This window comes from Scardinius erythrophthalmus (genome assembly GCF_964197995.2).
Source record: "Scardinius erythrophthalmus genome assembly, chromosome: 15".
NCBI lineage: Eukaryota > Metazoa > Chordata > Actinopteri > Cypriniformes > Leuciscidae > Scardinius > Scardinius erythrophthalmus.
In genome coordinates this window covers 15,254,199-15,326,287 of record NC_138235.1, presented here as the reverse complement: position 1 = coordinate 15,326,287, position 72,089 = coordinate 15,254,199, and the positions used below count along the sequence as shown (strand labels likewise).

General features: G+C 38.5%; 1 protein-coding gene across 2 annotated transcripts; it reads right to left on the bottom strand.

The window, feature by feature from the left end:
- Positions 1-50,947: 50,947 nt before the first annotated feature.
- LOC308703101 (Fc receptor-like protein 5) lies at positions 50,948-68,484 on the bottom strand. Of its 2 annotated transcripts, XM_081386370.1 has the most exons (22): positions 68,410-68,462; positions 68,204-68,260; positions 67,956-68,039; positions 67,813-67,854; positions 67,278-67,541; positions 66,762-67,037; positions 66,296-66,586; positions 65,739-65,993; positions 65,121-65,396; positions 63,519-63,809; positions 62,966-63,220; positions 62,348-62,623; positions 61,672-61,926; positions 61,271-61,561; positions 59,643-59,897; positions 57,327-57,593; positions 57,050-57,151; positions 56,735-56,791; positions 55,324-55,377; positions 55,018-55,086; positions 52,480-52,527; positions 50,948-52,319 (listed from the first exon to the last, which is right to left on the bottom strand). In XM_081386370.1, the coding sequence occupies exons 3-22, from the start codon at positions 67,984-67,986 to the stop codon at positions 52,312-52,314; spliced, it is 3,663 nt and encodes a 1,220-aa protein (XP_081242496.1). In that variant the 5' UTR covers positions 67,987-68,039; positions 68,204-68,260; positions 68,410-68,462; the 3' UTR covers positions 50,948-52,311. The 2 variants fall into 2 exon arrangements, with proteins under 2 accessions (XP_081242496.1, XP_081242495.1); XM_081386369.1 differs by lacking the exon at positions 68,204-68,260 and having other exon boundaries at positions 68,410-68,484.
- Between the last annotated feature and the right edge of the window lie 3,605 nt (positions 68,485-72,089).

Below are 72,089 nucleotides of genomic sequence, written 5' to 3'. Positions count from 1 at the left end.
CATCCCTCTGATTGTTTGAGCATCCCAACACAGCAACACTGACTCAACCAACATCTACAAAGATATGATAATACTTGATCATTTTATTCAGCAAAGATGCATCATACTGATCAAAAGTGGCAGTAAAGCCATTTATGATGATACAGAAATGCTGTTTTTTGAACTTTCTATTAAAAAATCGGTTACACTTTATTTTAAGGTGTCATTGTTACAGTGTAATTACATATTTAAGTGCTGAGTAATATTAAGCAACTACATGTATTTACTATAAGATTAGGATTTGGTTGAGGGTTAGTTGCATGCATGATTTACTGTTATTACTATGGTGAGTACATGTAACATATGTAACAAGGACACTGTAAAATAAAGTGTTACCAAAAAGTCCTATTGAAAAAACAATTGTCAATATTGATAATAATAGTTTTACTTTAAAGGAGAACTCCGGTCAATTTTAACATTGAGCTCATTTTTTTGTACATTTGGAGTGCTGTCAATACAGAGAACAACGACAAAAATCGGTGTTGCCTACACCGAGTTATTCTATTTTTAAAATTTGCACCCTGTTGACTTCAATGGGGCAAGTAGTAAGCCTGCTTTTTAGCCTCTTAACATCCTTTAAGTGTCATTACAAGTGCACAGAAAATGTGAGTGATTCCTTCCGAGTGAACACGGGTGGATCTGACTGCAGTAGATGTTAGAGATATTAATAAAAACAAAGTTAATTCAGCCAGCGCTCATACCTTTGTTTACATCCTGTTTTCGGTGGAAGGCCATAGTAATCGATTGTCGAGTTCACGCGCATAGGTTTAGTTACCAATGATCACGCGCGTGAACTCGACAATCGATTACTATGGCCTTCCACCGAAAACAGGATGTAAACAAAGGTATGAGCGCTGGCTGAATTAACTTTGTTTTTATTAATATCTCTAACATCTACTGCAGTCAGATCCACCCGTGTTCACTCGGAAGGAATCACTCACATTTTCTGTGCACTTGTAATGACACTTAAAGGATGTTAAGAGGCTAAAAAGCAGGCTTACTACTTGCCCTATTGAAGTCAACAGGGTGCAAATTTTAAAAATAGAATAACTCGGTGTAGGCAACACCGTTTTTTGTCGTTGTTCTCTGTATTGACAGCACTCCAAATGTACAAAAAAATGAGCTCAATGTTAAAATTGACCGGAGTTCTCCTTTAAGTTTAATAATTGTCTTTTACGTGGTGAAGATATCTTCGATCAGTTACAAACTCTATCATGCAGCAACTGCCGTAAACTGGATTAAGATCAACCATTGAGAAGGCCATATTTATTTTAAATAGCCATATTTTGACACATGCCATATGATTGTCACACTGTGGTTCACTAATGCACAGACTGAAGACTCCATTTATAGATACAAACTCAAACTTTAATAATAGTACTCTGGAACAAGCTGACAGGCAGGGAAAACACAAATAAACGCAACAGAGCTCGGACAAAGACCGAAAGAAAGGGTGAATCTTAAATAGCAAACAGAAACAAGATAATTAATCATACACAGCTGGGACAAATGAACTCATAATGATAGTAACCATAGAAACGAAGGAGTGGCGGGAAAGGAACAAAGAAAAACAGGAACCAATCAAAACACAAACCGAAAGTCCAAACATGCACTGACACATGACAATGATAATCTACATATGTTTATTCTGACAAAACCTGTCTCTATACTTTTGAAATATATTACTCTATTACTGTTTCTGGTTGTTGTATTTGTATGTGGAAGCTTCTGGAAGCTTCAGTACAAAGAATCATTCATTGTGTGTGCAAGCACTTGACAATAAACTTCTTTCTGATTCTGATTCTGATATTCCCAACCTACCTTTCACGTTTCCATTTACTTGAAAGTACAGCAAAGTGCATCAGAAGTTTCTCGAACTTAGAAACTTGAACTGGTATCTACAGGACCTTGTGGAAAGTGACGTCAATAATCCAATGGCTGACTCTGAGCACAAGCCTCTGAGTGCGAGTGTGGAGTAATCAATAGCTTTTATGACTGAGACAGCTCTCTTATAGTTAAAGGGCCTATAATAATTGAGCACTGCACATTTACGTCATTTTAAACGCACTAGGCACAATGACATCACACCTCAGAGATCTATAGTAGATAGGCTATGGCATTTATAACATCATAATTCCTACTTCTTTCTCAGTGACCTCACATGCTGTGTTTACACATATATCAGTTAAAAATCAATAGTCTTGCAAGTCAATGCAAATGTGATTGTTTAGTTTTTCTCGTCTTGATCGACCATCTTAACTACACAGGCACACACACGCGCACGCACGCACATACACACACACACACTATCTTATGAACATTATTAGTCTTTCATCAGCCCCTCTCATGGAGTTTTAAGGCAACTATCAATTAGGGAAATGACTCATCAATTGTTGGGAGTGGGGTTTCCAAAGAACAAGTTTCGTAACACATAAAAGATATCCCATAAATCACAGTCCTCCCCTGCAGCTCTTGAATTATCACACTCCAGCACACCCATCATGGCGCCGTCTGGCTGAACAAATCTCCTTCATAAAACTGCATTGTTTTATCATTGTTGTATTGAGTATGGTCCACTAAAATGGGCGCAAGAACCCTGGACATAAAGTGTCGAGCAGAACGTAATTCTCAACCTTTTTCATTTGAAGGACCGCTGCTGTCCATCACAATTTTCAAAGGCCCCTCTATATTTGCCTAAATATCTTGGGTATTTCTGCTGTAACTAGGACAAAGCCACTTGTTTTCAAACTTTGACTTCAAACAGAAACTTAGAATATTGATATATTAAAGTAATTCATTATTTTGTGATTCACGTTTCAAGAACTGTATGCTCATCAATAAAAAAGCTATTCAAATCTCAATGTTATTCTTTTTAGATTTTAAATTAAAATAACGTTTTTTATGATTTAAATATATTATTAGAATATATTAAATATATTATTCATATTTATTTTAACAATTAATAATTGCTTTATTTAAATAAAGGGGTTGGTCATTCGTACGAATTCATACAATTCATCGTATGAATTCGTAAAATTCTTACGGTTGGAATAACATATAGTTTTTCCTTTAATAAACAACATCTATTAAATGGAAGATTCAATAGCTCCAAATATTCCAGCTAAAGGGATAAAAGCTGAAATATAAGACCTTGAATCAGTAAAGGTCTCCTCAGAACAATATTCTGTATGTATTATACAAGGTTGGACAGAGTGGCATATTGTAAAACATTCTCAGCTGTCACTTTATGAAAAGGTTGGCAAGAAAGAACAATGCTAAATGCAATAATAAAATGCAATTAAGCATATATTTTTACATAGTTTGTAAAGTAAAATGTAAATAGACTTCTATCTAGACGCTTCTATCTTTTGTTGTAGACGCCAAATGATGTTTGTCCAATTGAACTATACCTATTTTGGCACAAACTCGCAAGGTTATTATAGTTTTGCATTTTTAAATTAGTAATATATTTGAATATTATTTTCATTATATTAGTTTCATTAATGGTTTTGTTAATTTTAATTTAGTTTTTATTTTGTGAACACATTTATATTTAGTTTTTACTATAGTCTTTTAATTTCAGCAAAGTTTAATGTTTGCAGTTTACATTTTACTTTTGTGCAAACCTCTTATTTTGAACAAAGAACCAAACAAATGCAACTTAAAAGTATAAAAGTAAAAGAAAATTATGTTAAAGATGAAATCTTGTGGTGTATAAGAAAAAAAAAAGAAAAAAGATGTATATGATTATTATGATTATTATTTTATGGTTATTTCTATTATTAATAATTTCAAATATTATTATTGTATTGATCAATTTATGCTTTATGTCTATATTTTATATATATCATATACTCATAGTTATACTCATATTCATGTGTTCTATTCAGACCAGACATTTAGTTTACTTCTACTCTGAAAATGTATGTCCATTTATGGGCTAGACATGCTATTTGTTTTTTCCGTGTTCTGCTCAGTGTGGTATCCGGTCTAATATGTGTGGTATCTTGTTTATTATTAAGTTTCACGTGAGATTGTTATCTTACCTTGAATTAAAGGTATAGCGGAGGATCTTTCCGAATTTTAGATAAGAACCGCCCTCTCCACTTTTTGAAAAAATGCACATGCGCAACACACTACATGCTCCCGAGAGGGAACGCCTATTAAACGTGTGCGAGGTTCTCCTCGTGCATGCTCTGTTTACAAGTTGCTGTCGGCATCACTCATACAAGATTACTTTCCAAAAGAAGATTTGCACTTTTTCTCCAAATAGCATGCCAAACTTTACCTGTCAAGTAGAAACTTCGCGACTGAGGCATCAGTGGGAAGCCCAACCTGTGTTTTCAGCGCACGCCATCGTGTGAAACAATCTCCCAAAAACACTCTGATCTTGTTTCTCTCTTCTGAGGCCTTTCTCTTCTTCTCATACAGTTCGTACAAACTTTTTCTCTTGCGACCCTCAGACATTTTCAAAGGACCCGGTGAAACGGCGAGCTTCAATGAATGGCTTAAACCGTAACTCTAGCTCACCACCACACATAAACACCTGAAAGTGCGCATGCGCAGAAAGCGAAAACTAAGGGACGAGCACGTACGACGGCCTTACGTTACATATCACCAGAATGATTGACACTTAGGTGGACCAATAGTTTACACTACCCACCCGGAAAAAGAAAATCCTCCGCTATACCTTTAAGGTAGCCTACAGCTGTATTTGCACAAGGTCTAGATATGATTGAAATACTTATTTAGCCATTTCGGCTTCTTTAACACAGAAAGCGTTTTTGAAAAAATGTGCAAGGTCTAAAGATGCGTCCTTTAAAAATTTAATTTATTTTAACTTGAGTGCCGCGTTTTAGAACGCCATGTCATGCACAAGATGCTGCAAAAGACGCGAGCGCAACAGTCATACATGTCTGTCTAGAGCGTGTTTACATTGAAAAATAAAGTAGCACAGTCCAATGGAAAAAATTGATTTTCCAACGCTATCTCACAACAAATACGCTAGAATTCGTAAGAGATGGCAAATTCGTATGATTTGTCTAAACCCCAGTGATGGGTAGATTTAAGGGCGGGGTCAGGGGTAGCTCATTTGTATGAATTCATACAATCTGGGCAACTTGTAGCCTAAAATATGTTCGCTTTAGCAAAAATCGTACGAGTAAAAAGTGAGGTCGTATGAATTCGTACGATTTAGCCACCTCGTAAAATACGTACAAATTGCCGTGAGATTGGGTTGGATTTTCGGTACAGGATGAGAACTTACGAAAACGATTATTTATTTTTGCTAATTATTATTTTATTTTAGTTAGTTTTTCAGTAACTGTTGTTTAATTTTGTTTTATGTTGAAATTTCTATTTTATTTCAGTTTACTAATAGGTTTAGTCTTAGTTTCGGTTTTCGTTTACAAAAATAACCTTGCTTGGTAGAAGTTTAATTTTGAAGACATTTTTGTGTAGTTTTGTACACTAAAACAATTTTGGAACTGCATGTGCTGAGTCTGCATGTGCTGAGTCTCCAATGAAGCAAAACCTATATATAAAATAAAAACTATATATAAAAGAAGAATTTGGTTTAGTAACAGCCACATTGCTGTATGAGTAATAGACACATAGCAGCATCTCTAGGAGAAAAGGAAAAGGCATTTAGGGGGTGCTGAAGTGCAGCTGCTCTGCTCAATGTCTCTGGGATAGTCCCAATCCCCATAATAACCATGACTACTATCTCCAGATGTGGGAAAAGTCAGAGATAAACTGGTTTAATCTCTCTCTCCGCAAGATTTCCTTCTCTCTGCCTCTTTCTCTACACACACACACACATTTTCTTCGCCTCTTAACAGCATTTTTCAGACTCCTGCTATTTCTTGAAATTAGCACTAATGTGAGAGCACATTAAAAGATTTGTTCGCCCATGACTAGCTCATCCCCTGAGAAACTAGACGAATCTTTCATTTGACTACTTCATTTCTACTTTTGATTTGTTTCGTAACAATTGTGGCCTGCCACACAAACATGAAAAATGGCATTATTTTGACACAGCTAAATCCATAACCGAATTACACCTACGCTGTCTTGTTAGCTCTTCCTGTACGGTACACAGACAGGCAGGAGGTACCAGGGAGCATCATTTGGCATTGGCCTTCTACAAGAAATTCGAAAGAAGACTATTGCAAATAAAAACACATAGACCTAAACAGAAACACTCCAGGGCAGCTTGCAACCCTTTGATAATATTACGGTTGTTAGCCCTCCCAAACCATGAAGAAACAAACCTAATGTGGCAGATCTGAGACAATCACTTTAAGGAGAATTGCCTCTTCTCTTGAAGGAGGTAATTGGATCTTTCTCCTACTTGTTTGTTTCCCAAGAGGACAAAATGGCAAAAAGGAAGACAAAGCATCCCTCAATGGTTGTGAATCTCTGGTTAATTGTTTTATTCGTGTCCAGGCTGAAAGCACTAAGCGCTTCTGTCCACTCTGATGATTAAATTCCAGGAATGAGGACACATAAAAGACGAGAGAATAGAGGACAAAATTACATGCTGCTTCCTTCGTGGCATAAAGTGCAAAAATCGTCTTTAACAGCCACAGTCAAAACACATTTAAAAGGAACAAAGCAAAACTGAGGCTCAAAAAAAAAAAAAAAAACCCTGCTAACAAGGTAAGAAACTTTTAAAAGGAAAATGTGTTTTTTTACATTAGTATTTGTTTAGCTAAAGATGCAAAATCTGAAAATGTCTACAGTAGGGGTGTCCAATCCTGCTCCTGGAGTGCCAGTTTCCTGCAGAGTTTAGTGCCAATCTGCCCCAACACACCTGTCTGGAAGTTTCTAATAATCCTGATGACCTGAATTCGCTGGTTCAGGTGTGATAGGATTGGAGCAAAACTCTGTAGAATAATGACCCTCAAAGAGCAGGACAGGACACCCCTGTTTGAGCAAGTCATGTGACTGGTGACTCACAAAATACCACCCAAAAGTCCTCTAAGTTGTTTACAACACTGGCTACGTTTACATGCCAAATAATTCGTTAGTAATCGGATTGACGGCTCAATCGGACTGAAAAGCCTTCATGTAAATCGATCCAATTGAGCTCGATCCGAACGAAATTTCGATCCGATTGAAAGGGGTGGTTTATCCTTTTTCTAATCCGATCGAGAGAACATGTAAACACGTGATCGGATTGAAAACCGAAACTGAAAGGACTGCGCATGTGCAACGACGTAGAAATAGCGTAATGACGTATGACGCGCAGAACGAGCTGTTCTTCCTGATGAATAAAGTGTCATATAAATGAGTGTCCCGTCATCCTAAAATTCTCATTTCACTCAGCGTCTGTGAAGTGGAGCAGGACAATGTCCCACCAGTCCTTGTTTCGGATTCTCATCCACAGACGCGGGCGCGGGGAGGGGCGTTTTTGCTGCATGATAAGTAGCACGGCACAACGGTTCATGTGCTCATTTGCTCCAAATTATGACCAGAAATGGATAAATATTAAGTCTGCTGTTTAAAACATAAATAAAAAAACAATGTAAGAGAATAGTTACTATGCGCAAACAGTGGAAAACTCTGAATATTCATGCAGTGACATATAAACGCGCACATCAAACCGATCACGTTTAGCGTTCATGTAAACATTACATTCAGATTCATCAATCGGAATGAATTCAGTTGTGCAAACTAAAGTTGTGCATGTAAATGTAGGCAAGGATGTACTAAAAACAGAAACGTTTTCCCTTTGTGTTTTCCATGTACAGACGTCAACGTTGTCAAAACAACCCCCGTTCACACTGATCTGTGAAAAAACCCTCTGTGTTATCCATTCCAGGCCAGTAGATGGCGATGTCACTTTGTAAAGAAACACTGCATAAATGCTGGCGAATGATAGCGGAGGTGCTTCAGCCACCCGGTCAGTACAAAGTTTATTCACGCTCTTATTTCCAGAAGTCAGTCGCTATTTCCACCTTTTCTATGACATCATGCACATTGTTAAATATAGCAAGCAATGATTGGTTGGAAAGCAATTCCTGGAACAACATTTCTCTCCAAAAACGTTGTCCTAACCATATCCCTACCCCTAAACCTAAACCTATCCATACCTTATCCTTAAAATCAGAGAGAAATGATAGGTGAATAACACTGATGTAGAAGCACCAAACCCTGGCTGTAAAACTAAACTTGACATAAACTGTAAACCTCAAATCTGATTGGTTGATTGGAATGTTTTTCAAGGCTCAACAAAGATGTTGATCCAGGAACATGTTGTACTTGGTGAAATCATGTTCACCATGTAGTCTAACATATGTCTTGCCCATGATAAGATTTTAGGAGTCAAAATTGCATAATCTGACACAGTGACTATCGCGATTCATAACCGACAAAAATATTGTGTTGTCTGAACCCAGCATTAAAGAACTACTCGAAGACAGAAAATGCTAATAAAACCAACAGAAGATGAAAAAAGTGGAATCAACTACAATGGATGTGCGAGGAAATCGGTCATGCATTTGAACATCTCACATATTAAAAAAACTGTAAAGATAACAACTCAGTGATGCCCTCTACAGGTTACAAAGCAGTCATCAAGTGCGCCAGTACAGGCTCATGATACAATGGAGGTGAAACAGATGGTTGAAAAACGAAACATTCCCTCAAAGTATGTCCATGCAACCAAGAACATGGCTCTGAATCACCACTGAATTATTCCTCTCCAATTTCCTATAAGCCAGGTCTCAGTTCAGCCTCCACCAGTGCACATGGACCACAAGAACCCTACGCAAATCCATACTTCTGCAAGAGCTTTCCACACATTGTACAGAAAAGCCCCATGGAAGGAGATTGGGAGTTAGGCTTTCATTTACTCCCGAGCAGTGCCAACACCAAAGCAGCCCTCTGGAGAGGGACACACAATCACAGCGAGCAGGTGTGACCAGCTCAACGTAATATCTCAGCTGTGTAACGGTAGAGGAACTGAAGTACAAAAGGTGCAAAATACTCAAATACAGCTGGAAATGCCACAGGGCTTCTCATAGACTGACTTTGAGGTTTCCAGCTATCAGAAAAAGCAGCACTCCTTGAAAATGCCATGCTATTCAATGCACACGTGCTATTAAGATTATTAGGCCTACACTGTAATAAAAAAAAGAAGATTTGTCGAAGTTGTAAATAAAGCAGAGATTATTGCAGTATGTTTTACAAGGATTCTACTTAACTAAAAACTGTTTCCTAAACCATTGTCCCCATGTATTTCACAACAAATACTGGTAAATACAGCAACATTTAGACTCAGCTTTTACTTTGCATTTGGTTGCAAAGGTCCGAACACAAAGTCTGCTAAATAAAGACAAGTCCTGATCTTCTTCATTGAGTAAATGCGGCACAAGATGGCAGAGTTTTGTGTGCTATGGCAGATTGCTGACAGTTGGGTGTCTGTCATAGGCAACATAGAGGTTATGTAATGAGTTTGGCTTTTGTCTCTAAACTGCTGATACTGCATGTGGAGCTGTGCTTGGTTAAAAAGAGCTGCCTTTTTACATTCGATACCTTCAATGAAGTGCAGAATGCCTGAGAGCAGTTGGCAGATACAGCAAACAACTAGGACTCATTCCCTTTCCACTGGCCTATTTTTATTTTCTCACGAATCACAGTATCATACAGTCTTGTATAAAAAAGAATAGAAAAAAAACATCCAGTAAATTTTACAATTTAAAACTAATTTACAAACCGGTGAATTTAACAGCCCTTTTCTGCTTAATTACTTAGGCCACACTGGTTCTAAAAAAGTTTTTTTTTTTTTTACACTGACAACCACCATAATGACACAGGAGGTAAAGAGAAAATGTCTAGGTTACGACTGTAACCTCTGTTCCCCGAGAACAGGGAGCAAGACACTGCGTTGATGACGCTATTGGGGAACACCCTCCACGTGAACCGGTGTCTGAAAAACGATCCAATCACGGCAATCGAAATTGACTGGCGACAGCCCATGATGTCACTACTAGTGTGACCCGGAAGCATAAAAGGGGCACCTAGAGAACATGTCATTTCGTCTGAAGGGACTGTTCAGCAGGCATCCCAAGGCATGGCTAATGACGCAGTGTCTAATTCCCTGTTCTCAGTGAAAAAAGGTTACCGTCGTAACCTAGATGTTCCCTTTCGAAAGGGAACTCGCACTGCGTCGATGGCGCTATTGGGGAACGAAGTACAATCCCACCATGCTGAGAAGTGTGCATGCCAATTATGACTCGTGACAAGACGTCAGATGACATTATTCCATACGGTCACTGCCCAAGCTATAAGCCTCAAAGAGGCCTCCAAACAAGGAAAAGCCTACCAAGGTCGCTCATGGGCTTGAAACCAACAGCTTCCATGGAAGGGGTTCCTTTAAGGGAATATGGCCAGGGGATCCGAAAGCAGTCCCATCCAGTCACTTTCTGAGGGGGACAAAAAGTCAACCCCATATGCCACCAGGGAAGCTGACCTGATCAAGTCTACTGACTTAGTCTTGCCAACAACCTGTCTGTTTTCCTAAACAGAGTCTCTCACAAAAACCCAATAGGGAAAAACTGCAATTAATGGCAGTAATCACTCACAAATCGGATCATAGAGACGGGCATCCTGGAGAGTAGAACTCAGCATAGTGCTTTATAACCTTTGCAAACGAGGGGAATAACTCTACTCGATCCTGGATCTACACAGTGCTTCAAGGCCCTGTGTAGGCTGGGCACTCTAAAGGGACCCTAATAAGGGGGGCACCCTATACACAAATCCGCCGCCATCTTGCCTGCTGCGTGCCTGCGAAGTGACGGCGGTGTGACACTTGCCGGTGCCCTCTAATGACATTTCAATGACAGAGGATCCTGGGGCTTAAATATTGTGATTGTCAAAACATTTTAGTAACTAAACTGAATTTTATTAGGTTTAGTGACAACATGTTGCAATGTTTATATTATATGGTACAATTTCTGGTAGGCTACGTTTTTTTATTATTGCTTGCAACAAATTTCAGGATTTCAATTCAGTTCAGTTCTTGTGATTTGATTTAATATTGACTAATTTGGATAAATATTAGGTACACAAGATGGGTGTTAATTTTTCTCAAGAAAAAAAAAAAAAACTCACCTAATGCTGTAAGTTAAACATACAGAGAGCCTTATCAGTATTATTTAAGGTTAAAAATAACTCAAATTAAATATAATGCGTTTTTTTTTATTATAATAACAACTTTAATGATATGAGTAAAAATATAATAAATATGTAATATAGTACACATATTTAGCAAAATACTCTCTATAGCTCTTTTTTTCTAGCCAACTAACATGCTATAGCCTATTATGGTCATTAAATGGCTTTCCTGAGGTAAATGTTATATGACATAATTGTTCTCCAGCTGTTTTATTGACTCTTTCCGCGGTTAAAAAACACTGATTGATCAATATTATGTATGATGAATATACATTTCGGTAAGTTGTACTGTTTCTTTTAACATTGTTCATTCGTAACATGTTTATTTACTATTAAGTTGAGATGATCGGTTCACGTGCCGCTAGGGATCCGTCACGTCACATTTACAAACACAAAAACGGTATTTATTGTTTGAATTTCGTAATAAAATTGACAGAATCTGAGAGCTGAGCTTTTTTTATATCATAACTAACCTGCTCTGTCTAGTCTGTCGGTTTCCGTGTCCTCTTTGCCTCGCGATTTTTCTGTGCGTGAGAAAATGGATGTGTGGCGTGAGAGCGTGTGAAAAGTTGCATGTCTCACGGTGAAAGCGTGAGTGTTGGCAGCTTACAGGTATTCAAGATTATTTTATTAATCATCTGGCATGCGAGCTTCAGAACCTAAACTACAGGGCATTGATTGAAGGTCAGAATTGCATGAGCATGAGCTCCGGATGGATTGGCCAGATACTGCATACCTTTGCAGAAAACTGCAAAGTTCTCGAAGTAGTGTGTGACTGCATGACCGGCCGAGGGAAGTGCTGTAGCCATCAGCAGGGCTACTGTACAAAATTAAAGATGAATAGATAAAAAGAACATTTCGTACAGCTACATCTGCTACAGCCGCCTATGGGACCAACACTCTACTTCCTTAGAAGCAAGGCACGCAGTAATGGTGGCGCTGCTTTACTTCCGTGTTTCGCTGGATTTGTGTATAGCTCTAGGGCTGATCTAGCATGGAGGCCTTGTGAGAGTCCTTCGACCTTCCGACCAGACTTAAGGAGTTAAGAATTCAAACAAAGCGATCCTCAGATTCTGGAACACTATGCTCAACCTGATAAGTACTGACCAGGCTCTGGGCTAAAATCAGGGAGGCTCCATGGGGCCTGCAACGTGATACTTAATGCCTTTGCAATGCTAAGCATCTGACTCTTTGGGGAGCCGCTAACCCTAACCCTAACCCTAACCCTAACCCTAACTAACCCTAACCCTTTAAGGAGGCCTGTTAAGGCCTAATTATTTGATAGCGAGGATGTTAGCAGAGCTAGCCTAACATTGCCAACAGGCAGTGTACTCAGCAGAAGTGCTATCGATCCTTTAAGCAAGGAGAGTACAATCTTATGCTACCGGAATATCGAGGATGCCTAATGTAAGGCCTACAACTTTGATTGTCACGGGCGTTGGCAGTGCTTTGGCTCTAAGGGAGCATACTCAACCATCCCAAATGGGAGGGAGTACTAATCTGTCTCTACCTGAGCATAGGTGGTGAAAGGTGATAGCATACGAGCTAAGGGTAGCAAAGTACTCTAATTAATGACCTTAACAAGGGGAGCACTATCAGCATGACCCTGACGGATGTATCAGGGTCGAGGCCTATTATCTTGTAAATTTACAAGACAAATTTTATATTCTCTACTAAACCCAAGGGAATGGAGGCCTCAGTAAGTGGCCAACGGCATTCAACCTTATGACTTGAATTCTATATTCAAGGGGCTCAGATGAAAAATCCTTTTTAACTTAAGGCCTTGCTGCCAGCTACTACACTCGATGCTGTAAACGGCGGAGGCCTGAGCACACTGCTTCTTACTCTCCAGAGAGAAGGACCTGAAAACGCCCATAGATATCTGCATAGGAGGCTTATCGAAGGTAGCCTGCTGCCTATGCTGCTATCTACCCTGTTACACCATTAGCATTTACACCTAATGCAAAAGGCGGGCCTTGGCCAGACGACTCTTGTAGTAAGAGGAGGCTAGTACTAGGAAAACTAGATTTACAGGAAAAATTTCCTGATGGCCTAAGGAACCTACACTCAGATACTGAGAGGCTCGAATGCTTAGCAGACCGCCACCAAAAATCCTAGATACTAAGCCTAAGACCTAAGATACTAAGACCTACAGAGCTCAACCTGCTGCCCGTAGAGCGATGGCCTAAACGGCATTTTTTCACAAAATGGAGGCCTATCACCATAAAGAGCTCGAAAGAGCGCATTTCCTACCAAACCCGACACCAGACCTACAGAAGGGTTCCAAATGAAAGGAATCACTCATCACAGGTTCAGCCTCAGGGCTGATTCAAGAAACACCTGGGGTGAGGAAGTGTGCAGATTCGGAAAGCAGTGTCATGCAAGATTTAATGCAGCTGAGCGTGCCTTCGCCTCTCTGAACTTTCCCATCACTGTCTCGACGGAGGTGCCGAAAAGATCAGAAGGCGACACTGGTGCATCGAGAAGAAAAGCTATATTTTTCCCCAATGTCATCCCAGTTCAACCACAGATGCCTATCCCTGGCCACCATCGCCGCCATCGAGTTCGTCCGATTGCGGCAGCTCGGAATCTGTAGTGCGGTGCAGCTCGTTTACACTATGTCAGGGGAAAGACCCAGACCTTGGTCCAAATCTTTCAGCAGATCAGCGTGGTGTGCTTGCAGCACCGCCATTGTGTGCAAGGCATCACCAGCCAGACCCGCCATCGCGTATGCCCTGCCATTTAAGCACGATGTTTGTTTAAAAGGCAGGGTCAGAGTATTTAGTGTCAATGCCTCAACAACCGCGAGATAGTTTGCGAACCTCTCGTCAATTGAGGCATTGACACATACCCATGTCCGTGCATCCACTCAACATCAGCGTAGTTTGCTCATTGATAGCGATGGATGCGCGCTGAACACGGGTTCTTCCATGCCTTTTTGATCTCATTGTGTAGATCGGCAAAATGGTAGGCTCACGGGAGCTGGAGTGTTATGGCTGGAAAGAAACCGTTCGTAAAGTCTGCCACGAGCGGTCTCTTCCCTCACGCGCTCCTTAGCGCGTTTCATAACACTCACAATTCATCATATGCGGGGCATCATTCACCCTCATCAGCCATCTCCTTCTTAGACTGTCCAGTGGAGCACTTACTGTCAGATAAGAGGATTTTAGTGACAACACATCTTCATCCAGCAGCTCAAACTCGCAAGCCTCTGAGGGACATAAGAGAAAAATAACTCTCTCAAACTCCTCGGTGAGCTCCCTCTGAAACCCAACGATTCTGAATCACCTGGCACAGATGTCTGTCCCTCTTCCCTCGAGAAGAGGGCCAGATGAGAGCGAAGTTTTCTCAAGGGAAAAAAACTCTCTCAAGAACTGATCGTGCTTGCTCTGAGCCCAAACAGTAAACGCACAAGTTGTGTGTGTCATCTGGTGTCAATATCTTAGACACGGATACACACACTTCTTGAATCGCTTATCACTTGCCATAATTGTTCTTATCTTCTTCAGGTGATTGCAAATCAGACAAAACAGTCCCTGAAGACGAAAAGAGGATGACATGTTCTCTGGGTGCCCATTTTATACTTCCGGGTCGCACTAGCAGTGACGTCATAGGCTGTCGCCGGTCAATTTCGATAGGCTGATTGGATAGTTCCCCAATAGCATCATCGATGCAGTGTTTCGTTCCCTTTCGAAAGGGAAACACATGATGAATCAAAGTTGACACTAAAATAATGCAATAACCATTCATTTAAGAACATAAGATGTAACATAAAACCCTAATGTACATAACAACAAAAACTAAAAACTATGAAATGTGAAGTGTCACACAAGGAAGAATTTTAGTTTTAATTATAACATTACAACATAGAAAAACAACTTTATTAACATTTATATGTTTAAAAAAGCAGTAAAAACTGTAATATTGTGAAATATTACAATTTAAAATAACTGCTTTGTAATGTAGTATAGTATAGTGGGGGAGTTTTTGATATGATGAAAATAGAAGACAATCTGTATAGTAAATCAACTATATATATATATATATATATATATATATATATATATATATATATATATATATATATATATATATATATATATACTGTAGCTATCATAGACAGTAAAAGAAATGGACACAGCGACCCCATTGGATTCAACGGAGACAAAGTGAAGTCAATTAGAAACTCTTACTTCCTGGGGGTCGAGCGTACTGCGCAGACTCAAACTGAGCTTGACGACGTATATGTGACGTGAGCAAACCGTCTGTCTTCTAGTAGCTGTGCCAAGAGAAATCTGAATCATTCCCTTCCGAAACTTGCAGAGACGGTGAGTGTGAGTAGGAGGTGTCCATGAGCTAGGAGCAGGAGCAACTTTTGCTAAGTATTCTGATTGATTATTTTGTCACTTTGCCTCCACGTCCCCCCGATTGCGCGCGAGCTTCTCCTCCCGTCCATACGGTAATTCTCTACTGTGCGACAGAGAGTCGCGTGGTTATGACGCAATCGTTAGCCTATTTTTACAAAAATTGCTTCTACGGGGCCATAACGTAAGCTACAAGGTAATGAAGCCTTTTATGCATTTTCGTGTTTCTTTAGAAATAAATAATGGACAAATGGAGTCTTTAAACGCCTCAGATGTGAAGTTATTCGCTGTCAAAGTGACGCCAAAATGAATGGGAGTCAATGGGATGCTAACAGCAGGTGGGGGTCCACTAGCCAATGGCGGTGCCCGGGGGTACCTTCAAAATAATAGAAAACCCTGCCCGCCTGGTAGCTATAGATTAATCATATTAGAAGTTAATTTTGCTTAGATGTGTTTTAGTTGTCATTATTATGTTTCCTGCTTATAAACTGAATTAAGGCGACAATGACCGACAGCAGCAAGACAGAGTGGGCACTAAGCAACAGTTGGAAAGTCATTGACTTGAGGAGAATGTCACATTCCTGTCACAATGGGATGGCAAAAAATATAATAAGAAGCAGCTAAGGTCACAAGTATCAGCCACTCCAATCACAACTATATCATTCGAGGAGACATTCAGCACTTCCTAAAGCTGGAGAACACATTCAGCAGTGAGTGAAAGTCAGCGTGAAATGAACAGAACACCTCAGTCATCGCCTACTGCTGAACCCACAAGCAGTATCAGAAAAGAGCAAATGGTATGTTTCACTAGCATCATATCTGTACACCTGTATATCTGTGAAACCTCCAGTTCATCCACAGGCGTTTATAAATATTCATCAACTGGTATGACTAAATCACCAAGAAAGAGCTTTGGAGAAGAGCGGGGCAGAAAACTGAGTCAGTTGACATGCACATTAAACATCAGAATGTCTAGATGCAATCTGCAAAGAAGACAACTTATGGGCCTGGATGGGGTGAAGTGGTGTGAAGACAACTTATGGGCCTGGATGGGGTGAAGTGGTGTGTAAGCGACACAACAGGCTTCTCATGTACTACCCTTGTAATGCAATACATATTATTCATAATACAAAAATACAGTAATTGTATCCAGCCATTGTTATGTTTTCAATCACGCACATTCAGATTACAGTAACTCCAAGGAATTTGTAGAAAACATTTTATCTTATTGACTACAGAATACAAACAAAATCGTCCAAAAAGACTCACAAGCTACCAGTTTGACTCAATTTGATGAAACTTTAACTGTCTGCATGAACACCATCAGAGTTGTTACTAAATGAACATCTGACTCACTTAATGAACTAAAAGTTCTGTCAAGTCTAGTCATAGCACGTTTACTTATATAGCGCTTTATACAATACAGATTGTTTCAAAGCAGCTTTGCACTGTTGACAGGAAAATGATTCAACAATGCAAACAGAGTTTATTTCGTCTGTACAGCAGCTCTAAAAGAAAATAGTGTCATTGCTCAGCTGAAGTCATTTCAGTGTCTATTCAGTTCCATTATAAAGATCATCAAATATTAAAAATGGCTAATTTCATCTACAAAGCAGTTCTGCAGAAAACAGTGATTTCATCGTCCAGCTGAGTTCAGCTTTCATCCAATAATGTCAGTGCAGTTTAATCAATAAAATTGTTGAATATGTCCTCTTTATGTGAATAACATTAATAACATAAACATTAACACTATATGTGCCATTTTAAGGGCTGCCATCTTAAAATATCATGGTAGGGGAACACATATTAACTATTAACTACAACGTATGCCTCAATAAACTACTAATTACTAATTAATAGTTAGTAAGGTCGTTTTTGAGGTGTTTAAGTGTAGGTATTTGGGTGGATTAAGGGATGTAGAATATGGTCACGTAGAATAAGGCATTAATATGTGCTTTTTAAGTACTAATAAAAAGCCAATATCCTAGTAATATGCATGCTAATAGGCAACTAGTTAATAGTGAGAATTGAAGAAGTGTTACCAAGATCATTATGAAGCAAATAATAACAACATAACGGCATATTACATACTGTGTAATTCAACTCTAATTGTGCCCTTGTAAATATGAATTCTAAAAGTAATCTGAATAAGTTGCCTTTTTATGTAATGACTGATAAAACTTGGGCACCCTGACTCCATTAAATCACAAGAGGCCAGCCAATCAGATTTGAGCATGCTGTTTTTTGTGAGCTCTTACTATTTTTGTGTGCAATTTGCATCAGTTCTGTGAACAGTCCATGGGGGGTTTATTGGGGTGCTGAGACTGTTGCATAGATATCTGACCCGAAGGCCTGAAATGTTCCAGATTCATAATTCTGTGGTTCACTTCTCTTCTCTTTTGGATTTGATTATCTGTTTCTATGAAGAAAAACCCACTTTTCCTAAAGAGTCTGGTGATAAATCTATTGGACGGTGACTGGCTCTCCCCCAGCTGTTCTCTTGGACAATGCTGCTTGTATGGAGAACCAAAGTCATCCATCACCAGCTCCCTTTACAGCTCTAAACAGTCACGCCTGAAAATAATGTTCACTCAGCTGCTGATTAATTGCAACTCTCTGTGGCTCAATATGAATATCTTGCAAATACTACTGTGTTGTGACATGCTGTTTGAAATTACACACACACACACACACAATCTTCTTATACTGTACATAAGTATTTTCTCTTTTAAAAATCTCAATATAGTTTACAAAACAAATCTTTTAAATACTGAGTTTGATTATTGTTAGAAAGACAGAAAGAGAGAATATGCGTGATATCCGAGGTTTCAAAATACAAATTTGTCATCACTATTCAATTAATCTAAATTATGAAATAACTCTTGTCTTGTCTGTTTAGCATCCAAACTGCACACACACAAAAAAGGCTGCATTAAATGGATACTTCACCCAAAAATAAATATTCTGTCATTATTTATTCAAATCAAAATGATAAGATATTGTTTGTGTTCTGCAAAAGAATGTGTCATACAGGTTTGAATGTAGTTACTTTTTCTTGGCTTATTCATCTTAAAGTACAGGGATCACTGTAAGTGTACTGACACTTGACACTCTAAAATATATTCAGTTTTCATCTTGTGCACATGCACTGTCGTTCCATCCTTAAATGCAAATTATCATAATCTTTCCCAGAGGCAAACAGTGAAAGTAATGCAGTATGACAAACTGGCAATGAGTATTAACCTTTGGCCCTTCAGGATTTTGAATATGCGACAGGATCCTTTTTTTTTTTTTTTTGCAGGATGTTTCATTTAAATAAATAAATGAGAATTATTTACAAAAGAAAATAGACTATTTAACTTATGTTTAAGGTGCAGTCAGTAATATTTAGTTTGCTTCGAAAATGCCCAATAATACTGAGGAACAGTACAGTAGTCTTCTTCTCTCGGTTGCTGTCTAATGACTTCAGTCAGTCAGAGGATGGTGTATACATTCACACCAGAAGCGACGAGAATCTATTCAACCTCGCATTTCTCAGAGCTAAGACTCAGAGCTAAGTATGAAAGTATTGATCAGGGAAATGCTATTTGAAGACGATGCTGCCCTGACAGCACGTTAAAAAAAGCATTAAAGCGCCTCATCAACTGCTTCACACATGCTTGCAGTGAGTTTGGACTCGCTATTGACCCCCTCAGAACTAACATCATGGGACAAGATGTCAGCAGCATCGCCAGCAGCACCATTGGTGATTTTGTTTTTATGTTTGAGCTGATATATCTCCATATTAATAACAGTCTTGGGGCCCTATCTTGCACCCAGCACAATTGTACACCGACGCATGTATCATTCCTATTTTGCACCCGCGCACAGCGGACTTTTCCCTCCACAGACGCACGTCGGTAAATTAGGAAATACACTTGCGCTCCCCAGGGCGGTTCAGCACAAAGAGGAGGCGTGTTCCGGCGCAAACGTTCCCTCATGCTATTTTGCAGGTTTAGAAAACAATTGCGCCACTAACCAGGAAAAAATAGTTTAAAGTCAGTGGCGCGTTGCGCATGTTATTCATAAGCTATTTTGAGGGCGCATGCTTGGCCATAAACAATGTTGAGTGTGCACAACGCGCATACACTTTGATTCTCTCATCTACACAGAAGCAGCAGTTTTCATTTTTGCAAATCATACATTATTACGATAGATAGATAGATAGATAGACAGTTTATTATAAAAGCATACATCTAGCATAGATAGATAGATAGACAGTTTATTATAAAAGCATTCATCTAGCTTACACATTTACCCAAATTATCATACGCCTGTTTAACCGAAGTTAATTTGGGTGTGTTTCTCCATCCCCAACATCCCTGACAAGAACGTTGGTCTCCTCGGCTGTGAACCGCTCCTGGCGCGCCTGGCAAATCCGGCGTTATAATAGGAATCCGCTTTAGAACAAGCACGTCTGCTCTTAAAGGGAATGCGAGATGTCGCTCTGATTGGTTTATTTCACGTTACGCCCAAACCACACCTATGAATAATAAAGCTACTTCAGACCAACCCATTTTAGATTTGCGTCGGGCGCAAGAGTCATTTATCCCGCGGTATAATAGCAACAGCGTCCAAGACCCGCCTACAAAGTTACTTGCGTTTTGCGCTAGATACTTGCGTTTCAGATCGTTAAAATAGGGCCCTTGAACTGTAAACTCTCAAGTGTTGGCTTTTTAAATATATGTTGGTTATGTTTATGTGTCTATTCAGAATGACTTATGAGCAGCAACCTTTTTATTTTGGATATGTCATTGATGCCCCACTTGGCAAAATTGTGTGTGTGTGTGTGTGTGTGTGTGTGTGTGTGGGGGGGGGGGTTATTGCGGACTATTTTCTAGCTTTAAAGCGGTACCCTTGCAAACACATTGTTCCCATAACAGTGTTGGGAAGGTCCTGAAGCTACTATGCTCAAAAAAGGAATCTAGAGCCCCTAGAGCAGAGCTACCAGTAAATGGACAAAGCCTCAGCTGAGCCCATGACCCATCAGTTTTCCCAGCCGCCGCATACACTCTGCCCACCATCCTCAATGTCATCTGACATGGTTTAGAGGGCAAAACGGGAGCCTTCAGCAATGAGGATGTACCCGAGGAAAGGTGATACCCTACATTTATTTCCACCTGATGCTTCCTCCCATAATCCTGCTCGCGCAACCCCTCTGCATTCCAATAATTTAAAGCCGAATGAACCATGCGAGAGGAGTATGGATGTCTCCATGAACCAGACACATCAGTGTGCAGGTCAGGGAGAAAAGAAAGGCTCACCAGAGCTGAACACTTTTGTCTCTTCAGACATAGTTTATCTAAACGACCTTCTGCAGTCTCGCGTTTCGAGCCAAACCTGTTCAAGCTTAGTTGGGCTGTTAAGCTTATTTAAGCTCTACAAGCTCAACGTATTCGGAATTATGCAGCATGGAGCAGGAAACAGATCCATACGTCTCTACGGACACCCCGTCTATTCCATACGAATCTTAGGCGAGCAATGAGTCCTCGTTTTCCACAAGTGATGTGAGTGGGCTTCCGCTTCTGGCACAAGGACAATGGAGTCAAAGGGAAAGGTGAGGGGAACTCCCTCACGGTCTTCTACTAGGTCTGTCTGAGTTTACCACGATCGCAGACTACGCGCAGCCTCGGCAAACCCTGGGCTTGAGTCTCGGGGCTCAGGAGTGGAGTTTCCTCAATGGAAAATCATCCCAGTGAATGCATTCAGGCCCATCGAGAGCTGAACGTGCATGATCCGGCCCCAGAGTAAAATAACACACAGCTCGTGACCAACGCCAGGCTTTAAAAAAAAAAAAACAGGGCATGGAGGAATGCAGTGGTTGAATTGTCTGCTCGCCATGTTCTACTTACTTTCTATTTTTCTTTATTTCTTCACACACACTGCTGTTTAAACAACACACAACCAAACCGCTTCCCGAAGACAAAGAAGCTGCTGACATGCTCTTAGGCACCCTTCTTGTATGCAAGGGCAATACTTTGCGACGTCATCGCACTGCGTCAGTCATTGGTATGTGTTTGAACACAGGCCTCAGGCACCGGGTTACGCGAGGGTGCGTCCCCATAGTGTCAGCAGCATAGAAATTCTCTCGATGGGAACTGTATTGTTTATCCTTTTGATCTTTCATTTTGTTGGTATGAGTCAAACATATATTTCTTTAAGCATACTACAATATGACATTTTTACTATGCGTTTGTGTCAAGTAATTTTTACTGTTGTTTTGCCAGTTGCTTGGATTATTTTCTAGTGACACCATCATGACTAGTTGTGGTCTACTGGGAGGCCTATATTACTTACAATGCAGACAATAAGTCATATTTTGTTTGCTTTAAGCAATAGTAGATCATTTGCATTCACTCTGCCTCAAGTTATCTTTGGCTAGAGCTTGTGTTATGGGAGAAGAGGCATTTTTCAGGTTTATTTGGAAGCCTTGGGTATGTTAAAGTTATTGTTTCACATAATTCTTCCAGGCAAATAAATGTTTAATCCAAGTGCTTTTATTATTCGTTTTGTGTACATAAGTTTCCCAAACTACACTGTTAAAATATTTTGCCAGTTAATTTAAAACATGATTCATGCTGTAACATACAGTATAAATAGTTTATGTAAGTTAAGTAAAAATTTATATTCAAATGGTCTGAATTAACCTGAATAAAGATCACACTATTACTTTTTAAGGGCCAGATCTGGTTGAAAAATAGATTTCAAATCCCCTTGAAATACAAAATCAACAATTCTTACTTTTTATAGAACATTGCAGTATTTATAATAAATGATTTTTCGATGCACATCATTATTATTTTCAAAAATGCATGTCCCCTCATAATCTTTAAACATCTTCTGTGTTTACTGGCGTGAGGGCGGGGCAACCTGTCACTCACATGAGATCCACCAATAGCAAACCACAACCATCCAATCAATTTCACATGGACAAAACAAGTCCCGCCCTTCATTTGTCCTTGTTTGAGAAGTCAATTCACTAATAGGGAATAGAGAGGACTATCAGACCCCCAACCCTACCCCCCCCCCCCCCCCCCCACACACACACACACATTTCAAAGGTGTGAATGTTTATCACCAAATTACACATGGCTCTATAATCTTGGAGTTGAATCAACAATCACTCAAGGCCAGGGAAGGAGAGGACAGGGCTAATCGATTCTCAGTTAGCAGCCATGTGGTAATTGTGGAGGTATCAGCCTCCCGAGGTGAACTGCTGTGAGCTTTAAAGTCTACAAATGACTCCAGCCCTTCAGGGAGAACGTGGATAGCGCCTCAAATGGGTGGATATACAAATTACATATACATTGTTTAGTGCTGCTTGTTAAATGTGTTACTTGTCAGCTGATTTTCCAGTTAGACTAGTAGTTTATGACATTCCACATATACGACTGTAATTTATAGAATAATGCTAGTAAGAAGACTTAATATATTCTATAACATCCCCATGTTTATGTTTATCTGAGTGTTAACTGGAGCCACCAGTGATTTCTGTGACATTTATTTATGTTGTGCTCCCTAAAAGAATCGTACACTCCACTTCTGCAGAATTTCTATTTAATATGACTTATGAGATAACGTCGCTGATGCCAATGCAAAAACAGCCTTTAAAGGGGAAATTATTTTTCCAATAACTTCTCAATTTATTATTTCTCTGCTGAAAGAACACTTTCTCGCTCTGTTAGTCATATAAGAAGCAAATGATGCCAGACAATGTGCAGTCTTTCCATATTCAATTTGTCATATCAATGAATTTGCATTTGGGTGTTTTTTAATGGTTCTGTAAACATTTCATTATTCTTTTTTTTTGTTGTTGTACATTTTCTGTTTTCCTGTTCAAAACACACCACCACAATGCTAATGTGTTTACAGGGTGTTGCTGTGCAGTTGCAAGGGGTATTACTAGGGCGTTGGGATTTGATTGCATATTGCCTCAAGTCAAACGACCTCATGCCCAGATTTCCATAATATTGTGGTCTGTAGACATCCTTAACGTATAGGTGTTGTTTTCAGTGCAGTGTTGAAGTGTTTACAGTGTTGAAAGGGCAGGACAGCTCTGTGTACAGGCCTCATTTGGCATTCATGTCTTCGGTGGCCAGTCTCTCTCTCTCTCTCTCTCTCTCTCTCTCTCTCTCTCTCTCTCTCTCTCTCTCTCTCTCTCTCTCTCTCTCTCTCTCTCTCTCTCTCTCTCTCTCTCTCTCACTCTCTCTCTCTTGCTCTTTTGTAGGTTTGCTCATGCTCTACACTAGAAGTAAACAGCAGCTTTGATCAATGATTCCTCCGCGCTCTCCTGCCTCACACGTCCATTCTCCGGCAGATGGTGGACGTGCAGCACAATTTACTACAGCAGAGAAACCTCAAAGTCTTGACTTTAATGCACCTCTGTGGCGCCCTCAGTCCAAATGTTCAATATCTAACCTAAATCATTTTTAAAGCGCAGTATATGAAGGTCTGTTACCGGGAGGCTACTATGAACCTATGTATTATTAATGATAAAGGACTTTCTGTGCGACAGTTAACAGCACAGAAATATAAAGTTAAAATGCGACTTTTTTTCAATTTCACACACATGTATAAATTTGCATTAATGTTTCTGCGTTTACAGTATGCATATATCCAACATGAAAGTCAGGGTGAAATTTCTATGCAAGTGGTGATTTAACACCAGGCACCTCTCAAATAGCAGCTGAAACTTGTAATGATCAAATACTTGTGCATTCAGATGTAACTTGTGTTCAGATGCAATGAGCTGTGGTTCTTCTGAAGCCACCGCATGTTCAAGTCTGGTTCAGTCCTTTAATAAAAATGTATTAAAAACACGCTCTCAGTGTTTTGGTGCTAATTTAAAAAGTTTTACACCTTAAATAAATAAATAAATCACATGAGATGAAGACTGTACTTATAAAAGAGCATAAACATTGCTATGGCATACATAAAGTGGAGAGATTTGATGGGAGAGAAAATCTCTAGTAATGCTTAAGTTGCTCAGCTTCTTTTTTGTTGGCCAGGTAAGGGAATTAATTGTTGTTACTGTATACCACTCTCTAAAACTCACTAGTATGAGTGTAATTTACATAAAACTCATAGATGATAGAGCTGAACCACATCTATAGCGCAGCATCTAACACCATTGTGGTATCGGTACTAAAAGTAAATCGGTACTTCAAAGCTAGCTCGCTATTGCTACCCTCTTAGCCTCATCCCACCCTCCCTTCAAAACGTCTTCAAAGCCCCAAAACACTAGCCTGGCAAGCCAGACCTACATCAAGATGTTAGGTCTGGAAACTCACAATAGTCACGGCTCAATCCGAGGGGCGGGATAAACGTCTGTCTTTCAAATTCCCTCTGCACGCAATAGGACAGCGCTTCAACCAACCAGAGCGTTTTTTCAACAGCGGAGCTTAGTTGATAGATTCAACTTTTGCCATATCTGGCCGGCAAAACGACGAACACATCATCCTTTTTTTTCAGAATGACTTAAGTGCCGTTCTTTGCTCTTTTCTCAAAGAAAAACTTAACTCCAAGTCCTCCAGAGTCGCGGCCAAAGCCGATTCGAAAGACCGTTGTTCTCCATCAACAGCCGCCATTCTTTGTTTTCAAGTAGCAGCAGCCAGGTAACCGTCGCAACTCTGTCGTGTATGTTAAGCCCGCCCCCGCCTACTCTATACACAACGTGATTGGCCTGACCCAATCTGGGTTTTTGCAGCGAGAAGGTTTATTGAGAGTTGCTAGACCCACCTGGCTGCGAAATACATTTTGCTGCCGCTAGGGTGCGTCTAGATTTCTAGGCTACCAAAACACATGAAGGCGTACAGCAGGGAGCAAACAAAAATGTCACGAGAGAGGCCGTTAAACTACCACCTGACTGCTGCAGATGTATTTCGGCATTGATAGTCTTACCAGTGAAACTCCTAAATTTGTGTCACGAACCGCTCCAAGTTTAACGTCACGGGTTTCCATATCTTTCAAATTATGGTAGTTATAGTGTAAAAACAGCATAAGCTCGCTGTTTTGGTTCAGGAGGAACTGTAAAAGGCGGCTGCTGTTTCGGTTGCGGCGCTCAGTGACTGATGTCTGTCTAACTCTGCAGAGCATAGGGCTGCACGATTAATCGTATTTTAATCGCGATAACGATATCTGCCTCTCTCGGTTAATTTTTAAAAATCGTCGCGATATTTGCCCGCTCGTTTTTAATCCTGAAAACGCTTTTTTATTAGACATTTGCATTATCTTGCATTGTACACAGGTCCCCACTAGCACTGATGTTTGTGGTTGCCAGATCTGAATAGCTTAAATCTCCCAAATTACCCAAACAGAGCTTTTCTCTTACATTTTATGCCCCGTGTTTTACTTAGTCGGTGCAATCTGGCAACCCTTCCGCTCTACACTGCGGAAAAAGCACTGATCTCCACAGCCAGGGCCGGATTAAGAATTCAGAGGCCCCCGGGCACAATGTCTTGTAGGCCCCCCCTTAGGCAGGCCAAATGTATAGTTTGTCCAAGGATATTTAAATTTTGCATTAACAGTTTTAGTTTACTGACTTAAAAGGAACTTTGTTGTACTATGCTGGAGTAAAGTTCATAAATGATCGTTCTTTCCCATAGGATTTTGTAAAACTATGATGGGTGGACCTCTGTCCCTCTAGGGGGGTTCGGGGGCATGCTCCCCCATAAGAAAATTTTGTACATTTTAAGGTTAAATGCATCAATCTGGTGCACTTTGAGAGCTCAAAATTAAGAGCTTCAATGGGCTTCAACCCATGAACTGTGCAAAAAGAAAAAACATTGACTTGTACCTGGGCATTAAAGGGGGCTCAAACTTATTTTTTAGTTATGATATAGAGTTTCAGTCTACATTACATTATCACTGGTGTTTTAGTATGCCACACAATTAGTGATATATATATATATATATATATATATATATATATATATATATATATATACTGTATAAGAATATGACACATAGGCATAATGAAGATGAATAAAGTATAAGGCTATTAAATAGCGGTTCCAAAATAGTTTTTGTAAATACAAATAAGTTAGAGTAGACCACAGTCATTTAGAAATATAGTGCAAAAACACAGTGAAAATAAAGTGGCATTTTTGGGTTAAGGAAACAACAGTAACCATGGTAAATACACAATACTAACATGAGCTGTTAATGAACATGACCACTGATCCTGATGAATAGAATGAAAATTGAATGAACATAAACCAGCATGTAAATAATTACAAACATGAAGTAAGTTGCGGAATGTATTGCCACTTTTTGGTAATTTCATGACTTACAAATTGACATCAACTACGATGTTGTTGTATCATGCTTGTAGTTTCTTTTGCGCTTTATTTATAATAAAGTGACATAAAGCGCTCTGCCGCGCTGCGCGTGTAATTTAAGAGGACGCGCAACGAGACTGACGGGACAGGAAAGTACGTTTTTTTTTAGGTGAGAGACTTTTTATTTCGTAACAAGTTACAAATAACGTTAGAATAATGATACAGATCTGTATTATGCTATTGTTTTTGATAGTGTTGTACATTTCTTACAGATAATCATGATCACTGCGTTTGTCTTACCGAAATTGGTATCTTCCTGTCAGCAATTACAGTTTGTCTAAGCTTCTTCTTTTTTATTAATGCCACGAAAAACATTTAAAAAAACAAAACAAAAAAAATAATAATGAGAAATAAGTTCAAAGCTTGTGTTTTGGAAAATAAAATTAATATATCACTAGCCCTAACATTCAACTTCCCACTTTATTAACGTCCTAATTAAAGTGTCACAATAAATGGGAAAAACGAGTCCAAAAAGACGTATAATAGGTGAATCTGGCAACACGGAGGCTGCACCCGCGCGCTTACTCACAACGCGCTCTCAAGCCCCGTTCACTGTTCCTTCTCTCAGCGACATGAATTGCAAACACACATATGACGCGGTTTAAACGGCTAATTAATCATTCTGAGAGCTTGAAATTTTATTTTTGAATATAAAAAAATGACCGAGGTCCGGACCTCGGTGACGTCATAGCTGGCTACGGCCATGCCTATATTAAACCTTTCACGCTTAATCCAAATGTATTGTTTTACTCGGTGCTTGCTTATATGTATTGAAATGTCTGAAACCTAAAATAAACATTATGAGGTTGAAAAAACTGCATAGTTGTGTGCTGCATATAAATAATAACCATATCATATCAAAAGTGAGAAAGAAGAAGATCAAGTTCGGCCAAAGGCAGATTCGAACCCGGGTCCAACGCGTCAAAAATCTCAAATACCAACGCCCGACAGTCTACGCCACTGACTCTAGAAACAATGCATTAACATGAGTCTTTTTGCTAGAAAGACAGACACTTAGCGCAAGTTGCGCAACTCCGTAAAAAGAAAAAAATATATTTTCTTTAGAATTTTTTTTTTCTTTTTCTTTTCTTGGGCCCCAAGTGCGCATGGGCCCCTGGGCACGTGCCCATAATGCCCATTGGGTAATCCGGCCTTGTCCACAGCGATATTCTGTTTACATGAAATTGTTATATAGCCAGTCTGTTTCTTCACAAGCCACTTGTGCTGTTTGTGTGACTAAATCTGTTTCTAAATGAGTTTCACTGTTTTAAAAAGAAAAACTGTTTTCATGATGTGTCGTGAATCAGTTGAAAACACGACAGCCACTGCCCATTTTCAGTGTGTATCAACAAGTAAGTTAGACTATTTTTCTTTGCAGTACGAATTTGCTGAGCAATCTGGATCTGTACTTTGTCTCATTTTCAACCGAAATGTGTCGCTTAGAAGATCTAATGTGAAGACACATCACAAAGCGCTCATCTAACGTTAAATCATGCTATTTGTATTGACTTGCTGTCTGAGGAAGTTGTAGTTGGTTAAATGAAGTCTGATGGTTTGAAATTAACACCCGCCAACCGCCAAAAGCGGCTAAAAATGAACTTTATTGCTGTCAAATCACTGGCCAATTTTACATGTTATTATGTTTACTCACTTTGCTGGGGAAATTCGTGTAAACCAAATCTGCTCGGATTTTGCGCAAATACTCGTGCAAAACCGTTAACGGTCTCTTCTGTCTCTGTAGTTTCTCAAATGAGAATAATCGTGATTAATTATCGCGATTATAATTTTGAGCAAAATAATCGTGATTATCATTTTAGCCATTATCGTGCAGCCCTAGCAGAGCATGAAACACGCTGATGACGTGTGATGTCTGCTCGAGCAAGTGTTTATAGAAATGCATACGCTGACAGGCAGGTAGGGTATCGTATCATTGCATTCGGACCGAATTAAATGATTGGACCTAACTTTGTGATTGCTATCAGAATGTGAAGAGACTTTTAACCAGCATAGCAAAAATAAATAAATTCTGGAACAAATCGCCTACCCTGCTTTTAAGGTACACCAAGAACATTGATGCCAACTCTAGCTAAAGAACTACTGAATTCATATGCAGTATATACAGTATATATATCATTTATTTTAAAATAAGAAGTTGTTTTGTCATCTAATCGGCTAAAGAAATGAAGTCCAACAGTCCTGTGGTACAGAATAACAGTTAGTAATAGGGTTTGGTTTAAGGTTAGTTGCAAGTAATTATGCATAATTTACTGTTATTACTATAGTAAGTATATGTAACGTGTAGCAAAGACACTGTAAAATAAAATGTTACCAAATTGTCTTATGAATTATTGTTTAATTTATACTACAAGGTAAAAGGTTTCCTTTTTGCTTTTGCTAGCACTATTTGGATTGGAACAACCCCTTTCTACGTGTATTAATACACCACATTTTAACATTTATTTCTCTTAAAAACCATAATAATTCAGTCACTTCCCTCTGCATGACTTTAAGGATGTGCAAATGCCAGAGTCCTATTAATGTGTTCCACTGCAGGTTCATGTGAGAATTTAAAGCAGGAATTATAAGAAGGAAAAAAAAATTCAGCACATATGAGATAGCCCTGACCTTGAAAAGCTTGTTAGCCCTTTCAACAATCTTTAGTTAGTTCCTTTCTTTCTTTCACAGCAAAGGAGGACTGCTTTTAAGATTCTCTCTAGGCACTGCTGTGTTCACTCACTGTGCACTCCTTTACAGTAAACAGCCATTTTATTTATGGCTAAATGAACACATCCATTCAGCCGGATTGGCAGAATCTGAATTATTTGGGATGCACAACATGATGCATCGCCACAGACACGCAGAGGACAGTGTGTACTCTTTGAGAATACTGTCATCGCTTAAATATGAATTGATGGCAGATAAGCTGCGATGCCCTCCTCTGTCTGTAACATCCCCCCATATCACAGAGGAACAAAACGTGATAAGCCTAAAGTACAAAGGGAATACAGTAATAGCGAAGCACGAGAGGGGCACGGTAACGCTCAATCATGCTTGCTCTAAGCTCCGCCCCTGACTCCTCCTCTCTGCCTTCCCTTTGGATTAATTATGCAGCTCACTGCAGCATTTTCAGTGGTGCCTGCAGTTTGTCCTGCAACAACTCCATGTTCCTCTCTCTCTTCCTCCTCCTCTTTCCCTCTTTCTCTTCTCTATTCTTACCGCCTCTATTCTTGGAGGTCTAAATTTGATTAAATTCTTCCCCCCTCTCTCTCACTCCCTCCCTTAATTCTCCGCTCTTCTTACAGCACCATGACAAGAAATAAGGGTGCAATTCAAGCTCGTCTGAAAACACACACACAGATAAAGCTTCAAGCACTGACATGCAGGAAGCATCATGAAGGGAAACTACTGCATTCTCTCCGGCTAATGCCTGGACAAGAGCATTTAACCCTTGTGGGCTCAGACTGTAACTGCACTGTCTTATTTCAGCAATTCTCAGCAGCTGTTCATCAATAAACCTGGCTATGAATAATGCAGTTATTCCAAATTGTTGTCCCTGTTAGGTTTGATTATACAAGGTTATAAAGGTTATCTTTATACGACTGGAATGCCACAAATAATATAAGATAGTCTATAAGATGGGCATACAAATTTGCATATTAGAGAAGATGCTGGAGGACTTAAAGGGGACATATCATGAAAATCAGACTTTTTCCGTGTTTAAGTGATATAATCGGGTCCCCGGTGCATCTACCAACCCAGAAAATGTGAAAAGTGACAGCCCAGTAACTTTATTTCGGTAAGCCTTTCTCTGCAAGCAAGTAAAAAAATAAGCTGATCAGATTTCGCTCCCCTTCTGACATAGGAAGAGGATCTTATTATAATATTACTGTCCCTTATGTGCACGTTTCCACCCATGGCACTGCCATTTGGTTTTCACAAGCGACAACAGTGTAACCAGTTCTAATGCAATGGCAAAGGTTCGAGCAAAGCATGCAAACTGTTCTGTCGTTGGCTGCAGAGACGAACAGCTGTCTTATAAAGACCTCAGGGAACTGTGTCAACTTGTGTAAAAGTTACACACGCACCGATGCTACATTTTTCTAAATATCATTATCATTTGTTAAAAAAACAAGTATTCATTACTTCAATGAGCTCATTGTTTCTGCCTTAAATTATTATATTGTTAAATTATTATTTTTTTTTTACTTAACAGTGATTTTGTATATGTCCGTCATTTCGGTGGCCAATAACTTTGGCTTGTGCTATTTGTAGTGCTCATGGTCACATGGCTTCATTTTGCCCTAAAGCATTTGCTAGCCATGATCCGCCCGCTGTCCCTGGTGCTGAAAATGTAAGAATCTCCCCAAACAGCAGAGGTCGCCCTGTTGCAGAATACAACGGTGCTCCTCTATGTTTTTCCTTTAATGAGTCTGGTTGTTCGCATCCTATTTGTAAATTTGCTCCCATCTGTAGTGTTTGCAAGGATCCGCATCCGAAATCAGTTTGTCCACGCCGGTACAAACCTGCAACCCGCGGGAGAGTCCCAATTTGGAAAAACAGTCACAACCAATTGAACAGTCAACCAATTACTCCTATTCATTTCACCCTGATCCATCATTGTTGTCTATTTAATCAGCGGGTTGACAAGGAGTGACTAAACTAGACTAAAGGCCCGTTCACACCAAGGACGATAACTATAAAGATAACGATAAAGATATAATTCTAAAAATCGTTCTCCATATTAAAGAATAACAGAGTTCACACCACAACTATAACGATAAAGATATAAAGGATCACTTTCAGAACGATTTTTTTTACAGCTGTCGAACGATAAAACACTGACAGCCAATCAGAATCCATTCTAATTTAAAGGTCTCGCGCATTTAAAATGGATCTGGATCATCCGGGCGCGCGCGTGCTTAGAATAAAAAGACCGTTATCGGTCGCTGGTGTGGACGCATATATAGTTATCATTATCGTTATCTTTATAGTTATCGTCTTTGGTGTGAACGGGCCTTAAGACTTGACAGATAAGACAATAAACCAACAGCAAATACAGAATCAGAATTTTCTCTAGACAATACACTTGACAGGATACTCACTAGGTTTTACAAGGTACGATAATGAACCAGCACAGGACAGCAAACACAAGGGGATTAAATAGGGAGACTAATGATAACATAACAGGTGACACAGGTAAAGCAATAATGACAAAACGAGGATAACAAGGGGGCGGGGCAAGGGAACGAGACAACACAAGCACATGGCCCAAACACAAGGCCATGTGCTTGCACACAAAACACGGGTCTGTCATGATCCTGCCTCAAGACTAAAGAAAATCAAGGACGTGAGGGGCAGAATCATGACAAAAGGATACGTCATTGGCCCTTTCGCTTCTTCCCCCTTTTCTCCATTTCGCATAAATTCTATAGGCGTGGCAACTCTGAAATATTCCGGCAATTCAGTTATTACGTTAACTCAGTTAATTAATACTATTCAGTTAATTAAGTTAGATGGTTAAGGCGCTTGGTTAGCTAAAGCCGACATAACACATGCTTTTAAATCTATGCCAATTTATCGAATAGATGGCCGATGGCCCTGTATGAAAACTGCTACTTCTGCTTGCTTACTACTCAAAGGCATAGCTAATATTCTAGCAATTCCCCAGATAAACAGTTGCCTTTTACTTTGTCTTACTGCAAAGACTAATCATCTTCCTATTTATTCTACCTAACGGAGCGCCTCTCTCTAAAGCATGGTTCAGGACTCATCTACTGTCCTCTAAAGCTGCAGTCTTTCTCCCTCCCAGTATACTGGTCACTCCTTCATGATCGGGGCAGCCACTACGGCTGAACGTGGTGTTCTACTTCAGCTATCAAGATCCTGGGCATATGGTCTTCCTCTGCTGTTGAATCTTATATAAGACCCGAACAGAGGGTCGTCAACAAGCTCTTCAGTAACGATTCAGGTAAATCCCTATGCAACTACTGGTGGTGGTGTCCAAAAAAAAAAAAAAAAAAAAATGGCCGAGGTGGCCCTGTATATGAAAGAAAAAGAAAAGATGGCTGGTGGCCCAGTATGAAAGAAAAGATGGCCGGTGACCTGGTATGAAAGAAAAAGAAAAGGTGGCCGGTGGACCTGTATGAAAGAAAAAGAAAAGATGGACGGTGGACCTGTATGAAAAAAAAAGTAAAGATGGCCAGTGGCCCAGTATAAAACAAAAAGAAAAGATAACCGGTGGCCCTGTATGAAAGAAAAAGAAAAGATGGCCGGTGGCCCAGTATGAAAGAAAAGATGGCCGGTGGCCCAATATAAAAGAAAAAGAAAAGATGGCCGGTGGCCATGTATGAAAAAAAAGAAAGGATGTCCGGTGGCCCTGTATGAAAGAAAAGAAAGGATGTCCGGTGTCCCTGAATGAAAGAAAAGAAAGGATGTCCGGTGGCCCTGTATGAAAGAAAAAGAATAGATGGCAGGTGGCCCTGTATGAAAGAAAAAGAATAGATGGCAGGTGGCCCTGTATAAAAGAAAAACAAAAGATGGCCAGCAGCCCAGTATGAAAGAAAAACAAAAGATGGCCGGTGGCCCAGTATGAAAGAAAAACAAAAGATGGCCGGTGGCCCAGTATGAAAGAAAAGATGGCCAGTGGCCCAGTATGAAAGAAAAACAAAAGATGGCCGGTGGCCCAGTATGAAAGAAAAGATAGCCGGTGGCCCAGTATGAAAGAAAAGATGGCCGGTGGCCCAGTATGAAAGAAAAGATGGCCGGTGGCCCAGTATGAAAGAAAAGATGGCCGGTGGCCCAGTATGAAAGAAAAAGAAAACATGGCCGGTGGCCCAGTATAAAAGAAAAAGAAAAGATGGCCGGTGGCCCAGTATGAAAGAAAAAGAAAAGATGGCCGGTGGCCCAGTATGAAAGAAAGGATGTCCGGTGGCCCTGTATGAAAGAAAAAGAAAACATGGCCGGTGGCCCAGTATAAAAGAAAAACAAAAGATGGCCGGTGGCCCTGTATGAAAGAAAAAGAAAAGATGGCCAGTGGCCCAGTATGAAAGAAAAACAAAAGATGGCCGGTGGCCCAGTATGAAAGAAAAACAAAAGATGGCCGGTGGCCCAGTATGAAAGAAAAGATGGCCGGTGGCCCAGTATGAAAGAAAAACAAAAGATGGCCGGTGGCCCAGTATGAAAGAAAAGATGGCCAGTGGCCCAGTATGAAAGAAAAACAAAAGATGGCCGGTGGCCCAGTATGAAAGAAAAGATAGCCGGTGGCCCAGTATGAAAGAAAAGATGGCCGGTGGCCCAGTATGAAAGAAAAGATGGCCGGTGGCCCAGTATGAAAGAAAAGATGGCCGGTGGCCCAGTATGAAAGAAAAAGAAAACATGGCCGGTGGCCCAGTATAAAAGAAAAAGAAAAGATGGCCGGTGGCCCAGTATGAAAGAAAAAGAAAAGATGGCCGGTGGCCCAGTATGAAAGAAAGGATGTCCGGTGGCCCTGTATGAAAGAAAAAGAAAACATGGCCGGTGGCCCAGTATAAAAGAAAAACAAAAGATGGCCGGTGGCCCTGTATGAAAGAAAAAGAAAAGATGGCCAGTGGCCCAGTATGAAAGAAAAACAAAAGATGGCCGGTGGCCCAGTATGAAAGAAAAACAAAAGATGGCCGGTGGCCCAGTATGAAAGAAAAGATGGCCGGTGGCCCAGTATGAAAGAAAAACAAAAGATGGCCGGTGGCCCAGTATGAAAGAAAAACAAAAGATGGCCGGTGGCCCAGTATGAAAGAAAAGATGGCCGGTGGCCCAGTATGAAAGAAAAACAAAAGATGGCCGGTGGCCCAGTATGAAAGAAAGGATGTCCGGTGGCCCTGTATGAAAGAAAAAGAAAACATGGCCGGTGGCCCAGTATAAAAGAAAAACAAAAGATGGCCGGTGGCCCTGTATGAAAGAAAAAGAAAAGATGGCCAGTGGCCCAGTATGAAAGAAAAACAAAAGATGGCCGGTGGCCCAGTATGAAAGAAAAACAAAAGATGGCCGGTGGCCCAGTATGAAAGAAAAGATGGCCGGTGGCCCAGTATGAAAGAAAAACAAAAGATGGCCGGTGGCCCAGTATGAAAGAAAAACAAAAGATGGCCGGTGGCCCAGTATGAAAGAAAAGATGGCCGGTGACCCAGTATGAAAGAAAAACAAAAGATGGCCGGTGGCCCAGTATGAAAGAAAAGATGGCCAGTGGCCCAGTATGAAAGAAAAACAAAAGATGGCCGGTGGCCCAGTATGAAAGAAAAGATGGCCGGTGGCCCAGTATGAAAGAAAAGATGGCCAGTGGCCCAGTATGAAAGAAAAACAAAAGATGGCCGGTGGCCCAGTATGAAAGAAAAACAAAAGATGGCCGGTGGCCCAGTATGAAAGAAAAGATGCCCGGTGGCCCAGTATGAAAGAAAAACAAAAGATGGCCGGTGGCCCAGTATGAAAGAAAAGATAGCCGGTGGCCCAGTATGAAAGAAAAGATGGCCAGTGGCCCAGTATGAAAGAAAAGATGGCCGGTGGCCCAGTATGAAAGAAAAGATGGCCGGTGGCCCAGTATGAAAGAAAAGATGGCCGGTGGCCTAGTATAAAAGCAAAAGAAAAGATAACCGTTGGCCCTGTATGAGAAAATAAAATAAAAGACAACCGGTGGCCCTGTATGAAAGAAAAAGAAAAGATGGCCGGTGGCCCAGTATGAAAGAAAAAGAAAAGATGGCCGGTGGACCTGTATGAAAGAAAAAGAAAAGATGGCCGGTGGACCTGTATGAAAGAAAAAGAAAAGATGGCCGGTGGCCCAGTATGAAAGAAAGGATGGCCAGTGGCCCAGTATAAAAGAAAAAGAAAAGATGGCCGGTGGCCCAGTTTGAAAGAAAAGATGGCCGGTGGCCCAGTAAAAAAGAAAAAGAAAAGATGGCCGGTGTGGTCTTGCAAGTAAGAAAAAATGTCTGATTGTGGTCTTATAATAAAAAAATAATAAAAAATTAAAAATTAAAAAAACTCTCTATGTTTTAGGAACTACAGGATTCACGACTGGTGGGTATACTTTTCTTTACCATTCTTTGAGGGTGGACGGGCCCCGTCCCGGTGGAATTATCCTCCACTGACTGATGATTGCACAGCTGAATGTAATTAGTGTCCATGACAACAGATGAGTGAGAAGGCAGGTGGATACAAAACATAACGAGTCATGCTAAGGTGAATGTGACACTCCATAAGGCTGCACTCCACTACTGGTTATTTCTGAGATTGTGGATGAATGAGATTTGCGTGTTTTGTTATTGCCGGAGCATCCGAAGCTTGTGTAAATGATCAGACATCTTCTGAACGGGGGCGGGGAGCTCATTTGCATTTAAAGGGACACACACACACAAAAACGGCATGTTTTTGCTCACACCCAAAAAGAGGCAAATTTGACAAGCTATAATAAATTATCTGGGGGGTATTTTGAGCTGAAATTTCACAGATACATTCTGGGGACACCATAGATTTATATCACATCTTGTGAAAAGGGGCATTATATGTCAACTTTAAATGTACTCTATTTTGCTTTTTATCAGATATTACCTTTAAAGTCCTCGTGAACCGGAAGTTGCAAACGACTTTTCTTCAGTGTTGTGACGTATTTTTCAGTGAAACGGAATATTGAACAGAGGGCAGGGTTTAACTTTAGTGCTCCTCCTCTCCATCTCTGCTCATAGCAGACTAACGGTTTGAGGGGAGTCGTTAGGCGTTTCCCAACCCAAGCCGTCAAACCTACATCATCAGAGAAGGAACGAGCAGAGTAGGCTCAGGGAAATGGAGAGGGGGTTCAGCGAAAAATCGGCAGCTGGCAGCAGGAAGTAGCTGCCACTGGCAGCAGGAAGTTGCTGCCGTTGACAGCCGGAAGCCCTGCCATATTAGGAGCGACCTGCCATTTCGTGGCAGCCAATCAGTATCGTCCAACGTAGTAGCAACCAATCACATTTACCTGGAAGTCAAGCGGCAGCAGCCAATGGTGGCGCCGGCGAATCTTCAGTAATGGCGGCGGTATTTGGCTCGGTAAGTTCGTATATTATCAGATTAATAAATAATTGTTGCTCTGTACGTTGGAGTTTAACTTTATGTTAGAGACAGTGTATCTGTGACTACTTAAGTTGAATTGGTTAATTTAATCATTTGTAGAAACGAAGCTTGTGCACCGTGTGCTCCTGGTTTGTGAGGGGCCATCATTAACTTCAAATACTAACTTACGTTACCATTATCATTAAATATTAGCGTTTGTTAACATGTTAACTTAATCTATTGATTAGAATAAAGCTCATGCTGATTTATTGGAATTGACAAGCTCAGCCTTGATGATACACGTGCAATGCTAACAAAACATATCCCAAATGATCTAACTTATGTTTTAATACAAAACACCATTTTAATCAACATTACTTCACCATATTCTAAACTTCTGTTTTTGTTTTTTTGTAGTTTCACCAAGTTCACCACAGCCTGTCACAGATTGCTGGGGATGGACAAACATATGTGCCAGGAAGGAAACCGGATATTTCCAGTTGCAAAACCAACCAAACTCACTGGTATGTTTTCACATAATGAACATAATGTTCAAATGTATTATATCCTGTCTTGATCAAAGCAGGCAAAAGGCATTCTGTTTTTTATCTTTTTTTTTAAATACAAATTCTAGATTGTATTGAAAATTTGACATTTCAGTGTCTGTTTATTTTCTTAGTTTGATCATGTTTTGGATGGGACCCAATCACCAGATGAGACCAGAATATATATATATATATATATATATATATATATATTCTGGTCTCATAGTTTGAGCCTTGTCTGTGAAACTGGGGGTGAAAGTTATATGGAAAAAGTGAACAGTTCCAGTATATTTTGAATAGATATATAAAATATATATATATATATATATATATATATATATATATATATATATATATATATAATTATTTTTCGAATAATTTTCAGTTGTGTGTGTGTTAAGGTTGGTGATGTCACTAGCCCAGGAGGAAGCTTCTGTAGTCCCCACCAGTTGTTTGTTGTAGTCCTTAAAGTGATTTTTGTAATAAAAAAAAAGAAGTCTCCCTTTGCTTTGAACTTTTATCGTCGTAACTTATTCATATTGCAGATATTGTTTATGCTCTGACAGCAACATTACTCTTAAGTTTCTTTCTTTCTTTCTTTTTCTAACATCTGATCTGTCTTTCTTTATTTTCTTTCTTTCTTTTTCTAACGTCTGTCTGTATTTCTTTTTTCTTTTATTTATTTCTAACTTATCTATCTTTTTCTAACATCTGTCTTTCTTACTAATCTTAAGGTTACAGGGGTTAAACGTAATCTGATTCACAGAATTGTACTTTTATGTGTATTTCTTTAAAGTGAACATTATCTGTACTACTTTTGGAGGAACTGCGATTCCATTGTGTTTTTGTGTGTGTGTGTTGAATGCTCTGTGCAGGTCTTGTGATATGCAGCAGCTGACCCCAAGACGCCTTTCTACGACCTCCGAGGTCATCACCGGACCATCTTGGACTCGGATGACAATGTCGACTTACCCTCCTATCTATCCATAAGTGTAGAATTGTTTTAACTTTGTTCTTTTGCCAATGAGAAGTAGCCAACCTGTATTTACTGATGTCAATCATGCCCTTGGAAATGGTATAACTGGTGTGAGATTTTGTGTACAGTAGAGTCTCTGGCCTGCGACCCCGTGAGACTTTGACGCCTGGCTCTACCGATGAAACTATTCTCAGTAAATTTTTACTTATTTGATTGAACCTCACGACTCCTGGTCTTCTTTCATCATATCTGGTCCTGGGTCTTTAAGCTGTTATTCCCTAACTCTAGAAACATTGTAAATCATGTTAAACCATGCTAGAACATTGTAAAACGTTTTCAAACTTTCTTTTTCAAGCCAACTTAGTTTTTTATGAACTTTAACATCTAGTTCAGAATTGTTGTTCATTCCGATTTCAGAGCAACAAATATCAAGCCTGTTTCAAAGTTACAGCTGTTTTATAAAACAAAGACAAGAATGTACTGAAATACTACAAATGTAAAACTGAACTTAAATGATAGCAAAATATGATTTTTAAATAAAGGTCATTGAGAAAATGTTTTTTTTTTTCTTCTTTTAGACATGACTTTCATTATTTGTTTAATGAATATTTATGTACGTTTAATAAATATACAATATTATTATATAGGCATTCATTTATGTATATATTTAATTATTTGACAAACATGTACACAAATTATATTTATACACGTACAAATTCATAATTTCAAGTGTAGCTTAATGTTTGTTTTTTTGTACTATGTCTATGATCTTCTTTACTTAATTTATATTTGATAAACCTTTTTAAACCAATTACAAAATAATTACGAATTTAAGTAATTTATTTAAATAAGTACTAAAATTATATCTATACATTGATATAATAATTTATTTGCCTTGCTAAAAGCGGCATCCACCTCCGACTTCCGGTTATTAGCGGCAGCTGACGTCAGCTGCCAGTGGCAGCTACTTCCTGCTGCCAGCTGCCGATTTTTCGCTGAACACCTACTGGGGAAATGAGGGGTTTAGAGAGACTTAAAAATTCAAACCTTTTGAGACATCATGAGAATGATACCAAGAGATGATGCTGTTATGTATATTTTGAGAAAATATAATTGTTTTTGACCTTGGATGCATGTAATGCATGTAAACCTATTGTTGTAGACCTTCAAAACAAAACTAGGAATCTTTAAAATAGCATAAAATGGGGGCACTTTAAAGACTGATAGTGCTTCTACTCAGGCACTGTCCCAAATAGCACACTTCACATGGACTTACGGTCTTTTGGACGTACAATTGCCACAGTGTGCATGTGATCGTGAAGTCCACGAGACCATAGGGTGTCCCATGTGTCATTTTTGGTTTCAGATGGGTGCTCACGAGCGCCCGCCCCCCCCCACTTTGCAGTCGATATGCATTCTCAGTGCGCACTTTTGATGATCGCTCTCCGCGGCAGACCTGACAGTCGAAGTGCCGTTACATCTGGTCAGAACACGCAGTTGTGACAAGGCAGTCTGAGCCAGACTGTTTCATCTTAATACAAATAAATTTGAACAGAGTTCAAAAGGAAAATATGTCGACTGTACACGTTGCTGCCTTTCACAGTTTCACAGACCTTGAGAAACATGGCTTGGCAGTTCTGCAAGTGTTTATTGGAGTTCTCAAATTGATATAATACTATTTTTAACTGTGACTTTAGAGGAACACTCCGACTTTTTGGGACTTTAGCTTATTCACAGTATCCCCCAGAGTTAGATAAGTCTATACATACCTTTTTCATTTCTGTGCGTTCTGTAAGTGTTATTTGACGCACCCACCGCTAGCCTAGCTTAGCACAAAGACTGGATGTAAATGGATAAGGTAGCATACTAATCCCAATAAGTGACAAAATAATGCAAACATTTTCCTATTTACATGTTGTGATCTGTATAGTCACAGCGTGTACAAATAACAAGGCTATATGAGACAGAGACCATTTTTAATCGTATAAATACTGGGAACTATATTCTCACTAGGCGTAGGAGCACAGCTACTTGGGCGGAGTGGCTACTTTGTTTACGGAACCATCAACAGTCAGGGCGTCTCGTGTGCTGCGCTAATCACTCCGCCCAAGTAGCTGTGCTCCTACACCTAGTGAGAATATAGTTCCCAGTATTTATACGATTAAAAATGGTCTCTGTCTCATATAGCCTTGTTTACGGTTATCCATTTACATCCAGTCTTTGTGATAAGCTAGGCTAGCGGTGGGTGCGTCAAATAACACTTACAGAACGCACAGAAATGAAAAAGGTATGTATGGACTTATCTAACTCTGGGGGATACTGTGAATAAGCTAAAGTCCCAAAAATTCGGAGTGTTCCTTTAACTGTTTCTGTGCTGACAGGCCTCATGGATCAATATTTTTGTATACATTTTGGTGATATATCAAGCTTTCAACAATACTCCTTTTCCTAATTCATTAAATATTCTAATTAACAAATCGCCTAAATTTAAACTTTCAGCACCAGTAGAAAAACAAAAAAAAAAACAGCTGGTGTTGATACAACATACATTCAGGTAGTATTTTACAAAGTTGGGGAGATCAAAAAACTAAAACATATTGCTTCTCAAATGCTACCCGTACTTGTTTAGAATCTGTTGATCTTTCAAATCCGAAGTGATGCATTAATGTGTCGGATAATCTAATGTAATAGAGCTATATTGACATTATATTGTATACTAAAGGTTGCTTTTCCATTTATAGCCCTTTGAAAGCATATTTAAATGAGTTTGTACAGAAGCAATGCACTGCTTTTACCTTTACTCGCTGAGTAGGATGACTGGACAGAATACTAAGTAAAAAATATTGAAATTTTAACTTGCCAAAACCAAAAATGCGCACTGTCCACTCAAGTGGACAAATCTCTTTGAAAAATGTGAGAAAAAAAAAAAAAGTTAAAATCTTTTTTTTTTTTCACGCCTTAAGAGCAATACCAAGTTATTGCTCACAATACGACCTTTAAAGTTCAAGTTCACTTTATTTATATAGCACAACACCCACTAGGCTGACCAAAGTGCTTTACAGAACAACCAGATAAATAATAGGAAAATAATACATGCATAACAACACACAAAACACAAATAAAAGCAGCAAAGCTAAGAGCAACCTTAAAACCGGAGTAGCAAAACAGTATCAGACTCAAATATATAGTAAAACAGAAGTTGCAAAGCAGTATCAGACTCAAATATAGAATAGTAAAACCAACCTAAGAATAGAGATAGAATACAGAAAAAAAAATAAAACCCTGAGGCTGTGATAAATCATGCATGAAAGGGTTAATAGTGTATTCAGGATCGGTTTTTGTTTTCCCTGGGATTCGAAACCCATGACCTTGGCATTACTTAGTGCCATGCTGTCAAACATGAATGACTTAAAAGCTCTTCAACACAAAAGAATGTGAAAGCATTTGACGGTCATTTAGAGACACAGAACATTTTGACAGGGGGACGTCACCTTGTGCGCCCGGACCTCGCTGTGACACCGCATCAGATTGAGTGATGCGCTCGGAGGACAGGAATAGTATTTTGGATGCACCGCGTGGGTGTGGTCAAACGCTTTATGAATACCACATAGAAAACACGAGTATGATCCACATTAGAATAAGAGTAATGTTTGGAGTGTGTATGCTGCACTTTCAATGGGGGCTGGGCGCTGCAACATACCGCAGTGCTTGAAGCTTTCAGCACACCCACTCCATCATCTCCTCTCTCGCTCAAACTCACCCACAGTGCCCCTCTGTCTTTTATGTTCCTGTACCATTCTCTCTTTCTCCAACACATGCTCCTCCCTCTTTCTCCTGCCCTACATAGACTCTTTCCTCTCCTTTACACTGCTTACACAACACCACTCTCCCGTCCTCATATGCACACACTTTGAACACATAATACACACACACACACACTTCCCCTAATGTAGGAACACGCACAGTCAAGCTTTGCTGTACCAATATTAATCAGCTTGTCAACAAGCCCAGCAGGAAGACCAGTACTTGTTCGAATGAATCGATTGCCCATTGTACAGGGATTAGTTGGGGCAAATTTACCTCAATGTTGTAATCAAAATCTGTAATGAGACCCAACTTCTTGCCTTGTGGACTTCCATTACATCATTAGTATTATTTAAAGTATCGTATTTAAGCAGTTTTATTTGCAGTGGTAATGTTTCCTGTTGGAACAGGAAGTTAGGGCAGGACATGCCTATAGTCTTTTAGGCTACGTCTACATTAAACCGGATACATTTGAAAACGGCGTTTTCGTTTTAAAAGGCTCTTCGTTCACACTAGCATTTTCCAAATGTTTCTCAAAAAAATGCTAAATTCACCTTACAGCGCATACTTAAACCCTCATACAAGCTCAATTAGATGAAACAGACATCATACAGTTCTCATGCTATTCTTCAGACAGGATCATTTTATTTGCCATGATTTCCTGCTTGCTATTTGCTAGTCAGAATTACAAAATACTTGCATGTGCATGTTGTTTGCTGCATGTATCACAACAGTTCAGAAATTAAATGTCCGCGCGAGAGGCGCTAAAAAGTTACAAATAATGTGGCCTTATGAAATAACGTACCACCTGTCCTACACTAATACCTAAACTATAACTGATAGTGTTAGTAAAAGCAAATGTGAGATGAAAACACATTTTCTGAAGCAACCATGCCATTTTAGCTCGCTTCTTCGCGGTCCACATCGCAATGTCAATGCTGTATCAGGTGAGCAAGTTTACTACATCTGAAAAAAAAAAGTAAATATAGAACTGAACATGTGATGCAAACGTCAAAATGTATTAATGTACAAATCATGCAGTGTGTTTTGAGATCATAGCATAGTATTGTGCAAGGAACCGCACAAAAATAAATATTTATTAATCAATAATCTGCTCCTGTAATCATAATTGTGTGAAAAGGAATGAAAGTTGTTGGTGTCATATTAACTTCATCTGATAACTGAATTGTATGTGTACTTTTTCGGGGTTTACAAAAGTGTAAATAGAGTCAGATTTTTCTATCGAGACTGCTGCATATAGATTACCTAGAAACCTAATACACATGGAATATAAGCCACAAAACTAAAAACCTGGAGGGCCACTATCCTGCAGTGTTTAGCTCCAAAACACCTGCCTGGAAGTTTCTAGCAATCCTGAAGACCTTGATTTGCAGCTTCAGGTGTGTTTAATTCGGGTTGGCGCTGAACTCTGCAGGACAGTGGTCCTCCGGGAGTCCTGTTTTATAGTAAGTCATGGCGCCCTCTACTGGCCGGAAAGCATATAAGTTGATAAAAAGGCATTTAAGGTTTATGGGTGGGTTAAGGTGCAAGGGAAGGGTTAACCGTATAAATATAGATGTAATTACTGAAGGAAAAAATGACAGATGTAATTACATGCAGGTAATTATAATAATATAAGAACAATGTAAAAACATGTATGTACATAATAAGTGCATTGTATCAAATGTTAGTATACAAGTTAAAGACACTTAATATGAAGGACCAAAGAATCTATTAACATTTGATAACTTTGCTGTTGATGTGTTGATGGTGATATCTTAACTTTTTTACTTTTTTATTTCTCATTATTTTAATAATAAAAGCTATTTTGTAATTGAATATTACATATTGGTAAAAAAGAACCCTAACATAAAATAGAAGTAGCCTAGGCTATATATTACCTAGATCTTTAAACACTACTGCCAGTAAATTAGAAATAGGCTACAGTCGTTATCCATCAAATGAATCACAAAATCGTTGTTTGGGTGGGACATGTCCCCACCACTTTTTGCTAGGGTCGATATTGTCCCCACTACTTTTGAAACATCTCGCGGCACGAATAGGCTACCAAAAAAAAAACCTTCTCCAGTTAACTAGCAGAGCATTCATTTCGTACATTTGTTAAATAAGAGGCGATCTAGCGCTGAAATGTGTTGTTTTTGAAATCAAGTGATTAAAGTGCGCGTTGCCGCTGCAATCAGTGGCGCGGATACTTCTCTTGTGGCTCGCGCACAGTCTTCACTCGGACGCGCGCTTCAATTCATATACAACCACTGATAAACATAGCCTAAATTGTTTTTTATGAAAAAAAAAAAAAAAAAAAAAAAAAAAAAAAACTATAAAAGTGTGAATTAGGACCCAGAACCTCTGACACGCTTGGCAAAAGTTCTGCCACTGGACCATTTAAATACACATTTAAAATAGTCGGGTATTTATTCACGTGAACATTCTCGCCATTAACAACATTAGACCACATTAAACGACAAATTAAACCCAATGTACTATTTAAATCGATTGCTGGACATCGTAATGTTATTATATACATCTGATTTATGATTTAGCATTGTGTCAGCAACGCCCCCCCATCCCACCCACTTTTTAAAACAAAGTTGCGCCACTGGGTATATGTTCTAACGCTGGATTTTGAGGTTACACAATAGTCCAAACTGCACTGTCCCAAAAACCCATGCAGATTTGGTAACATGCCTTAAAATGAAATGATTTTTGAGTATTTTGCACAATGGCAAAGTAAATAACTGGATTTTAATGCAGACATCATATTTTAAAATGGCTACTTACCATACGTGCAGATGTGTCCCAAAGAGAAACTTAATGGGACGTCAAGCCAAACGCCTCAGAAAAGCACTATATTGTCTGAAATCTCCTCTTGAGGTGCCTTTAAAGAATATACAGTGGCTTCAGACGTCCGGCGTTATTCACACTATACTGACTCAGAGTTGAAGATCAGTTGATGCAGTAGGAGAGAACATACATGCAGGATATTTCCTCTGCTCACTCAGCCCTTCAATATTTTACTGCTGTACTTACCAGCAGTGTCTCCTGATTGGCTGAGCTGCTGCACAGTAATGTATGCTCTTGCCTTTAATTGGATGGAGACAATTTATGAGGCCCGTCCAGCCTTATTCCTGTTCACTCTAGTTTGTGCTCTCTCTCTCTCTCTCTCTCTCTCTCTCTCTCTCTCTCTCTCTCTCTCTCTCTCTCTCTCTCTCTCTCTCTCTCTCTCTCTCTCTCTCTCTCTCTCTCTCACACACACACACACACACACACACACACACACACACACACACACACACACACACAGAGAGAGAGAGAGAGAGAGAGAGAGAGAGAGAGAGAGAGAGAGAGAGAGAGAGAGAGAGAGATGATAGATGGGCTGTGCAATATCAGGGGATGAATGAAATGTAGATTTAAAAAATATTAATATTATTATTAAAAATGTAGATGAAGACAGAAGAGAGAACAAACAGTTAACGTTTACTATAACATAGCTTTCATCGAGAGCAACATACAAATGAGGAAAAGCACAAGGAACCAATACTATTAGCAGTTCCACAATAATTCATTTTGAGAGTAAGCAGAAGTGTGACTGTGTGTGTGTGTGTGTGTGTGTGTGTGTGTGTGGGTGTGTGTGTGTGTGTGTGTGTGTGTGTGTTAATATGAGTCTTTATGTACCATTATGGATTATTTAAATGTTCATAAAAGAGATTCAAAGGGTCATTATAGGACAAACGATAGGAGATACTTGCTATGATAAGTGTATGTGTTCTTGCAGTAAATGGTAAAATAATTTGCGCGAATAACCAGTGTATTTATGATTACAATAATAAATTAAAATGATATGATAACAAATAACAGTTTGCAATATTAAGCAGCATAATTGATATATTTACAGTTAACCAGTTAAAATTAATGGAAGTAGATGAGACCAGAAGCCTCTACACATTCAGGTTACGCTTTTACCTTAAAGGTGCTCTAAGCGATGTCACGCGTTTTTTAGGCCAAAACATTTTTTTGTCATATCCAGCAAACATCTCCTCACTATCCGCTAGCTGCCTGTCCCCTGAACACACTGTCAAAAAAACATGGTCTCTGTAGACAGCCCAGGCTCCAAAAAACGGCAACAGAAACAAACTGGCCCAGCCTGGACCACGAAACATAACAAACAGTGTTCCAGCCAATAACCGACAAGAATGATTTGGGGGGTGGGGGTTGGGGGGGTTAGTGCGCGTGCACATGAAGGGGTGTGTGTGGAGGAGAGAGAAGCATGAAGAGGGAAGTTAGCTAGAGGACAGATGTCCTAGACGAGCCTAGATCGAGCAGCCTCCATTTTGTTTGACAATACTTCGAACGTCAACAAGAAGTGACGTCACCCAACATCGCTTAGAGAGCACCTTTAAAAATAAGGTGAATACGACCCGTGTTTCTCACTTTAAAGGGAGGAATGTAATTTTACAAGTTTACCACTCAGAAAAGGTTTTGAGCATTTGAACATTTACCAGGCGAACATCATTTATTTACTTATGTTTTTGCAAAATGATAAATTGATAAAATGATTTCACTTTCATTTTTGTTAGATGAGTTTTAGACTCTCTCATTATGTTGTTACCTGTGTGACATCAGTTTGTGTGTCATCAGCCTAAACACCCAGTTGATTTCTGTCAAATGTTTTCTACCAATTTTATCACTAGCCTGTGTTAAAGGAGAACTCGGCAACTCTAGCGAACTCTAGTCACTTCTTCGCTGATTTTCCCTTTTGTTGTCGCATGTTTTCCCCACGAGCTCCCCCTACAGCTGTGGTGGGGCGTATATTTCACAACACAGTCGTAAAAAACTCACTTGCGGCAGCCTCCTCCCCCTCTCTACCGCTGCTCATGTGCGTTTGTTTTGATCGGAGCAAGCCAACTGTATCGCGTGGAGCTATGTCTACTGAGGTGGGTAATCTGGTAATACATCATAAATGCGTGTGTGTTTATGTCGAATTGCCGTAAAGCAATTTGTGTTTCGCGCTCGTTCTCGTTCTCGCTTTCGCTTCTCACGAGACTTCCAATTTCTATCTTGCCGGGACGGTAGTGAACAAGTTGCAAGGTTGGTTTTCCGCCTGGGAACGCTGGGGGGAGCGGGGAAAGTCACCAATATCACCAGAACAGGTTGTTTAACCATCCAAATGATTTCTAGACAGTTTTATTAAGTTAAAAAAGCTACCAAGTTCTCCTTTAACTTTGAAATACATAAAGGGACAGAAACTAAGCTACTATATTTCACCTCTAGATGGCGATGTTTAATCTTTTGTTGCTGTGGGAATGAATAAGGTTGCTCAAATGAGAAAGAGGACAGTGTTAATTCCTGGGCTGGTCGATGTGAAATGAAAGATAATTTTTATTATTATTATTATTACTACTATTATTATATTATTAGTAGTATTGAATCCAAGTACTGTTTTTAATTAAATTTTATTATATATTATACTATTTTATATGACATATACAGTATGTAAGACATTGCAGTTTTCTTAGCTTCTAGTGTGTGAGCTCTTGCAATGCTACTAGCATAATACTGTATCTCTACAGCTATACATGTAGCATATGTGAACAATATTCCTTTTTGACATTTTTTTTAGCCTGTATGACTATTAAAATGTAAAGTAAATATAAATCAGCAGTGGTTATTTTCTCATTATTTTTGTTAAGTCACATTAAAAAGAAATCACAGGTTGCGGATTGCATGTGTTTTTTTTTTTTTTTTTTAAATATGTTTGGGTGCCAGGAAAATATGACCCCCACCACCTTTTCTAGATGTACCTTTTGGAAAAGGGCTTTTTAGGACCAAATCTTGACTTTTATAACAATATTTTATTTGAAAATTTAATATTGGTAAACCGTACCAACAATCACAAAAATAAATACTTTGCATACCTTAAAATCGCATAGCGCTGAAATGACAGCAGTTTCTCCCTGAAGTCGGATGGCAAGCATCCTGGGGTGCACTGCACACTTGTTTTACACGTATTTGGCGCTCCCTATTGTTGCAGGTGTATTATAGACGTGTGAAAGTCTAGACCCTGAATATAAGACAACCCAATTTTTTCAGATGTATTTCCAAGGGGGAAAAAACAGTCTTATATTAACTATGGTAGTTCAATTGATCATTTGGGTAAATCGTACAAAATGTACAGCACTTATCAGCAATTTCATAGCCTATTGCATGTTCAAACACTTGGGTATACAAGGAGAGATGGCAGAAGCATCTACAACAACACTCAATTTCTTGGCAGCATCAGACTTGACTTCAAGAAGTGAATAGGCATCAGAATCGATGGCTGTAGTGTCATGGTTGGAAGGAAAAACTCTGCTATACTGATGCTAGTGCAGGTTTCAGGCACTAGATGGCTCTCCAGGACTGCTGTGTTTGTGTGCTAGACTAGAGCAATGGGAAGAGGTGAAGTTACATTTCCAGCTGTGCAAAGATCCAAAACGATGCTATGCTGCAAAAGTACTCTACCAAATGTACTGTGATCCCTTGAACAAACTCTACCTGGAGTTTCTCATGCCCATCTTACAAGAGTTTTCAAGAGTCAACAAATTGTTCCAACTCGAAAATGGGAATGCGTTCAAAAATCTGGACTGCCTACAAGAAATTTTTCCATACAGTATTTCAAGAGTAATCACACTCAGCGCCATTCCTCCATCCTGTAACGGTCACCAGCTGGAGTGCCCTTGAGAGCCACCAGAGGGCACTCCACATCAGACTATTGTCATTCCATCACAAACTACATTTCCCATAACTCACTGCCCGGACTCTTCATCCAATTATCACATCCACCTGTGTCTCATTATGTTTAGCTCACCCCATATAAGCCTGGTTTTCTCATTAATTAAAATCTGTGAAGTCTTGTTTAGTGTTATAGTGCAATTCTGAGCATTCTCCCTGTTTTTACTTTTTTTTTTTTTTTTTTTTTGGTTTTGGATTTCTTGCCTGTTCTGTGGATTACTCTTTTGCCTGTGTTCCCTGCCTTGTTGTGTTTGTTTGTTTGTATGGACGGACTGCCTGCCTGTGTTTGACCCTCTTTGGATTACGTTTTTGGATTACCCTGTTCAACTTGGATCCTCAACCTTTGTGTCTCGGAGCAGTTTGTGACACATCCGATTCCAAACTCCTTTGTCAATTTGAACAAAACATCCAATCATCTGCCCATGTGTGTGGTTAATTTGACTGTGCAGTTTACTATTGCTCTTGGACAAGCTAAGCTTGACAGGACTGTCGAAACAAATATGAAGAACAGATGCCGGGACTGTCTTCTGGAAGCAGAGAAGCAGGTGCAGAATAGGCTTCCAGCTAATATCAGGCAATCTACAGCAGGGCAGCAGTGGGAAGCAGTGTTTAAAGATCTGGCCCTGTTTGCTCTGTCCCTTCTTGCACTGCCTCTGAGCAATGTCGACGTTGAAAGTTTATTTATTTTTTTTACAAATGAACAATGTAAAATCTAAACTGCAGAACAGAATGTGCTAGAAGAATCTCAGTAGCATATTTTGCTTTTGCCACGGCCTAAGAAGGGTTAGGGTTAGGGTTTTTTTTTTAATGGACTTTGTCCCAAGCCAGGAGATGTTGCAGGAGACATTGGCAACACTGTTCACTACTAGGCTTAAGAGATATAACCAGTTTAGATGGAAATGATCTCAAGCTGAATAGATGAAGACGTTACTGTGTCTTTACTCCTTAATAGACACAATATTTCCTTGAAAATAAATTCCATTATAATGAAATGACCCTTCACAATTAGATAACTCCGGATGTCGGCGGTCACCTTTACACCATGGCTCCTCCCACTGTCGACTCCACCTTGGGGTGTCATCCCATCAGAGCTGTGGGTCTCATCCATCAGGCCATTCATCCCATCTGCTCCTCCCTGGTCATCGTCATCTCCCAGTCTGTTTACCTGTTTTTCCAGCCCTGCACCATCTCCTCATCCGCATCCAAAGCCCCCACCATCTACCCTTCAGTTACGGAGCAAGGTCGCGCCTTCCAGGATGGGGCATAATGTCATGGTTCTGTTCGGATAGTTTCATTTTAATGGACTTAATTTTGTTTTCACTATGTGTTTCTTTGTCTTTGTTTCCACCACTCATTTGTTTCTATGGACACTATTCTCACTGCTGCTTGTCATTCAGTTTGGTACCTCCCTGTTCACTCTCAGTTGTTCGTGTTCATGTTTGTTGTAAAATTTCTGTTTAATAAATCTATTTATTTTTGCAACAGTCTTCAGTCTACATGATAGGTACATATGGCGTTTTATCTGTTAAATAAAATTCCTTACTGCGTAATAAAACACCATTTACACCAACTTCAAATTCCACAACATTTCAAATCCCTTAGTTCTCACATCTTCGAAAAGCTAAGCAAATCAGATTCTTGTTCTGTTGCGTTTGCTTTACATTTTATTTAAATAGTTTGATTAGTAGCCTATAGTTATCATTCGGTTAATCTCGCTCTCTCTCTCTCTCTCTCTCTCTCTCGCATACAGAATAAACAAATTAAGATTGACAGTATATTCACACCAGGTTAGCTTATATACATTTTATCAGGGAAAAGATACATTTGCAGAGGTTTATTTCAGGTATAACTATTCAAATAAAATGTAAAGCCTCACAAATGAAAAGTAAGTCAAATACATCACATCAAAGACAAAACAACTGCATTAGCCTAGACTAGAGCATCTATGTTGAATGTCTGTCAATCATGCAAACAGCTCTGAAGATTTATCTTACTACACAAATTATGCATTGTTTGGAAAATGTGAACTGTTGCAGTTAATGATTAACATTGAAACTTCATTACCTTTTTGAAATAATCCACAGCTTGCTTGCACTAATATTTTCCGTTCCACTTGTTGGCGCGTTGTCTAAAGGACACGCCCACAATAGGGGACAATTCATGAATATTCATGTTTACTCCACCCACTACAGTTTCCACAAGAACTGAATATTACAGAACACTGGAGCAACTTTGATCTATTTATAGATAAGGATACATGCACGGGCGAATGTCGTATGTACGCACTTTCCAACGAAAATCATCACATCATGTTTAAAATATAAACACTTACCATAATGGCATACCATAATGAATCAGGATAAGACAAAACGATTGATGATGTATTGACTCATTATTTCAATTTAGTTTTTTTAACAGAAAAACATTTCCTCGCAATAATTCAAAGGATTTTTGAATTTTATTATTATTTCTGTAACTGCACGATGTTGTAATTAGATTGTGAATGCGTTTGGGTAGTATTATTATATACAATTCGCATAGTTTAGTACGCAGAAAATGAGTGTATTTGGCTTTTGAAAACCAGTTGGATGATCAAATGAAAGTCTAACTTTGTGTTAGTCTTACATGTTTATTTTAATGTAAAAATTCAGAACCAACACACTAAAAACACAAAACACACGCACACACAAAAACAATCTCAAATGAAATGTGCATAAACTACATATTTTTAAGCAGATAACACTCATACAGTAGAAAAAATATTTTGTTATATTCAGTATGAAAATACAAAAAATACACTTCAACAAAATAATCCATTAGATGTATTACAATCAATTTGTGTCGTGTTGTAATATTTGTATTCACAAGTAACAAATAAATCAAACTAGGTACAGATATAACTTTGATTTCTTAATAATTGTCATTTCTGTCCGTTATTCGTCTCCCCCTACAATCACTGTCTTCATTTAAGGAAGTATGCGGTCTCCACAACACTGCAGTTCAATTCTACATTTTCTCAAGCTGTACACAAGCTGGTTTTCAGCCTTTAAAAGTATACAAAAGTGCAGCTGCTACTAGACAAAGTGCTGTGCTAATGCAATCTTTTTAATACAAGCATATGTCATTTAGCTGCCTCAGTGCAAATATAGAAACTCCATTGTCATGTTGATTGCTGACATAATGGTTCAAAGTCCTGGAGAGGCAGAAACATGACAATAAGTTCAGAATCAGGTTTTTATGGGTTTATCATACTTGAATTTGTTTATCTAGTGTCTGAAATTGTTCATCTATGACTTTTGACCCAGTTAAAAAAAAGCACAAAAAGGCTTTGAAATAGTGTAATTTAACTCTACCTTTAAATGATGTCAGGCCATTAGCTTCTGCCACTGGAGAGTCTTCATCTTCAAGAGAACAATAATGTGAGAGTCATTTGTGAGAACTGATTTCTGAGATTGTGCAATTATTCCTCAGAAACATTATTATACTCCTGTATTTTGTATACACTCTTAAAAATAAGGGTTCTTTATTGACATTGATGGTTCCATGAAGAACTTTTAAACATCAGTGGAACCTTTTCACTGCACTGAAGGTTCTTTATAGTGCAAGCTCTTTTAAGATGTAATCACTAGTAATTCTTTGTCTCTGTGAATATTTATTTATTTGCCCCTATTATGGATTTTTGAAAATGACCTTTCATGTAGTGTGTAACATATAGCTCTAAGTGAATGAAAACATCCGGCAAAGTTTTAAATCTGAAAGTGCACCGTATATGTGACCCTGAACCACAAAACCAGTCACATGGGTAAATTTATATTTTTATTCATACATCACCCGGAAGCTGAATAAATAAGCTTTCCATTTATGTATGGTTTGTTAGGATAGGAAAATATTTGGCCGAGATACAACTATTTGAATATCTGGAATTTGAGGGTCCCAAAAAATCGAAACATTGAGAAAATCGCCTGTCCATTTATGTTCGCGATTCTGCTGCATTCTCTCACAAAAATAAATGTTTTATATATTTAAGGTAGGAAATTTACAAAATATCTTCATGGAACATGATCTTTACTTAAAAGCCTAATGATCTTTGGCATAAAAGAAAAATCGATAATTTTGACCCGTACAATGTATTGTTGGCTATTGCCACAAATATACCCGTGCGACATGTGACTGGTTTTGTGATCCAGGGTCACATATAAAGTTATTGTCTTTCAAAAGTAAGAGTCGACTCTGAGTCAATGAAATTAATTGTTTTTCAAATGAGTCATAAGCCGTTTCGTTGTGATGTCAAGACGATACATTAGCATATTGCCCGCCCACTTATCGCGCGAGCAGACACCAGGGAAAACTTGAACCTCAAACCGGCAGCTGATTCCTGTGGATACTTGACAGCATCATGTTGAGAAGACGGTGTGCTCTACAATGTGAAGGTAAAGCCAGATTTTTTTCACTGCCCAAGGACGAGCATGTGAAGAATCAGTGGTTAAAATTCATCTTTACCTCGATATCACAGCAGTATACTGTAATCCTAAACTTTTGCTGTGTTCCCTTTATTTCACTGACGACTGCTTCTCAAATCTCGGAGTTCAATGCAGGATTCGCAAACCGCTTGCTCTTGAAAGATGGTGTTCAATACATAGTTTTGAGTTTTATATTGTGTAGGTCTCCTGCTAACTGGCTAACTCACGTTATCACTGTCTTAAATACTTCTGCTAATCAGTTTGTGGCCCACTATTACCTATAACTGTGTCTATTAATGCAGATTGTCTGTCGTTCTCACTACTTTGAGGAAAGATTAATCATGGAGCAAGATTTGCTCTATGATTGTATTAGAGGTTGTTTCACCAGGTTGTTTTACCAACGCTTATGTTACATCAGTCATTCACATTAGTCATTCACGCTAGAGCTCGGCTAATGTGTACATTGCATACATGCACTGTTATTGATACAGTTTCCACGTGTTCACCACAATATATTACAAAAATACTCAGTAAATAAATTAGTACAAGTAAAATAATCAGTTTGTTGATGGACATGCACTTGTTAATGCTGATGGTGAGGAATTACAGTTGCAACATCTCATAATGTACCTCAGACTGAGTAGTGTATCACTGAGAAACACTGAGTCCTGCTCGAGTCGTCCTTGCGATGGAGGTTCGGGTTCATATAACTAGTTCTTCCAGTGTTTCATCATCGGACTCGCGCTCGCATTGATATGGTAAAATCGACGTCATTGTTCGTTACTGTCTTTAGTTTACGGTGTAGGAAGCCTCAGGACAAGCAGAGCTGACGTTGTTATGGCAATGGGCGTTTTTGTTTTCAATGTGCGCGCTATACGCGGTAAACCAATCACAACAGACTGAGCTGTCTGGCCAATCAGAGCAGAGTAGTTTGCGGAAAGGCGGGATTTAGAGAGATTGATTCACCTGACGAGTCGTTTGAGAATCATTGAAAAATGCGGTGATGTGCAAATGTATATTATGAGGAAATTAATCTTTTTTTTTTTACCTTTGATGAATGTTAACCTGTTGTAGGAGACTCCAAATTAATATTAGGAAACTTTAAAATAGCATAATAGGGGCACTTTAAGAGTGTAATGGACACTCTAAAAATAATGTGTTGGCTCAACAACAACACATTAATGCAGAAGTTTGCATCAATATTTTTGAGTTATGGACAATTTGATTGAAAAGTTTAAATTACACACAATATTAAGTTAATGTAATGATCAACATTACTATGCCAACAGAACTTAAAATGTTTAACTTAAACAATAATTTTTTTTTTCACTTTTAAGGTCACCTAAATTATTTATAGTGTACTAAAATTGAAATGATTGATTTATGTTATATTATGTTATTATATGATAGACATTAGTTGATATGTCTTACCTTTGATCACAGCATCCACATTATCTTCTGAAACACGATCAGTGATCAGTTCTTCTTTTTCCTCACATTCTGAATGATATTGGAGAGAGTGTGGTTATTTAGTTTAAAAATCCAAAATCATAATTCTGGCAATACAAGCAAACTCATGCAAAATGGCAGAAAACTTTACTTGTTGAGTCACTAATAGTTTTTCATATAATATTATCACAAAGGGTTGGGACATGAAATAGTACCATTTGTTAAAGTGACTGAGTACATGACTGTTTTTGATTGTAATGTCAGCCAAACACAGTTAAAGGCACATACCTTCCATCTCTGTGGGACTGTTGTCCATGTACTCCTCCAAGGGTGAAGCCGTTTCTGCAGAGTAATTAAAGACCCATAAAAATGTAAATGTGGATACATTTCACACACGCACACACACACCTTTTGAGGGAACTCGCGTTGCATTGAATGAGGACACTTTGGGGAACGCCCTCGGTGTGCAAGTGTCTGAAGCAATTGTGAAACTAATCCAAGCTTGATTGGTGCCTCTTCAAGACGGTACATCACAATGCGGAAGTTATAAAAGTCACCGGCACACAACAGAGTTAGCTTCTGTTCTTCAGCAAGTGCTCTATGTTGAAACTGTCTGTCTATTTGGAGTTGTGCATCCAACAGTCAGGAGTATATATATAAAAGTGAAAAATAAGAAGTGAAAATGGCGAGTGATAAGCAGCTCAAAAGGAGTGTGCATTCTTGCAGGCCTTCCACCGCATGTGTCGGCGGAACAAGAAAGACTTCATTTCCTCAGCGCTGTGCGAGCTTTAGAGGTTTATGTTCAGAGGTCTTCTCGATGGAGGAAGTCAGGCCAATTGTTAGTGCATAGTGCAAAAAAACAACAACCAGTAACTGGATTTTTCAGGCAATTTCCTTGGCCTACCGGGTGCGTGGTATGCCTTCACCTCTGGCCATAAGGACTCATTCTACTGGAAGCATGGCATCTTCTAAGGCCCTTCTCTCGGGGGTTTCCCTGCAAGGAATATGTGATGCTGCGGGCTGGGCTACCCTGCATACTTTTGAGATTTTCCAGTCTGTGCCTTCCTTCTATACCGGGCACAGAGCCTAGACAGTTTCACACTAGGACAGGCATTAGTCGGTGTGGCCTAATAGGTATTTCATTCCCCAAAGTGTTGCCACATGACGCAGTCCGAGTTCCCTCAAAAGGGAACGTCTCGGGTTACGACTGTAACCTTTGTTTCCTGAGAAGGGAACGAGATGCTGCGTGTCCTTGTCACACCTCCGTATGCCTGAGAGCAACTTACTTCCACCTATCAGAAGCTAACTTTATTGTGTGCCGGCATACTTTTATAACATTCAGCAGGTGCATGCTACGTCACGTTACGTCATGACGCAGCACCAATGACTAGTTTCACATGTGCTTTAGATGCTTGCACACCGAGTCGTGTTCCCTTCTCAGGGAACAAGGGTTACAGTTTTAACCCGAGATGTTTTATGGGGACTTTCCATAGACATTTTGGTTTTTATACTGAACAAACTGTATATTATATTAATTTACACTAACTCTACCAATAAACCTACCCATCACAGAAAATTATGTTAAATTACCCATTATGTTTTCATGTTTTATGGTGACTGTCCATAGACACAATGATTTAGGGACCAAAAATTAATGGTATTAATATAGTTGTGGGGCCATTTGGTACCCATAACTTACGGTTCTTGGAGCCTGCCATTGAGAAAAACAAGTCCTCTTGTACTGTTTCTTTTTTCTCTAAAGATAATGATAAGAAACAAAAGTTTTGTCAGAAGTTATTAGATGCAAAATGTTACTAATATAATTAAAAACAGAGAAGCTAGATGTTACAGTTTTTACTGTTTTGCTGATCAAATAAAAGCAAATTTCATTCTAAATGATGCCCTATACACTACACACTTATACTATGGAGTTTCCTTAAAAAGACACAAAGGAAACTCTATATTATACACTATGTACTATGAGCACTATATACTCAACCATGTAATGTTGTACCTGGTTTACGGGTGAATTTTAGAACGAGGCATCCAATGATCAGGATTACAATACAGCAGACAAGACATCCTGAGATGGCCAGCAGAATCTTTCTTTTTAATACTATAAAAAGGAGGAAAATGAAAAATTAATCAATTTTGAAAATTAATCTCATTTTGAATCTAAATGTATGATCTTGAAAATCTTGATGATATCTTAACATTGTTCCAATCCACGAATCATTCACATCTATACATTGTATGAAAGAAGTTTAAAAATAAATATTCACATTACTCACTAATATTATTGGCTGTGAAGCCCTCACTCAGAGCAGAGTACAGTGGTCTCTCTGTCCTTATTCCCTTGCACTTGAATTCACTTTTAATAGTTTCTTCAGTTGCTGTCACTTTGAACATATCTGACGACCCATTGAGCCTCTGTCCGTTCTCGAACCAGGCGTAGCTCCACTGTTTGCCGTCTGAGACGTTACATCTGAGGGTCAGGATATTCCCAGACATGATGTCGCTCAATTCAGTCTCCAGACTCAGAACTGCAGGTGGACGAGCTTAGAACAAAACAAAATATTAATTTATAAATACTTTGTTATAAAATATATGTCATATTATAAATAAAAAAAACTCTAAAAAATATTGAAATATAAAAATATAGGGGGGAAATGAAACGCAAAAGCTATTGCACAGAGGTCATTGGTCCATTTTTACATGAAGCCACATTAAGACTGTTTTTGTATTGAGCCCTATAGTTACAGCTTTATCTGCGTAAATGTGTGTTGTGTGTTTGTTGTGTGCATGTGTATAGGGGGCTGGGTGTTGGTGGTATTGATGTGGTAACAGCTCTGGGAAAAAAGCAGTTCTCAGTCTGCATGAGGGAAGATTGGTAAAAAAAAAAGGGGTTCCGGGGTGTGAGGGGTCCTGCTGGATGTTTGTGGCCCGTGTGAGGAGATTGTTTTAATGGATGTCACACAGGATTGGGAGGGGGGAACTGACAGTCCTTTCAGTTGTCTTCACAACCCGCCACAGGTCTTTTTTTGTCCGCAGCAGTGCAGCTGGAATACCACACAGTACAGCAATATGTTAGAATACTTTCTATTGTGCAGTGGTCAAAGCTGATCAGCAGTCTCTTGGGAAGCCTGATGCATCTCAGAGTCCTCAGGACGAACAGTCTCTGCTGGGCTTTCTTAATGATGCAGGTGGCTTCCTCAGTAATGTACACTCCCCGAAACTTGAGACTCTCTCCACATCCTTTCCATTGATACACAGACCATTGTGGGATGTTTTTTGCTTCTCCTGAAGTCTATTATGATTTTTTTGTGTGTGTGTGTGTGTGTGTGTGTGTGTGTGTTTAGGATGAGGTCATTGTCCTTGTAGGTAATGTCTGGAACTCCTCTCTGAAGGCAGTTTCATTATTGCAGGTTATGAGTCCCACTACGGTTGTTTTGTCTGCAAATTTAACGAGGGTATTGGAATAGTGGGAGGAGGTGTAGTCGTGTGTGAACCGAGAGTAGAGTGGTGGAGTGAGAACACAGCCTTGGGGGACCCCGGTGCTGAGAGTGATGGTGGAAGAGCACTGGTGGCCAAACCTGACGTGCTGGAGTCTATTAGTGAGAAAGTTTTTAATCCAGTGGCAGAGAAGGGCTCCCAGACCCGGTGTTTGCAGTTTATTGACCAGTTTTATTGGATTGGTGGTTTTAAAAGCAGAACTGTAATCCAAAAACACCATCCTGATGTAATTGTTGGGGTTTTCCAAGTGTGTAAGAGCTGCGAGCAGTGGAATTAAAATAGCGTCGTCTGTGGATCTTTTAAACCTATATGCGAACTGGTGTTTGTAGAGGTCAGGAGGGATATATGCTTTAATGTGGGACAAAAACAGTCTCTCAAAGCATTTCATAATCACAGGGTATGAGAGCAATTGCAGTTTTTAGACAGGTGGGAACAGTGGCTTGCTGTAACAACAGGTTGAAGATGTGTGTGAGAAACCTCTTGATCCGTGGTTTTGTTCTGCCGATGAGAGGCTTAATAAAAATGCTCTCTGGGTGTTTTTCTTACAGATGGCATCATGTAGCTTTGCCATGGCTATAGCTTAACATGAGCTCGAGGATGGACGTAAACAGCAGTGATATTAGTTTTAGTAATTACTTTATCTAAAATGCACTTACTTGTGAAATCAATACTTAATTCATATCATATATGTTCAAAGCACATCATGCAGTAAACTACACTTAAAGAGATAGTTCACCCATAAATGAAGATTATGTCCTCATTAACTCACCATCCAAACCTTTCTTTCTTCTGTGGAACATAAAATAAGATATTTTGAAAGTCAGTGGGGTCCAAAACAACATTAGACCGCATTGACTTTCATAGTATGGACAAAAATAAGTACATTCTTCAAAATATCTTCTTTGTTCCACAAAAGAAATAAAGTCATAGAGGAACAACATGAGGGTGAGTAAATGCTGATAGAATTTTCACATTTTGGGTTGAACTGTCACTAACTTCATATTTTCATTTCATTGAGTGCTTTGCCATGGTTATATTCTATAAAATAAATGGCCACAAGAGGCAGTTTATATGGGCACAAGAGACTAACTCACCTTCAACTCGCAATTGTAGAGTCTCACTATCCACTGAGAAGTCTCCTCTCTTTGCTTTGCAGTGATAGACACCAGTGTCAGAGAGAGATGCTGTGTTGATGGTGTGATTTGGATGTGTGATCAAGGGTTTTAAGTCTTTATACCAGTCATACTTCCATCCATCACCAGTCATATTACAACCAAGCTGGATTTTCTCCCCAGTGTAGAAGAAATCAAACCACTGATCTTTCCTGATGTGTGGATTTGGTGTGTTATCTAGGAACAACAGAGGTTAAATAAAAAATAAATAATAGACCACCTTCAAATAATAACTGCCTTGAGTACCATATGTTTGTTATTCTAGGTGATCTGAGAATATGAACTCAATTTCCAATTTCAATTTCCAACTGAAATTCACTTTCCCCTCTAAAATACAAAGGCGCAACAGTAAAGAAGTTTATTTGTTTAAAATACATGTAATAAAGGGATAGTTCATACAAAAAATTAAATTCTGTCATCATTTACTCACCCTCATGTTGTTCCAAACCCGTAAGACTTTCATTCATCTTCAGAACACAAATTAAGATATATTTTGATTTTATATTTTTGTCCCTCCATTGACAGCTATGCAACTACCACATTCAAGGTCCAGAAAGTTAGTGAACACATCATTAAAGTAATCAATATTACTCAATTTAACCTCAATTTTATGAAGCGGTGCAAGCGTTCACTACGACAAATGCTTATGTTGACAAGAGCAGGCTCTAGTGTGAACACATGCTGGGGATTAATATTTTGTAAATAAAATGGTAAATTATGTTTTTTTTTTTTTTTTTTGCAAACAAAACACTCGCATTGAGTCACTGGAACCACTGGAGTCACATGGATTATTTTAATGATGTCTTTACTAACTTGACGAAATGAACTACGGGTTTGGAACGACATGAGGGTGAGTAATTAATGACAGAATTTTCATGTTTGGGTGAACTATCCCTTTAATTAAAATTCTTTATAATCAACCTAAATCTGTTAAATGTATAAATCGTATAAAAATAAATGTCATGAGTATAAACAGGGTTCGAATATGGATTTGGAACAAGCAAGAATCACTGATAAATATATAAACCTGGTTATGTATTTTAAACATTTGGTTGATTAGAACTATTGCACAAATCTCATTATTTCTTGTTTCACTCATGTATAACTGACAAATATGCATCACATTAAGTGTGTTAGTTTGTGTTGAAACTGTGTAATCCATAGACCTAAATAATTGTTTGAGTGAACAGAAAGCAGAACAAAATCCTCATTGACCTCTTTAAGGGACCTGACTGTCACTATCTGAATTTAGTTAATTTATGTCTTTTACATTTTTATTTCTATGTTTTTTTTCTCTTCAAGTATACGATCCTGAAAACCATGATTTCCATTGAGATTCTACTGACAAATTTGGAAACTGCTAATAGTGTCTGACCTCTGAAACCTGTTGTCTAGAGTAGACAGGAAACAGCAAATATGAACCACTGTATACTGATACAGGCCAATGCAAAAACATCCTAAAATATAAACAGCTTCTTCGTTAAACTCTTTTGGGTGCCTGTCGATTTCATTCATATCTATTAATCATAAAAAATCTTAAGTAGTTTTACCTTGAATATCAAGTTTCCGAGCTTCTGATTGTCCTGTAGTCACTGGCTTTCTCTTCAGATGTTTTCCTCTGCAGGTATACTGTCCTGAATGACTCGCTTTTGCTGAGCGCATTGAGAGTGTGTTTCCAGAAAAGGAAATTTCCCCATCACCTGAAAGCTTATTTCCATCTTTAGACCATTCATAGCCCCATTCATTTGAATCTCCATCAATTGAACACTTCAGAATCACTTTTTCATTTGGGTAAAATGTTTTCCATTCAGACTCTATTGACAGTTTTGGTCGAGGCGGCTCTGCAAATGCAAATACAAACACCACAATAATGTAAGAGAACTGGACTTTTTTTATTTTATTTTTTTACATATTGTATTATGCTTTGATGTATAAAACAGATTAATCTTACCTCTTATTTTCAGTTTTGTGGATTTTGCTAATTTCATCTCTCTCCTTGATATGGTACAAGTGTATTCCCCGTTTCGATCGAGTGTAGCACTTGAGATAGTGTAAGTGTGACTGTTCACTTGCACTGAATCTTTTTGCCACTTATATTCCCAGTTTGATGTCTTCTGTTCTATGCTACAAGTGAGATTGACTTGTTCCCCAGTGTAGATCTCTGGGAATGATGGATCTTGCTTCAGAACGACTGTTGGCTTTGATCCTTTAGAATTATGAAAAAGATAATAATTATTTATTTATAAAATAATACATAATTGTTTTAATGCATAGAATATAATGTATATTATATTTTATATCCTTTATAACTATAAAATACTTTAAAGACTAAAACATAAATGTATATTTATGCATTTATTATCATTTTAATTAAAGCCCCTTGGAAATTTTCCTAAATTGAGGCTGGCAATAAACAGCACCAAAACTCGCATAATTGCAAGATATATACAGTATGTTGACATTATATAAAAAGCATGAGGATATAAATTATTATGCAAAAATAAAGAGCTGTGTTCTGAAATAAGACATTATGAAAATGGCTGTATTTCACAATGTAACAGATATTAATTTAGTCAGGACATTCTGCTTTTAGCTCAACTGACAGGTTTTTCTGTGACAAAACTTACCATGAACTGTTAACGAATGTGCTTTGCTTTCTGCTGTTTTCACCGTCCTGTCCTTCAGCTCAGCTTGACACGTATACACCCCTCCATGACTGGACTTCACTGAGAGAGTGAGAGTGTTGTCTTTGATGCTTGTTTCATCACTGGAGACTATTGTTTTTGAGTCCTTGAACCACATATAGATCCAGGTTTCGGATCCAGGAATCACACACTGCAAAGACACCTTTTCATCAGGAAACGCTTCTGTCCAGTCTGACTGGACTTGTGCTACAGGCAGAACTAAAGGGAGAGACGAAAACAAACCAAACTGTAACTTGAATGTGTTCATACAGAGCCTAATGCTAGCACCAAGTCTAAAGCGCATCAAAGTTAATTTTGGTATAGCTTAACAGTTTCTTTTTTATGAAATCAATTAGTCTAAAATACCTATTTAACTCTCTTGACTCTATGTAATTTCATTTAAATTTACACATTTGGCGGACGCTTCCAAAGCGGGTCTACATTTAATCAGTCCGTACATTTCCTGGGAACTTTACTGAGGCATTGTAAACTCAATGAATGAACAATGGGAAGAATATTCCACAATAGAAATGACTATAAAGAGGTACATTATGGACTCACCTTCAACTCGCACTTGTAGAGTCTCACTATCCACTGAGAAGTCTCCTCTCTTTGCTTTGCAGTGATAGACACCAGTGTCAGAGAGAGATGCTGTGTTGATAGTGAAGGTTGGATCTGTGATCAAGCGTTTTGAGGCTTTATACCAGTCATACTTCCAACCATCACCAGGCATATTGCAACCAAGCTGGATTTTCTCCCCAGTGTAGAAGGGCTCAAACCACTGATCTTTCCTTATGTCTGGTTTTGGTGTGTTATCTAAGAATCACAGGGGTAGAATTAGTAATAATGAACTCTCTTCAAGCAATAAATACTTTGAGTTGCATATGATTACTATTATTTATAATCCAATACTAAATGAACTGACTCAAACTGCTAATAGTGTCTGGCCACTGTCAAGAAGAGTAGACAGGGAACTGCATATGCTGACATGAACACATGAGCCAATGCAAATGAAAATCAGCATAAAATATAAACAGCTTCTTCGTTAAACTCTTTTGGGTGCCTGTCAATTTAGTTCATATCTATTAATCATAAAATATCTTAAGTAGTTTACCTTGAATATCAAGTTGCAAAGCTCCTGTTTGTCCTGTAGTGACTAACGTTCTCTTCAGATGTTTTCCTCTGCAGGTATACTGTGCTGAGTCACTCGCTTTTGCTGAGCGGATTGAGAGTGTGTTTCCAGAAAAGGAAATGTCCTCATCACCTGAAAGCTCAGCTCTGTTTCTAAACCATTCATAGCCCCATTCATTTGAATCTCCATCAATTGAACACTTCAGAGTCACTTTTTCATTTGGGTAAAATGTTTTCCATTCAGACTCTATTGACAGTTTTGGTTGAGGCAGCTCTGCAAATGCAAATACAAACACCACAATAATGTAAGAGAACTGGGGCCGGTTGCACCAGCTGTGTGTAAGTTATAACTTAGCCTAGTTTTGACGTAAATGGACACTAAGTTATGACTTACGCACTTCTAAATATTTTTGCATTGCACCATTAAACTTAGTTGAAACGTAACTCTACGTATAGACTAAATATTTACGGCAGCCTCCGATCAGGAGTAACAGATGGAATAAAATATCAGACAGACTGAAATGCATCAATAAGCTCTTCTTTTACCTGACAGACTTCAATTCTTTAGAGATATATGATTATGCTGACATTTACACTCGCTTACATTTTAAGAGAGAGAACATTATGTGAAAAGATTACTTTGTTAGCGGCTATCTTTAACACGAACCCATCCTAAACAGCACGTCGCTGTGTGCATCGGTCCATGTGCATGTCAAATATCAGTCATAATCAATAAACGTAATTTCTTATGTTTTTTGTATCAATATTTATTTATTGATCCTTATTCATTTCATTTCAAATACAGTTTCTGAATGTTATTCCTACATATAAAAACACTTTCTATTTTCACTTTCTTGCTATTCATGATCAAGTATCTATTTAATGGAAACTTATTTTTACCGTTAGTAACGTGAGGCAAAAGAATGAAGGATAAACTGAAATTCACAGCATTTCAACACAACTTCTGCTCACGTATTTGAAGGCTGTTATTGGATCATCGAGGCTAAACGTCATATTATGCGACTACGCATTACTTTACGGAGAGCTTACGACCTACTAGCTACGTTCTGCCTTACGAACAAATGGTGCAACGGAATAAAGTTCAGAGTTAGTTACAAACTAGCTAGTAGTTACTAAGCCTCTAGTGTGGACTTTACGTTCCAATTTAAGAAAGAACTTATGAACGGCTGGTGCAACCCTACCCTGGACTTTTATTTATTTATTTTTTTGACATTGTATTATGCTTTGATGTATAAAAGCATTATGCTTTTTCTGTAACTCAGAAAATAATAATATTTTTTTTTATAAAATAATCCGTAATTGTTTTTTTTACATATAATGTATATTATGTTTTATAATTATCCTTTATTTACAAGATATACAATGTTGACATTATAAAATAAGCATGAGGTTATGAATTATGCAAAAATAAAGAGCTGTGTTCTGAAATAAGACATTTTAAAAACGGCTGTATTTTACAATTTAACTAAGTAAAATAATATAATTATAAATATAACTTAATATAATTTAGTCAGAACATTCTGCTTTTAGCTAAACTGACAGGTTTTTCTGTGACAAAACTTACCATGAACTGTTAACGAATGTGCTTTGCTTTCTGCTGTTTTCACCGTCCTGTCCTTCAGCTCAGCTTGACACGTATACACCCCTCCATGACTGGACTTCACTGAGAGAGTGAGAGTGTTGTCTTTGATGCTTGTTTCATCACTGGAGACTATTGTTTTTGAGTCCTTGAACCACATATAGATCCAGGTTTCGGATCCAGGAATCACACACTGCAAAGACACCTTTTCATCAGGAAACGCTTCTGTCCAGTCTGACTGGACTTGTGCTACAGGCAGAACTAAAGGGAGAGACGAAAACAAACCAAACTGTAACTTGAATGTGTTCATACAGGGCTTAATGCTAGCACCAAGTCTAAAGCGCGTCAAAGTTAATTTTGGTATAGCTTAACAGTTTCTTTTTTATGAAATCAATTAGTCTAAAATACCTATTTAACTCTCTTGACTCTATGTAATTTCATTTAAATTTGCACATTTGGCGGACGCTTCCAAAGCGGGTCTACATTTAATCAGTCCGTACATTTCCTGGGAACTTTACTGAGGCATTGTAAACTCAATGAATGAACAATAGGAAGAATATTCCACAATAGAAATGACTATAAAGAGGTACATTATGGACTCACCTTCAACTCGCACTTGTAGAGTCTCACTATCCACTGAGAAGTCTCCTCTCTTTGCTTTGCAGTGATAGACACCAGTGTCAGAGGGAGATGCTGAGTTGATAGTGAAGGTTGGATCTGTGATCAAGGGTTTTGAGGCTTTATACCAGTCATACTTCCAACCATCACCAGGCATATTGCAACCAAGCTGGATTTTCTCCCCAGTGTAGAAGGGCTCAAACCACTGATCTTTCCTGATGTCTGGTTTTGGTGTGTTATCTAAGAATCACAGGGGTAGAATTAGTAATAATGAACTCTCTTCAAGCAATAAATACTTTGAGTTGCATATGATTACTATTATTTATAATCCAATACTAAATGAACTGACTCAAACTGCTAATAGTGTCTGGCCACTGTCAAGAAGAGTAGACAGGGAACTGCATATGCTGACATGAACACTGATACAAGCCAATGCAAGTGAAAAACAGCTTAAAATATAAACAGCTTCTTCGTTAAACTCTTTTGGGTGCCTGTCAATTTCGTTCATATCTATTAATCATAAAATATCTTAAGTAGTTTACCTTGAATATCAAGTTGCAAAGCTCCTGTTTGTCCTGTAGTGACTAACGTTCTCTTCAGATGTTTTCCTCTGCAGGTATACTGTCCTGAGTCACTCGCTTTTGCTGAGCGCATTGAGAGTGTGTTTCCAGAAATGGCAATGTCCCCATCACCTGAAAGCTGATCTCCCTTTCTAAACCATTCATAGCCCCATTCATTTGAATCTCCATCAATTGAACACTTCAGAATCACTTTTTCATTTGGGTAAAATGTTTTCCATTCAGACTCTATTGACAGTTTTGGTTGAGGCAGCTCTGCAAATACAAACACCACAATAATGTAAGAGAACTGGACTTCTCTTAAAATGGCTGTATTTCACAATTTAACTAAGTAAAATGATATAATTATAAATATAAATATAACAATATTATTTAGTCAGGACATTCTGCTTTTAGCTCAACTGACAGGTTTTTCTGTGACAAAACTTACCATGAACTGTTAACGAATGTGCTTTGCTTTCTGCTGTTTTCACCGTCCTGTCCTTCAGCTCAGCTTGACACGTATACACCCCTCCATGACTGGACTTCACTGAGAGAGTGAGAGTGTTGTCTTTGATGCTTGTTTCATCACTGGAGACTATTGTTTTTGAGTCCCTGAACCACATATAGATCCAGGTTTCGGATCCAGGAATCACACACTGCAAAGACACCTTTTCATCAGGAAACGCTTCTGTCCAGTCTGACTGGACTTGTGCTACAGGCAGAACTAAAGGGAGAGACGAAAACAAACCAAACTTATTCTACTAACCCAAACTCTAAAACACAACACTAACCAACAGTCTACTAATACTCTAATGACTGCTAGTTGACATGCAGTAGCAAAGTTACTTATAGTTACTACTAGTAGTACTACTAACTAATAGAATGTCTAAAGTGAACTATCGAAATAAAGTGTAACCAAAATACAGTTACTGAATATATATTCTAGATTATGATATCCATTCACCTTGTAGAGTTACGGTGTGACCATCACTTTTTTCAGACTCAGAAGATCCACTTTTTGCCTTGCATTGATAAATTCCATCATCTGTCACACTGATGCTGGACTGGTGGTCAGTTTCGAGATCAGCAGAGTTCTTGTACCAGTCGTATTGTAACTCAGACGCTCTTATAGAGACATTACAGTGCAGAGTGACTGTCTCTGTGCTGTACAGCACCTTGTGAGTTGGATTCTGAGAAATGTTGGGCTTGGGAATCTGAATCGGAGGGTCTAGCAGATGAATAATCCTTAGGTTAGAGTGGCTGAATACCAACACTTTATTATACAGTTGTGTAACTCAAAAATAAAACAGTTAAATAATATAGTCTTTAAAAGTTCATATAACAAACCAGAAACAACTTGTGTTTTATATATATATATATATATATATATATATTATATATATATATATATTATATATTATAACTTATATATATATATATATATATATATATATATATATATATATATATATATATATATATATATATATAAATCTTACCTCCAGTGGTCTCTTGAGACGTTACTTGCACACAGACTGCCACTATAATTTCAAATAGATTCAGAGAAACACTAGGTTACAGTATTGTGATTTACTAGTTTTATTGGTTTCAAATATAATTAATATTAATAAAGGTACTTTACCTGTCAAAAGGATGATTTTAAATGTTTCCATTTGCAGCTGCAGTCAAAGTAAAGCCTCAGTGAACACAGATCTTGCGTGAGTCTCTGCAACAAGAAAAGCTTCCTGTTATAACCACTTTTGATGGAAACCTGACAGGAAATCGTGACGTCTTGTCTACTTCCATTTCACCTATAAAGCTTATCAAATGTTTGATATTTTGAATAACCTATTTCCTTTTTTACTTGTAATAAAACAATGTTCAGTGAACCTTGCAAGGGTGTGCTTATCCAAGCCTTGTGTGTTGTCTGAGAGGCAGATAGAGAGCCTGCAGTATATAACAAAAACGATTTGTAGATACATGATTTTGTACAATCATGAAAACCTTTTTATTTTACATGAAGGCATTTTTAACCTCTAGAATGCACCTGTGGTCAATTTAAGATTATATTATATTTTTAAATTATTAACACTTACCAGTTCTGAAGTTCAGTTATGGTTCTGGTTTCTGTTTTAAGCATTGTGGGTGTGGTTTGCACTATTGTTCAAAAATATTGATGAATGCAGTGTTATCTGAACTTCCTTTTTTCCTTCATAGCCCTGCTGGATTATGACATGCAATCAAAATGGTTTCAAAAATCACAAACAAATATTTGTAGCAATTAAATACTTTTAGTTTGAAAAAGAGGAACCTGATTAGTACCTCTTTAAAATGTGCACGCATCAACAAAAGAGAGAGGGGAAGGACTTGAGGAACGTTTAAAGAATATGATACTTGGGTTCACAGAGAGATTCATATTTTTCTCATATGTATTTAAAAAAATGATGGACTGAAGTGTACTGCAGCTGGATGTGCACTTTCCGCATATTTACAACACAAATACAATGTCTTTCTACAGCATATTTCTTAAGTTTCAAGCAAAAAATAAGTATTGACAGTTATTATATCCGACAGAAGTTGTTATATCGGACTGTTTTAAAACAGTTAAAGGTGGGAAGTCATTTTCTCTCTAAGTCATATTCAGCCCAGCCTCCTGATCTGGCATGTGGTGAACCAACATCCTGTAAGCAAAGTTTTTAACAGTTCTGCTAGAGGTGGGACTGCAACAAACCCAAAGTGTTTTCTCCAAAAACAGCCCGACAATAAAATGTATAAGGGTGGTTTTTGGGTTGCAGGACTGCTCATCGACTAAAGAAACATTATCAGCAATATGGAACATTTCTTGTCTATTAACACCCACTTTACTTATACCAATGACAGAAATAAGCACAGTTACAATAGCAAAATATGTTGGAGAGTGTTGCTATAGTGTGGCAGTATTGTATTGCAATAGGTAGCACATTAATGTTAATACCAAACCAAAAGAGAGAGAGAGAGAAAGTGTAGGGAGAAAAAGACAAAGAAAAGAGAAGGCAAAGAAACAGTGCCCCAAAAAAAGGGACTGATAGGAAAATAAGAGAAAGAGCAACATTTACAATCTTCTTTTATCCCTTCGTTGACTATGTGACTAAAACCCAAAAATGAGACATTCAAACTGAGTAATCAGAAGATTACAACTTCCCCCACCATACTAAAGGTGTGATAATTCGTAGACCCTATTATTGTAGACCCCACCCCACCCCCACAGTTCCAGTTAAAGCTTGTTCAATCTATGTAAAACCTTTGACCTAGCAGATAAGACCACAAGTCATATATTTAAAACCCTTCATGCCTCTGTTTCTAAATCAACCATCCTGCTGTTATCAGAAACAGACTAATGGTGACAGCATCCGGTGCAAACCTGGGACCTTTAAATAAAATTTGACATACAATAGCATTTTTTTTTCTTTGTTCACTGCAGCACTATATCCAATAAGAAAATAAAAAAGCACAATATGTTTTAATTATAATTTATAGATTATTATTTAATATTGCAATAAGATATGTGGGTTTATTATTTTATTGGAAACACTCTCAATTACAACGAGGGATTTAATCATGAATAAACAGGTTCAGACAACTAAAGTGACACTTGAATGCATGCAAGAAATATAAAACTAAAAATACATATTTTACGTAACACTAACAGGTTATTGCTTACTGTTACTGTTTCTTGTATTTTGTTAAAAGAATGAATCACAGAAGCGAGTCTGAGCCTCTATTATTGTGCACACTTCAGCTCGTCCTCCTGCACCACTGTAAACATCTACAACAGGAGAAAGAGAGAAGAAAGTGTGTCAGTACCAGGAAACTCCATTCCAAGCATTTCTATACAAGTATTTCTCCAATTCTTAAAAGTACCCACAGTAACTAGCATTGAAAAATCCAGTTGGTATTTCAGTTAGTTACAAATTGATGATTGTATGCTGGGAGATTTAAATTGCAAATATTTTACTTACTATGCAGTTTTAAAGTCCCAATGAAATCAAAATTGGTGAATTGTACATAGAGCACTATATAGGGGATAGGGAACGATTCAGATAGTGTAAATATGCTTTCCAATGGGGCGAGTGAAGCCTTCATGTTAGTGTCACGCGAACCACCGCACCTCCGGTCCAGAGACACGAAAGCACAGAGATGATCATATGTGTATGTGTCATCAGTGTGAGTCATTTTCAGACCAGAAAATGGATCGACTCATTTTGATTCTGCATAGAATGCTATATTTTAAATCAGTATGAAAGATATTGGGCTTTATCGAGCTCAACAGCTCTGGACGAGTTGTGATAATAAGTGAAATGGCTTCTTGAACAAGACAAAATGAAGGGCGGGACTTGATTTTGTCCATGTGGAATAGTTTGGATGGTTGTGGTTTGCTATTGGTGGATCTCATGTGAGCGACAGGTTGCCCCGCCCTCACGCCAGTAAACACATCATCAGAGAAGAGAAGAGATGTTGAGAAGAGATGCTGCAAGAGGGAGGTTACTTTAATTAAAGATTACATGGGCACATGAATAAAAAAAATATTTATAATAAATACGGCAATATTTCATAACTGTGAATTGTCAATTTTTATTTGATGGTGACTTTAAGATGGTAAAAGTTTGATGTTACATTAAAAAGATGGTATGAACTTGTTATTTTTCTTGGTAACTCTTACAGTTATTAGGTTTTAGGTGTTGCTTGTGCATTCAACAAAGTAATCTTTCAGTGCTTGGAAACCAAACTTGAGGTGTCAACTTGACGTCTGTCCGGCAGTGTGAGGCAATTGTCAGAAGTCATGATGCATTGTTTTCCGCTCTCTGCTCTCTGCCAGATCGCAGTTTTATTCTTAGCCCACACAACCACTAACAGTCACTCTGGCCTCTTTGAGTTGAAGCGGCTACATTCTCACAGTTTGCAGCCTCCTCCATGTATTGGAGTCTCACAGCGGGAAACAGCAGCCAGCACATGTCAGAGACTCTCTGATAGGGATGTTAGACGCACAAAGTCTACAATAATGTTTCGTCAGGTTGTTTTACGTGGGTTCCTCCATCAATTTGTTTTAACAAACAGCAAAAAAAAAACAGCAAACCGTTCCTGGAGGCATAGTGTGCATTCAAAATGAGTTACTACATAAAAGACAAGCTTTTGATGCACATCAGCTTTTCAGAGTTATTTGAGTTATCTTGCAGAGTGTAACTGCATGTCCATGGTGGAAAAAACAAGTATAGTTGTTGTTTTTATGATCAAGTTTTTTTTGCAGTGTGACCATAATTACTACAATAATAATAATAATAATAATAATAATAATAATAATAATATTTTATTTTATTTTTTTCCCTTATATTTTTTTATTTTATTATTTTGTACTATATTAAAAAGCAGTAAATAATATTTATATCTTATACATTTATTTATATATTAATATATTTAAAACTATAGATAATATCATAGACTGTATTATTGTATTATAATCTGAATGTAATGAGAACTTTTAGTGGGAAAATAAAGCCAGCGACACCCTTTTGTGAGATGCACCCAAGTATATTTTTGCACATACAATGTAATTTACATTTTTAAGATGTTATGCATTTCAATCTAATGTATTTTTTGTGCACATCTTATTTCCTATCTTGGATTGTCACATCTGATAAAAGAGAAAAGCAAATTGTCATCAACATATCTCTGTACCCATCCAGTACTCACACCCACACATTGTACATGCTTTAAAACAACTCAAATTAATCATAGTCAG

What these genes read in the sequence shown, in the direction of transcription:
- LOC308703101 (XM_081386369.1), bottom strand. Translation starts at nt 67,986, where the DNA reads ATGGAAACATTTAAAATCATCCTTTTGACAG. An exon ending in ACATTCGTTAACAGTTCATG is followed by an intron (nt 66,587 to 66,761) that starts GTAAGTTTTGTC and finishes TTGTATTTGCAG; the next exon opens with AGCTGCCTCAACCAAAACTG. An exon ending in ACATTCGTTAACAGTTCATG is followed by an intron (nt 61,927 to 62,347) that starts GTAAGTTTTGTC and finishes ATAATTCTAAAG; the next exon opens with GATCAAAGCCAACAGTCGTT.